Source organism: Topomyia yanbarensis, chromosome 3 (genome assembly GCF_030247195.1).
Source record: "Topomyia yanbarensis strain Yona2022 chromosome 3, ASM3024719v1, whole genome shotgun sequence".
Classification (NCBI taxonomy): Eukaryota; Metazoa; Arthropoda; class Insecta; order Diptera; family Culicidae; genus Topomyia; species Topomyia yanbarensis.
This window is the reverse complement of record NC_080672.1, coordinates 195,685,823-195,757,911: the sequence shown is the minus strand read 5'-3', so window position 1 is coordinate 195,757,911 and position 72,089 is coordinate 195,685,823. Positions and strand designations below refer to the sequence as shown.

Below are 72,089 nucleotides of genomic sequence, written 5' to 3'. Positions count from 1 at the left end.
GTGGAACAGGAACGTTCGGGATCCAACTAGTCCAATGAACAGTTTGTGACTTTTACACTATTTTATTACTTTCACTTACATTTACACTTTTCTTTACAAAGGTTGGAAACTGAATGAATCATTGAGAACAGGACGCTTGTATTTATACCTGAACTGCTGCTTCGGCGAACTGAATGGCTGACGCTGATTGGCCCACCAATCAACGCACAGGATGGCGTCATCGGTGTGTGGCGTGCTGCGGCATGTTGGTGCGTGCGCATCCTTTTTATTTCTCTTTCTCTCTCGTTCGTGGCGTCGCTAGCAAATTGCGCAGTTTGCTGGGTTCGAGATGTTTCGCTGAGCGGTGTGTCGGGCTGGTCAGAGATTGTTCTGGTCGGAGAACATTCTGGTTGAAGCAAATCTTCGCTATCGCGAACATCCTCCCCGGCAGGGTTGCGGGTTGATTCGGAAGACCTATCTTGACATACTAGTTTGGAACGATTAATTAAATGCTCATTATCGTCAATAGGTAGTAATGACAGTTTAGTAACTGGACGACGGAATACTACTTCTCCCACTTTAACATCAACTGTACGGACCAGATTATCATCACCAGGGTACACGTTAACGATTCGTCCCAATTTCCAGTTTTGGGGAGGCATATTTTTATCTTCTACCAGAACTATCATACCAGGAGATACATTTGGAAGGAGACGATAATTCTTTCCCCTTGGCTGTAAACTTACAAGATAATTACGGGACCAAGACTTCCAAAAATGTTCACGCATTTGTTGTAAATGCTGCCATCTGGAAAGCCGATTCATAGTTATACCACAGACTAACAGACATAACACTCAAAAACAAAGCTTCGCCCGCTTTAACGGTCATTTTAAATATATTTGTAGTTGGGACTGTGACCACATTTGAAATTATGGCGCCACTGACATATGAACAAGCATATGGGGGATAGACCACTAGTGAAAAATTGTCCCCAATCCTGAGGGGTAACCCACCAGTAAATGAGTGATTGGGACTGTGAATAAAAGGTGGAGCTAGTGTTCTGGGGAAATTGTCGGATCGATGTTTTTTGAGGGAATTCCCTCATAGTGTTATGTCTGTTAGTCTGTGGTTATACCACAGATAACAGACGTTTAGGCTAGAACAAAATTTCTTCAAAAACCTGTGTAAACTTTCAAATTGATATACGTTGAAAATCCGTGTTTCACTATTGCCATCTGCGCAACTGTTTGCTACACGTGTTTGACAGCTGCACTCTAACTGCATTGTAGTGATCACTGCGCCATCTGCAAACGTTTGCCAAACATGTTTCAGACATCTGATTTATTCGGAATTTCAGTAGCGGGTATTTACACACGATTCAAATCGAGCCTAATCGTCTGTTATCTGTGGTTATACTTTCATAGGAAGGTTCTGGAATAGCAGTAAGTGGGCGTCCTATGAGGTAGTGTGATGGAGTAATTACTTCAGATTCGGTTGGGTCATCGGAATGAGAGAACAGCGGGCGGGAATTCAAAATAGCTTCTATTTGAGACAATAAGGTAGCAAATTCTTCGAATGTTAAGTTAGTTTGTTTGATAATGCGTTTGAGGTGGTATTTCATGCTTTTGACGGCGGCTTCCCATAAGCCACCAAATTCAGGGGCATCAGGTGGTATAAAGGACCAAGAGATTTCTTTGCTATTACAAAAAGATTCGATGTGATTCACAGCAATGCTATTGTGGAATAGACGGAAAAGTTCGTGTAGCTCATTTTTTGATCCATGGAAATTTGTTGCATTATCAGAATGCAGCTCGCGGACTAAACCACGACGACTGACAAACCGTTGAAGGGCAGCAATAAACGCAGCTGAGGTCATGTCTGACACAAATTCCAAGTGAACTGATTTTGTAACCATGCATACAAATACAGCAGCATAGGCCTTTACGAGGGCTGGCTTTCTTGTACCTTGTTTGACAAAAAATGGACCTGCGTAATCTACACCTGTTATCTCGAAAGGAGCGGAAGGAGTAACTCGATATTTCGGAAGATTACCCATGTACTGAGTAACGCTCTTTGGTTTGACACGGAAACATCGAACACAACTTCGTGTAATTTTTCTTACTGCGGACCGGGAGCCAAGCAACCAGAACCGTTGGCGCAGAGCTGATAAAAGAGCAGATGGGCCGACATGCAAATGCTCTTCGTGGTATGCTCGAATCACGAGGTCTGTAATCGGGTGTTTAGGGAGAATATATTGATGTTTTGCTGCTAACGGCAGGCGAGAGTTTTGAAGTCTTCCACCTACACGCAGTGCATTATCTTGCAGGACTGGACCAATCATGCCTATTCGCTTGCATGGCTCTTTCTCCTTCGGGCGGACGTCGAGCAAAACACTCTGCTGTATGACAATCACTATTGTGTGTAGTGAATTTCTAAGCTCTGCGACAGTGGGGAATTTACATAAGGTACGACCAGCGGGAGATTTAATTCGACAATTACGGATAAAACGTTGTACATAGGCAAGAATGCGTTGCAGCTTTCGGAATGAACTATATTTTTTGAAAAGCGGAAGGTTATCAGTATTAAACAGGGACATCACAAGAACTGAAACCGGCTTTAGATCAGGCAATTCACTGTCGGGAATATCATCGAGGGGCACTGGTTTGTATTCTACAGATCTGAGAAATGGAGAGCTTTCCCACCACAACTCGTTAGATTTCAATAATGCGGGTAGCTGCCCGCGGGATACTACATCCACAGGATTATCTTTCGAACGTACATAAGACCAAGGGAAGTTCGCACCATCTTTAGTAATTTCTCGTACTCTTGTTTGGATAAACGATTTTAGCATTCCTAAGGGTTTTTTCAGCCAAGCTAGAACAATCTGGCTGTTCGACCATAGCCGAACAATCGCGAAATTCATTCGGAGAGCAGGGTTTACTTTACGAACCAAGCGGGTTAGCAATAAGGCAGCACATAGCTCCTTGCGAGGAATCGTCATTTCTTTAATGGGGGCTATCTTCGATTTGGCGCAAAGTAGACGTACTATGACGATTTCATGAGAATTGGTACTACGGATATAAAGACAGGCGCCGTATGCAATTGCTGATGCATCAGCAAACCCATGCAACTCATAAACATCACAATACGAGGAGACAACTGGTCTTGGAATTTTTATTTCGTTAACTTGTTGTAGGGATGAATAAAACTGTTGCCACTCGTTAAGAATGTTTCCTTCTAAAGGCGTATCCCAGTCAATCTTGGCGATCCAAGTTTTTTGCATCAATTGTTTTGCTACTACAATGGTTGGGGACAAGAGTTCTAATGGATCGAATAATTTCGCAACGATAGAGAATACTAGTCTTTTGGTTATGGGTTTTTCATCACAGGACAGTGAATCTGTGGCAAACAGAAACTCATCTTCGGTTGGATCCTAGATGAGCCCGAGGGTTTTAATTACCTGGTTAGTAGATAGTTGATCTAGATTCACTAACCTTTCACGTTCAGACTCTGGTATATCTTGGAGAATCGCTTCATGATTTGAGCACCACTTGTGTATGGGAAAACCTCCTCTATCGAGCATTGATCGGAGTTGACGTTGACACTCAACAGCTTCTTCGATCGAGTCAGCACCGGACAACACATCATCCACATAGCAATCTTCAAGGATAATGCGCTTAGCTAAAGGAAACTTATCACCTTCATCTTCGCAAAGCTGTACTAATGATCTAGTGGCAAGAAACGGCGCTGCGGCCGTACCATACGTCACGGTTTGCAATTCTAAAACACGGAGGGTATCGTTTGGATGGGAGCGCCAAAAAAAGCGCTGAACCGGTGTGTGCTTAGGACTGACACGAACTTGTCTGTACATTTTAGTTATATCAGCTGTGAACACGTAGGGAAAACGACGGAAATATAATAATATTGTTAACAAATCACTTTGTACAGGAGCTCCGACTTGCAAAACATCGTTCAACGATTTAGAAAAGGGGGATGACTTAGCCGAAGCATCAAAAACAACTCTTAGTTTTGTGCTCGAACTAGCAGGACGGAGGACAGCATGATGAGGCATGTAATATTTCAACATGCCGGGTGTATCATTCCTTTCTTGAATTTCTATACAATGACCAAGCAATATATATTCTTGTATAAAATTAGCATATTGGAGGTGTAACTCAGGGTTTCGTTGGAGACGCCTTTCAAGAAACATAAAGCGCCGAAGGGCTACTGATCGATTATCCTCAAGTTGTAAGACATTTTCACGAAAAGGGAGATCCACCATATATCGTCCAGAGGTATCGCGTTGATGGGTGCGACGGAACGTTTCTTCGCACTCTTGTTCTTCGATGTTGGGCAAGGAGTTGTCTTCCACTTCTTCGATTTCTCAAAACCGTTTGATCATTTCATTCAAAGATTCCAAAGATACTACATTTATCTGCAGCACATTGATGAAGACCGCCGCTTCATCACGGATTTCACCGGAAACGACCCAACCAAATTCGGTTTCACGGAGCTCAGGTAAATTTTCACCAATAATGAAATGACCAGTTTTCATTAGCGCGAAGAAGTGGCCTAGACCAATCAGTAAATCTACATCAGCCGGGGTATGGAATTGAGGATCAGCCAAATGCAAGCTTGGGGGAATGTTCCATTTTGATACGTCAATGGGTTTACAAGGCATAGGATTCGTGACCTTAGGGACAACAAAACACTTCATATTGGTTTTAAAATCATTGTACAAAGAATGGAGTTCAACCGAAACAAGGCAGTTAGTTTTGGTACGGACGTTGCTCACTCCTACGATATCAACGTTTACGGGACTACCTTCAAGACCTAGTTTTTGGTACATGGCAAGGGACAGAAGATTCGTTTGAGCACCGCAATCTAAAAAGGCACGACAAGGGATTGATTGACCATGCTTATCAATCAAATGTAATGCAGCTGTAAGTAATAAGACATTTGGTAAGGACGTTTTTTGGCCATTGATGGAGCATGATGAGGAGACGGTAGCAGTTTGGGGTTGAGGCACTTCAACTGGATTCTTCTGTTCTACTGGTTTGGCGGGTAATTTCATTGGTATACTTTCTGCTTTAGAGGGTGGACTGTATGATGTCGGTGAAGGGGCTGTAGCTTCATTGTGTAAAAGGATATGGTGACGTTTTTTGCAGTTGTTGCAAACACTTTTGGAGGGACAATCAGCGGAACGATGTCCACGGCGGAGACAATTAAAGCATACTCTAGCATCTCGTACTTTGGCTAATCGTTCGGGTATAGACATTTTTCGAAACTCTGGACACTGGTAATTAAGATGGCTTTGCCCACATAACTGGCAGGAATCAGCCTTGGATTCGGAGGTTGCCGCGTGAATTTTCACACTAGCAGGCTTAGGGGATGCTTGAGGGGGTTTACCTTGTGATTGTTTCATGGGAGGAGGCAGATCAGACTCACAACGTTCGAGAACACGGCATTGATCTTTAAGAAACTTCAACGTTTTTTTCTAAATCAGGAAGTTCACCATGTTCCAATGTTCTTTCCCAATGCTTACGAGTGATTGGATCAAGGGACAGGGTTAACAATTTACATATAACGGCAGGCGAGAGTTTTGAAGTCTTCCACCTACACGCAGTGCATTATCTTGCAGGACTGGACCAATCATGCCTATTCGCTTGCATGGCTCTTTCTCCTTCGGGCGGACGTCGAGCAAAACACTCTGCTGTATGACAATCACTATTGTGTGTAGTGAATTTCTAAGCTCTGCGACAGTGGGGAATTTACATAAGGTACGACCAGCGGGAGATTTAATTCGACAATTACGGATAAAACGTTGTACATAGGCAAGAATGCGTTGCAGCTTTCGGAATGAACTATATTTTTTGAAAAGCGGAAGGTTATCAGTATTAAACAGGGACATCACAAGAACTGAAACCGGCTTTAGATCAGGCAATTCACTGTCGGGAATATCATCGAGGGGCACTGGTTTGTATTCTACAGATCTGAGAAATGGAGAGCTTTCCCACCACAACTCGTTAGATTTCAATAATGCGGGTAGCTGCCCGCGGGATACTACATCCACAGGATTATCTTTCGAACGTACATAAGACCAAGGGAAGTTCGCACCATCTTTAGTAATTTCTCGTACTCTTGTTTGGATAAACGATTTTAGCATTCCTAAGGGTTTTTCAGCCAAGCAAGAACAATCTGGCTGTCCGACCATAGCCGAACAATCGCGAAATTCATTCGGAGAGCAGGGTTTACTTTACGAACCAAGCGGGTTAGCAATAAGGCAGCACATAGCTCCTTGCGAGGAATCGTCATTTCTTTAATGGGGGCTATCTTCGATTTGGCGCAAAGTAGACGTACTATGACGATTTCATGAGAATTGGTACTACGGATATAAAGACAGGCGCCGTATGCAATTGCTGATGCATCAGCAAACCCATGCAACTCATAAACATCACAATACGAGGAGACAACTGGTCTTGGAATTTTTATTTCGTTAACTTGTTGTAGGGATGAATAAAACTGTTGCCACTCGTTAAGAATGTTTCCTTCTAAAGGCGTATCCCAGTCAATCTTGGCGATCCAAGTTTTTTGCATCAATTGTTTTGCTACTACAATGGTTGGGGACAAGAGTTCTAATGAATCGAATAATTTCGCAACGATAGAGAATACTAGTCTTTTGGTTATGGGTTTTTCATCACAGGACAGTGAATCTGTGGCAAACAGGAACTCATCTTCGGTTGGATCCCAGATGAGCCCGAGGGTTTTAATTACCTGGTTAGTATCAGGAATCAGACTATATTGGCTCAAATGGCACGTTCCCCGTACATAGTCGGGGATTTGTGCCTTGCCGTGTGTTTTCATCATTTCCTGAGCGGAAGGAAAGGACAAGGAGGTGTGGGGAAGTAGACTTGGAAGGGTGGGAAAAACAGCACAAAACAAAAAATAAACAACAGGTAAATTAAACTCACAAGTAGTTCAACTTGCCTGCGAATAAGCCTAAAGCTCTTTACCACATTGGATAAGAAACTTTAGTATGTCTCTGAGTTTCAGTCGACCAAACATGGTTTCGTCTATATAAGGACGGCTGAAGACTCGTAATCGCAATTGCGCTAGCGCTGGGCAGTTGCATATCAGATGATATGAAGTTCCGTAGTCGGATTCACAAAGATCACATGAAAAAGACTCAGCGCGCTGAATAGTTGCCATGTGATAATTGAGTTTGCAGTGGCCGGTTAAAGCCCTGGTCAGCATGCCGCAGTGGAGCTTCGAAAAATGTAAGAGATTTTTCGAAACCACTGGGCATGGTTGTTCTAGAAACGCCTTTGTTTGGCGACACGTTTGTAGATTTCTCCAATAATTGCGGTGCTCGGACGAAGCCCAGGACCGTATTTTTTCCCTTATCCAACTTGTCGAAATTGGCAGCGCGGGCTCAGGACCAATGAAGTCAATCGCTGAACCTGCCCTGGCCAATTCGTCAGCCCATTCATTTCCAGTAATACCGCAATGTCCGGGCACCCAGACAAGGTAGATAGTGTTGAAAATGCTTAGTTCTTCGATTTGGGTTCGGCACGCGATCACTAGCTTGGACCGGGATTTGTCTGAGCTAAGGGCCTTGATTGCAGCCTGACTATCGGAGCAGAAGTTTATAACTCTGCCGGACAAACTCAGTTGAAGGGCCGATTGCACCCCGCACATAATCGCAAAGATTTCTGCTTGGAATACAGTACAGTATCTACCTAGTGAGTGAGATTGTTCCAGTCTCATTTCACGACAGTAGACACAAGCACCAGCACGTCCCTCCATCAGAGAACCGTCATTGTAACAAACCACTTGCGTTTGTTGTTGTCTTTCCATAAAGCCAGACAACCACTCCTCTCGAGAGGGAATCTTAACATGGAATGTCCTGTAAGGAAAACTACAAGTGAGTGTAATATCGCTGGGAGCAAGAATATCTTCACCCCATGTAACCATTTGTGATCACAATCGTGTATGACTGGTAGCAAGATCAACATGATTACTGTTCCAAAGCCCAGTAACCTGCAGTCTGTATGCACATGATAGTGCTTCTTGTTTTAAGTGTATGTGTAATGGTTTGATATTTAGAAGTGCCTCAAGAGCAGCAGTCGGAGTCGTGGTGAAAGCACCAGTCAACGCCATGAGCGCCATTCTTTGCAGATGGTTTAGCTTTGACTGGACTGTCACCACCTCTCCCCTCTGCCACCACACAAGGCATCCGTATGACAGTATTGGACGTACAATTGTCGTGTAAATCCAATAGATGTATTTAGGTTTGAGACCCCAGGTCTTTCCAAAAGTTCGTCTGCACTGCCCGAAGGCCATGCACGCTTTCTTGACTCTGAACTCAATGTGAGCAGACCAATTCAGTTTGGAATCCAATATGACTCCAACGTATTTGACTTGATCTGCACACAGCAGCTCAGAATCAAAGAACTGCAAGGGACGAACCCCGGTTGTTATTCGCTTCTTCGTGAAAAGAACCATTGAAGTTTTGCTTGGGTTAACTGATAGTTTAACTTGTCGACACCACTGTTCGACAGCTCTTAATGCCTGTTGCATCAAGTCAAAGATTGTTCCGATGCAAAATCCAGTAATTAGTATTTGGTAATCGTCAGCAAACCCGTAGGTTGGAAATCCAAGCTCATTGAGTTTCTTCAACAAGCCGTTAGCTACTAAGTTCCATAACAAAGGTGACAGAACGCCGCCCTGAGGACAACCGCAAATACTCAACTTCCGTATCTCAGCCTGTCGCAGTGACGAGCAAAGTATGCGGTTACTAAGCATTGCGTTTATCCAACCTGAGATACATGCAGGTATCCCATGACCGCGCGTCGCTTCCAGAATAGACTGGAAGGACACATTGTCAAAAGCACCCTCAATATCTAGGAATACACCCAAGCTAGATTGCTTGAGCGAGAAGGCTTTCTCAATGTTGTAAACAACATCGTGAAGCAGAGTGATCGTGGATTTCCCACACTGATATGCATGTTGCATTTTGTGCAGAGGATATTCAACTAAACTAACGTTCCTGATGTGATGATCGATTATCCGTTCCAAAGCTTTCAGAAGAAAAGAACTTAAGCTGATAGGCCTAAAACTCTTGGCTTCTTCATAGCTTGAGCGCCCCCCTTTGGGAATAAATCTAACAGTTATTTCTCGCCATGCTTTCGGGATATACCCGGTAGCAAGACTGGAAAGCAAAATCTTTTTCAAGACATGTTTAAGAATATCAAATCCCTTTTGCAGTAGCACGGGAAGTATCCCATCTTTTCCGGGTGATTTGTATGGAGCAAAGCTGTCAACTGCCCACTTGACCGATTCAGTGGAAACCAATGTGCGTGCTAGCGCCCACGAGTCCGAATCACCAGAATGAGATCTGTGAACATTGATCAACTCCGGATCGATACAACCTGGAAAGTGTGTGTCGAAGAGACAGTTAGTAGATAGTTGATCAAGATGCACTAACCTTTCACGTTCAGACTCTGGTATATCTTGGAGAATCGCTTCATGATTTGAGCACCACTTGTGTATGGGAAAACCTCCTCTATCGAGCATTGATCGGAGTTGACGTTGACACTCAACAGCTTCTTCGATCGAGTCAGCACCGGACAACACATCATCCACATAGCAATCTTCAAGGATAATGCGCTTAGCTAAAGGAAACTTATCACCTTCATCTTCGCAAAGCTGTACTAATGATCTAGTGGCAAGAAACGGTGCTGCGGCCGTACCATACGTCACGGTTTGCAATTCTAAAACACGGAGGGTATCGTTTGGATGGGAGCGCCAAAAAATGCGCTGAACCGGTGTGTGCTTAGGACTGACACGAACTTGTCTGTACATTTTAGTTATATCAGCTGTGAACACGTAGGGAAAACGACGGAAATATAATAATATTGTTAACAAATCACTTTGTACAGGAGCTCCGACTTGCAAAACATCGTTCAACGATTTAGAAAAGGGGGATGACTTAGCCGAAGCATCAAAAACAACTCTTAGTTTTGTGCTCGAACTAGCAGGACGGAGGACAGCATGATGAGGCATGTAATATTTTAACATGCCGGGTGTATCATTCCTTTCTTGAATTTCTATACAATGACCAAGCAATATATATTCTTGTATAAAATTAGCATATTGGAGGTGTAACTCAGGGTTTCGTTGGAGACGCCTTTCAAGAAACATATAGCGCCGAAGGGCTACTGATCGATTATCCTCAAGTTGTAAGACATTTTCACGAAAAGGGAGATCCACCATATATCGTCCAGAGGTATCGCGTTGATGGGTGCGACGGAACGTTTCTTCGCACTCTTGTTCTTCGATGTTGGGCAAGGAGTTGTCTTCCACTTCTTCGATTTCTCAAAACCGTTTGATCATTTCATTCAAAGATTCCAAAGATACTACATTTATCTGCAGCACATTGATGAAGACCGCCGCTTCATCACGGATTTCACCGGAAACGACCCAACCAAATTCGGTTTCACGGAGCTCAGGTAAATTTTCACCAATAATGAAATGACCAGTTTTCATTAGCGCGAAGAAGTGGCCTAGACCAATCAGTAAATCTACATCAGCCGGGGTATGGAATTGAGGATCAGCCAAATGCAAGCTTGGGGGAATGTTCCATTTTGATACGTCAATGGGTTTACAAGGTATAGGATTCGTGACCTTAGGGACAACCAAACACTTCATATTGGTTTTAAAATCATTGTACAAAGAATGGAGTTCAACCGAAACAAGGCAGTTAGTTTTGGTACGGACGTTGCTCACTCCTACGATATCAACGTTTACGGGACTACCTTCAAGACCTAGTTTTTGGTACATGGCAAGGGACAGAAGATTCGTTTGAGCACCGCAATCTAAAAAGGCACGACAAGGGATTGATTGACCATGCTTATCAATCAAATGTAATGCAGCTGTAAGTAATAAGACATTTGGTAAGGACGTTTTTTGGCTATTGATGGAGCATGATGAGGAGACGGTAGCAGTTTGGGGTTGAGGCACTTCAACTGGATTCTTCTGTTCTACTGGTTTGGCGGGTAATTTCATTGGTATACTTTCTGCTTTAGAGGGTGGACTGTATGATGTGGGTGAAGGGGCTGTAGCTTCATTGTGTAAAAGGATATGGTGACGTTTTTTGCAGTTGTTGCAAACACTTTTGGAGGGACAATCAGCGGAACGATGTCCACGGCGGAGACAATTAAAGCATACTCTAGCATCTCGTACTTTGGCTAATCGTTCGGGTATAGACATTTTTCGAAACTCTGAACACTGGTAATTAAGATGGCTTTGCCCACATAACTGGCAGGAATCAGCCTTGGATTCGGAGGTTGCCGCGTGAATTTTCACACTAGCAGGCTTAGGGGACGCTTGAGGGGGTTTACCTTGTGATTGTTTCATGGGAGGAGGCAGATCAGACTCACAACGTTCGAGAACACGGCATTGATCTTTAAGAAACTTCAACGTTTTTTCTAAATCAGGAAGTTCACCATGTTCCAATGTTCTTTCCCAATGCTTACGAGTGATTGGATCAAGGGACAGGGTTAACAATTTACATATAAACAGGGCAACTGTACCATCAACTGGTTGATCTAAAAACTTCAAACCTTCTATGTGGCGAGTACAATTATCAACCAGATCACGCAACTCACTGTGAGACTCTTTATTAATTTTCTTCATTGTTAAAAACCAAGAAATGTGCGTATCGATAATCACACGTTTGTTTTCAAACCGTTCTACCAGAATCTCCCATGCATGATTATAATTATTTTCAACTAAGTTTTTGCACCAACTAATGCCTTTTCAAGGTGATGCAACTTGATTGCATCGGAATCTGTGCAACGACCGATGATGTCTGTAAACAATGCTTTGAAACGAGGCCAGTTTTCGTATTTACCATCAAATGTAGGAATGGGAGCTTTAAGAGGTTGCTGTTGAACAATTACTTGTGCTGGGAGACCGGAACTGGTAGAAGGGATTGGCACAACTGCATTGGGAGAAGGCTTTGATAAGGATTCAATTAAGTATTTCAGACGTACCATAGCTTCAGTGTGGATGGTTTCAAATTCATTCAATTTTTCGTCTTGATCATCAATTTTACCAAAAGGAATCACGCTTAAAATCTCTTTATGGAGCACGTTAAATTCATCATAATGTGCATCAAGTTTTCTGGAATAAACTCTCATCAATGGGAGACTCACCTGAGAAGCATCTCGTTCTGCTTTTTCAATTTGCCTTATGATGGCGGTGACCTTTGCTCTCACTTGGCCACGTTGATGGATGAGGGGCTTCGCGTCTTCCATGGTGGTTGGCTTCTTGTCTGGGGTGTGAGCTAGTGGCATCGGGAATGGAATGTTGCTACAGGAAGCGGAACACAACTTGAGAGTCACCAACAATAGCACACCTTTTCTAGAGAATAGTTCTTCACTAGGTAAATGTCACTGTTTCTTGTTTAAAGGTTTTCTGTTCAGTTCACTTTTTTATCATTCACAAATCACTTGCAGTGGGATATTTCTTCTTACTACATTGAGTATAATTTTCACGCGTTCCATCTGGTTCGAAGGACCATAATTATGTTGGTGTCGCTACCAACATAAGGGCTGAAGACATATTTGGGTGCAACGGGAACGGCCAGTTGGCACTTCACATCGATGAATTCCCCTAGCGCCGCTTCCTTATACGACGAGAGAATCCAAACTTTCAATACTGGGTAAATTCCCCTGGCGCCGCTTCCACAATGCTACGAGAGAATTCTAGCTGGATGGAGACAAAACCAGGCGGAACAGGAACGTTCGGGATCCAACTAGTCCAATGAACAGTTTGTGACTTTTACACTATTTTATTACTTTCACTTACATTTACACTTTTCTTTACAAAGGTTGGAAACTGAATGAATCATTGAGAACAGGACGCTTGTATTTATACCTGAACTGCTGCTTCGGCGAACTGAATGGCTGACGCTGATTGGCCCACCAATCAACGCTCAGGATGGCGTCATCGGTGTGTGGCGTGCTGCGGCATGTTGGTGCGTGCGCATCCTTTTTTTTCTCTTTCTCCCTCGTTCGTGGCGTCGCTAGCAAATTGCGCAGTTTGCTGGGTTCGAGATGTTTCGCTGAGCGGTGTGTCGGGCTGGTCAGAGATTGTTCTGGTCGGAGAACATTCTGGTTGAAGCAAATCTTCGCTATCGCGAACACTACTGAAGGCGGATGCCAAAAAGGTAACCGAGAAAGCGAAGCTGAAGATCGGCTGGTCGGTATGCCCTATTAGCATACCCCAGCCGCCTTCAGTGGATAGGTGCTATCGGTGCCTTTAGTCCGGCCACAAAGCCTACGAGTGCAAGAACATAGACAGGAACAAACTATGTCGTCGCTGCGGCGAGGAGGGGCATAAGGAGCGGGGTTGCACTAAGGCGTACAAGTGCCTTATCTGCACCGCTAAGAAGCAAGCCCATAAACATGCTATGGGCGGACCTTCGTGTCCCTTCGGTGAGGCAAATAAGAAGAAGCCGTGAACGTCACACAGCTAAATCTTAACCATTGTGCAGCAGCCCAACAGCTGCTGTGGCAGTCGGTCTCGGAGTCGAGGACAGATGTACAACGGGACGGTTCCCGGTTCAAGAGGTAATACACTCCCCCGCCGAGGGTGTTGCGATTGCCAAGATCAATGGTGTGTTCTATTGCAGCTGCTACGCTCCACCAAGGTGGCCAATAGAACAGTTCAACCAGATGATCGACAGGCTCTCGTCGGACTTAGTGGGCCGGAAACCGGTAGTCATAGCGGGAGACTTTAACGCTTGGGCAGTGGAGTGGGGCAGCCGCTGTACAAATAGCAGGGGTCAAGCGCTAATGGAGGCGCTTGCGAAACTCGATACTGTGCTAGCTAATAATGGTTCCGCTAGTACATTCCGTAGAAACGGAGTGGAGGCGTGGATTGACGTAACAGTTGCCAGCCCGAGTCTGGCTCCAGGCATGGAATGGAGGGTAGACGAAGGCTACAGCCATAGCGAATTTAGCAATCCGCTTTAGGATCAACTATGGTGTGCAGCATCCGAGGGTGGGAGATCCCTGTCAGGTACGCGGGTGGAAGTCCAATTACTTCGACAGCGAAGCTTTCACCGCGGCCCTGGGACTGGAGGCCAACACCGACAGTCTAAGCGGGGATGTGCTGGTAGCTGCTCTATCACGCGCGTGGGACGCCACTATGCCGAGAAAAACACTACCAAGAAACGGCAGATGCCCGGTATACTGGTGGAGTGCCGAGATTGCAGATCTACGGTCAGCCTGCCTCAGAGCTAGACGTAGGATGCAAAGAGCTCGCACCGAGGATGCAAGAGAGAACCGCCGTGAAGTGTTTCGAGCTGCGAAATTGGCCCTTAACAAGGCCATTAAAAGCAGCAAGAGAGCGTGTTTCGACAACCTGTGTGAGAGTGCCAACGCGAATCCGTGGGGTGACGCCTACAGGATTGTGATGGCCAAGACCAAAGGGGGCTTCTCACCCCCAGAACGGTCTCCGGACCGGTTGGCAACGATTATCGAAGTACTCTTCCCGTCTCGAGCCACAAGCCCCTGGCCACCCGCACTACGAGACAGTGCGGGAACGACCGAAATGGTGGCTCCAGTGACGAATGAAGAACTACTTGCAGTGGCTAAATCCCTAGCAATGAACAAAGCTCCAGGGCCGGATGGAGTTCCAAACAACGCTCTCAAGGCAGCGATCATAGCGATCCCGAACATGTTCAGGCTAGCTATGCAGAGATGCCTTGACGAGTGCCGTTTCCCCGATAGATGGAAAAGGCAGAAATTGGTGCTGTTGCTGAAGCCCGGGAAGCCGCCAGGCGACCCATCGGCGTACAGACCAATCTGTCTGATCGACACGACTGGCAAATTACTTGAAAGGATCATCCTCAACAGGCTAACCCCGTACGCGGAAGGTACGGACGGTCTGTCAAGCAACCAGTTTGGCTTTCGGAAGGGTAAGTCCACAGTGGACGCTCTCAACTCAGTGATAAATACTGCCGAGCTAGTGATCCAACGGAAAAGGCGAGGTATTCGATATTGTGCGTTAGTGACACTTGACGTGAAGAACGCATTCAACAGCGTAAGCTGGGATGCCATCGCGCTCTCGTTACACCGGCTTAGCCTACCGGTGCGGTACCGGATCTTGGAAAGTTACTTCCAGAACCGCGTACTGCTATACGAGACCGATGCCAGTCAGAAAAGGGTTTCGATTACCGCCGGAGTCCCGCAGGGCTCGATCCTAGGCCCGGTGCTATGGAACCTCATGTATGACGGGGTTCTGAGACTGAAGTTCCCTCCTGGGGTCAAGATCGTCGGCTTTGCCCCCTTGGAGGTCTACGGGGAGTCAATTCCTGAGGTAGAACTAACCGCAGAACACGCGATCAGCACGGTGGAGGAATGTATGAGCGCGAGATGCCTGGAGGTAGTTATCGTCAACAACCGCAAGTCGGCACAACATGCACTTATCCATGTGGGAGAAGTCGCGATCACTTCACAGCGAAGTCTGAAGTCTCTCGGAGTCATTATAGACGACAAGCTGACCTTCGGCAGCCATGTCGACTATACATGCAAGAGAGCGTCGACTGCTGTTGCGGCTCTATCGAGAATGATGTCCAACAGCTCAAAGGTGTGCGCCAGTAGACGTAGGTTACTGGCAGGCGTTGCCGTATCTATCCTCAGGTACGGCGGCCCGTCATGGTCAAGAGCACTGAGGGTAACCAGTTACCTACAGAAACTGGAGAGCACCTACCGCGTGATGTGCATCAGAGTGATATCTGCCTACCGCACGGTATCACACGATGCATCCTGTGTGATAGCGAGCATGATGCCAGTCGGGCTGGTCATTCGGGAAGATGAGGAGTGCTTCGAGCAACGTGGAAATAGGGGAGCCCGCGAGCGCACCAGGGTGACCTCGGTCGCCAGATGGCAGCGTGAGTGGGACAACTCCTCGAAAGGTAGGTGGACCCACCGGCTGATACCTAGCATATCGAGCTGGGTGGGAAGACCCCATGGGGAAGTTCACTTCCACCTGACACAATTCCTGTCAGACCATGGCTGTTTCCGACAGTACCTCCACAGGTTCGGGCACGCGGAGGTCCCACTCTGCCCGGACTGCCCAGGTGTAGACGAAACTGCCGAACACATACTGTTCGTATGTCATCGGTTCGACGTCGAAAGAAGAGCAATGCTTGACGTCTGTGGCTGGGACACAACCCCTGATACTCTTATTCAGCGGATGTGTCAATCGGTGGAGAAGTGGAACGCAGTCTCGGCTGCTACCATCCAGATTACCTGTAGGCTACAGGTAATCTGGCGAACCGAGCAACTGACGACGGGCACGGCTAACTAGTGATTGGTTAGCTGGAGCGAAAAAGGCCAAGCGCAAAAAAGGGAGTGAATGGTCTGTTCATGCCGAGGCAGGTTTGGCGCAGCGAATGGCAACCGCGTAAGGGGTAAACCCAGCCACCCCGAAGCAAGACAGAAGAGTGAGTGTATAGGCGTATAAGTGGACTGCCTCATGCCAAGACGGGAGGGTCGTAGCGTAGTATGTTGGGACTTAGCTATCGATGCCTCATAGCGTGGCAGAGGAGAGAAAGGGTGAGCATCCAAGTCAGTCTCACACGGCATGTTAAGGGTGAGCACAAAAGTCAGCCTCACATGGTATGGTAGAGGCTAGCACAAAAGTCAGCCTAGCAAGGAATGAAAAAGGTGAGCACACAAGTCAGCCTCGCATGCTATGCCAGAAGTGGGGCCTAAGAAAAATGTCCCACATGGGATGCCAGGGGGAGTGACAGAGGTACAACAGAGTGGCACGATCGAGAGTGAATCAGGTGATAGGGTGAGCACCCAAGTCAGCCTCACATGGTATGGGTGGGGCGAGCGCAAAAGTAAGCCTAGCAAGGAATGAGTAAGGTGAGCACACAAGTCAGCCTCACAAGGAACGAAAAAGGTGAGCACAAAAGTAGCCTCATGTGGGAGTGTTTAAGAGTGAATCAAAGTGCGATTGAGATAGCACCCAAGTAAGCCTCATACAGGATGTATGAACGCGTGAGTGAGAGTGAATGAGTACATTTAGTACAGCCATCCTCCCAGAAGTAATACCGAGAGGTAGTTCCTGGGAGGAATGATGGCGGAGCCCAATGGAGTTTAGTCGGTATTAATGGCAGCGTCACCATTCGAGCCCGACATGCCCCCAGTGCACCCCGTGTGGTAGATTGGACCCTACCAATAGCACGTGTACTGGGCTAGGACGTAAAGGTCTTCTCCATTGTAAAAAAAGAGGTGAGAAAAGTCTGAGGTCACGCCTTCCTTCGGAAGGGAAGTAAAGCCGTTGGTCCCCGGTACATGAGTTGATGGGTCGATATCCAGTCCAGATAGTTGGAGTGTCACCTCTCTGGCGTCGGTGTTTGGCCTCGTAGCGGAAATAGGCCGACGGAAAATAATTAGAATTGAAAAAAAGAAGCCAGTTGTCTCGTCTTGTCTTAGGGTGCTTACAGACTGGCGGCGAGAAGCTGAGCTGGTGCTGATGCTGATATTAGAATGCGAGAAACCTGCTTGCTGCAAACCAAAGGGATGATGTCAGAGTGAAAGCAGAGCGGATCGGCGCCGACTGCCTGCTTTTACTCTGACAGGTTCCATTTGATATGCTGCAAGCAGGTTTCTCGCATTTTAATGTCAGTGCCAGCCCCTGATAAGCTTCTCGCGGCCACTCTGTAAGCACCCTTATGTGGTTTTCGTTTGAGGCGAAACTGAGTCAGTTCCTAACCCCAACTGCTGTCAAAATGTATGAACTGACAGCGGTTGGGTTTAGAACCTGACTCAGTTTCAGCAAATACAAATATGTAATTTGTATTTGGTTTCAGGTTCAAGCGAAATCGCCATTAGGTGGAAACCTACACGCAACCGTAAAATAACCTACAGAATAAGTTCTTTTAAATTATATTTAGGTACTTTCGAGCTGTGCACCACTTTCGCACTTATTAGTGTTGTCAAAAACAAAACGAGAGATTCGACTCAGTCGAGGTCTTCCGTGCAGTAAGGTACTTTTGAGTTGTTTGGGGTATACTCAAAATTAGGTAAATTCAATTTAAATTTGAGTAAATTAAACTCAAGGTTGAGTTATTATTTTTGCCGTAATTAAATGGAAACTACCTTCAACACGGTTTACCTAATTTTACATTCCTGCACGATACCACGATATTGAGTCAAAAGTACTGAATTTTAGGTAGTTTTTCGGTGGCGTGTAAGACAAAACGTGACAATTAGAGCACTCTAGTTAGAGTGTGGCCAAGAGGCCATGACGTATCCAAACGAACATCAAATTTGACGTATTTCTATTGTGTATACGTCAAATTCCATGTTCGTTTGGATTCGTCATAGCCTCTTGGCCACACTCTAACTAGAGTGCTCTACTAAAAAGCACCACATCAGCTGTTATTTGTTTACATTTTTAGGATTTTTTTCTTTGTTGTGTCACTTGCGGACGGCTAAGACCGCTCACGGTCCATTTCGCCAAGGTTTTTTGTGTGATAACTTTTTTGTTTTCGATGGCTTGCGATGAATTTCGCTTGGAAATTCCGGATTTATGGCAAAGCATAGGGAATGGCTGCAATGGTGATAGATGCTGCTAGAAACCTGGATAAGGTGGAGGGCCTAGATTTAATTCCGAAGGTTCTGTAGATAAAGCATGCGAAACTAATATTCGCAATAACGTGGATTAATCCACGATGGCAAGAAGGATTTTTTTGTAAATGCAAAACAAGATTTTCGAACTGCAAAGGAGTTTTGTTTTAGTTTCATTTATTATTTCTTTGTATAACTCTCAAATTAATCATAAATAAAAAGCAATTAACAACCATATCATAAAATAATTAAATTCTCAAACGTCTTTCCCGTCAGATGTAAGCATATTTTTTTGAGGACCCTACCCTACATCTACCCTAAAAACGAATATTAAGAACTGAAGAAAGACACATACGTTATTGTTCAATCCCTGATTGTTCTTTGTTTGACACTTGCATTCGGCTTATGAAACTATACAAACAGTAATAGTTAAAGCAGATTTTAAAGCGCAGATAAATTATTATTGTTACAGTTTAATAAGTACCACAGATAACAGACGTTTAGGCTAGAACAAAATTTCTTCAAAAACCTGTGTAAATTTTCAAATTGATAAACGTTGGAAATCCGTGTTTCACTATTGCCATTTGCGCAACTGTTTGCTACACATGTTTGACAGCTGCACTCTAACTGCATTGTATCAATCACTGCGACATCTACAAACGTTTGCCAAACGTGTTTCAGGCGTCTTATTTATTCGGAGTTTCAGTAGCGGGTATTTACACACGATTCAAATCGAGCCCAAACGTCTGTTATCTGTGTAAGTACCTTTAACTTGCGAACAGTAAAGCCATCTGGAAAAATTATGCTTTCTGGCAATTTAAGTCCAGAATTATTCGAGGCGGATCAAAATTACAATATCTTGGTCTAGTTAGAGATGATATTTAACAGCACTTGACAGGTTGGCTTCAGGAGGGAATGCAACGCGATAATGAAAAGTTCAGCGATGGGAATAAGTATATCTGTTTATTTTCCACTTAAATTAAATCTTAGATTCGTTGGTATAGCATTGCCACACCAATCGTAAGATATATTACCAGAAGTGTAACTTTACGTATAAAACGGTTCTCTTTGTGATGATTATGTCCAAAATACTTTAAACTTTAGCTTTAAACAAACAAATTTTCACTATGAAACTTTTACCTGACGACGACCAGCGTCGCTATCTTCGACGAGGTAAGTAAAGAAGTTGAGCAGGAATGACGATAGGTAGCGCTAGTGGTAAGTAAAAAGGATTTTATAAATATGATCGATAGAAATTTTGGCTTTTTGCTCAATGTGTTATGTCTGTTTGTCTGTGATGGCCTTTTGGCCACACTCTAACTAGAGTGCTCTAGTGACAATAAGGGGGGGGCAGTTTTTGTTCCAATTTTACGTCTTCTTCTTCTTCTTCGCTTCTGTTTGGCTTGTTTGTGAAACAAAGCCCAAAATGGCACAGCATATAAAGCTATATTGCCAGTTAATCTTCGTTTATAGTCCAATGGACTTTACTTTCTGTGACTAACCGACGATAAACTCGCAGCGCCACAAAATTGACCTCTGTGAAGTTGGCCGGAAAATTCGCGGAAATTCGATGAACTAAATTTTAATCGTTTGGTGGTCGTTTGGTGGTGATTGGTAGTCGGTTTTTAACGTTTGGTGGTGGGCGGGTAATTAATAAAAAAATATTAAAAAATTAACGTGAAGTTGGCCGGAATAAAATGAAACATCATTATTTCACTACCAAATCTATTCAGATCGATAGGAAATCGTTTGGTGGTCACGAATATGCAATTTTTTTGGTTTGGTGGTGAATAGTTAGTTAGTTATTCGCAAAAACAACAAATCGAAACTAACAACCAAGCATCTCCATTAAAATTCTTATCGGAGGAAGCGCATGGTGTTTCGTATTTTCAAAGCTTTACAACACGTGCTTTCACAAACTGTTTGTAATGCTAAATTTTCTTTATATTCAAAAGCATATATACCACCGTTGTTTGCATATTCGTCCCGTCCCAATATCACAGAATATGTGTCAATTATGCGTTCCGTAAATTGACTGTCTACGCGAGGGTCAAAGGACTGAGTCGTGTTATTGCATCCGCGGTTATAACGTCCGCATGGAGTGCGTCGCAACGTATGGGACATTATGACGCACAGGCATGTATTATAATATCCGAAAGTAAGAATGTGTCAAAAGATCCGAAATCGTTCGTGTTGCAAGTCCGAAACGATACTGCGTCAGTATGTCTGGGATCCTATAATGCATATGAATGTTATGATGTAAAGTTATTGTGTTGCAAGGTCTGGGAATAAATGGCAAACTCATAGTTTCGAATGTAATGTTACATAAGAACTGCGTAATAACACGGGGATGTTTCATAAAGTCTGTGACGTTATGAAAACGAATATGCGTCATGAAGTACTGAACTGTATGACACTTATGATTTAAGGATCATATTTCGTTATCAAAATCCTGGACACTGTATCGTACTTTTACACAGCAATAAATAAGAATTTTATGTTAGACGTCATTCCAAACTTGATACAAATTACCAAACCATTATTCACAAAATGACGAGACTTGCATGCGAGATTTTAGAAATAAAGCGATATGGTAAATCAAATCAATCGTTAAACTATATCATTTTTTATGATCGTATATATCAGGGTTACACTGAGCGACTATATTCGTAAATCTGGCACATATAGGTTTCGTTCAAACACAAATATAAGCAATTCTCCAGGTAAAGTTTCTATTTTAATTGCGAGTATTTTATAAATACCACGAAACGACTTTGGGAGGCTTAGTACGAATCGGGCTTATTAATCGAACGATTTTTTTGATGGAATATTTGAGAAAGTTTCTAATATTGTGCTAGAGAGCGCTATTTTGAAACAAATGTATTCCAAATAATTAGATTTTTGTTAGTAATAACACTTAATTAAAACAAGTAAATTATCATTTTTATGGATCCGCTGTATGGTATCTTTCATCATATATCTTTCTTTAAGTGAGACTATCAACTATGTTTGCTTAATCGGTGTCTGAATTGTAGAATATGCGTTGGTCAAATTCGGACCTGATACGAGATCGCAAAAAAACCGTTTGAGGGGATAGTGTGCGAAATCGGTCAAGCTTTCAAGAAAACATTAGTTATTGCAAATCGATTGACAGATTTCAATGTTACACTTCAAAAAATTATGAATCTTATCGTTGACGTAATTTCAAACATGACACAATTTAGCAAAACGTAATTCACGAAGTGACGAAATATAACCGTGTTCCATTTAATCTTACATGAAAGCTGTATTTTTCATGCGCAGTGCTATAAAATTAAACTTGTCAACATTTAAAACAATCACCGTATGTGGAGTAAGATTTCGTGATTTAGGAAAGTCATCATCATGAAAAATGAAAATCGAACATAAAACTATGTCATTTTTATTCTCGAATATGTCAGGGTCAGGTGATGAAAATACACACGATTTTTTTGGGTATGTAGCTCGTAACTCCATTTTTAGATGATTTGGGTCAGCTCCTACTTTTATTGTATATTTACTATAAAGTTTCACATATCGAAGAGAACTTTTCATTTCCGGACCAATTGATCAGACTTTCGCAAAAAAAAACAAATATATTAAAATCTGTTGACATGGTCGAATCACTCAGTCCCCCTACGAATTGTTTGTATGTATTCAGATGAAATTGTTATTTAAATTAATTGATTGTGAATTCAAATCTACTTAATAAATAATTAGATTGTTTGATGAAATGCACGAAAAACTTCGTTATATCTATCGTTCGTAATATACACGAGAAATGTTTGGGTATTTTATCAAAGAATTCGTACAATTACAATGAAATCGATTCGTTATCGACCAACGAAATTTTTGTTGTACTATTTACGAGCTACTACTACTAAACTAACTTCAAAACTCAATTTTGATAAATTTTACGATAGAGTTTTCGTGAATAACATTCACACTATTAGCGCAAAAGATTCGGAGTAGACCCATTTTTTCTTCAAATGATCTTATTGCAAACCATGGAAATAGTTTTGAAGTAGAATACTTCTAACGTTTCAATATGGGGTCCCGTTTCAAAAATTTCAGTTGAGAAATTTTCCCAGGTTTGAAATGCGAATATCTTCCGTTCTATTGGACGAAATCGCAATATTTTTGCACTATCTGATCGGAAATTTGTGCACGTATTTCGTATTAAATTTCGGAATTACTGCGACTACTATAAATAAACCAAAACAAGGATTTTCAGAAAATCCTTCGGAAACAGCGAGGAAAACGCGCAATTTGCCAGCATATCCCACGCAGAGCCGTCAAAAAGGAGCATGTAAGCGTTTCATTACATACGGGAATGTTATATATACAGGACACGCGAGCTTGTTTTGTATCAGTGGGTGCTCGCTTACCACACGAGCAACATGCTTGTCCGGACGGTACAATGAGCGGTATCATATTTGCGTTCCCGTACCAAGCGTCATCGCAAGGTTCTTCGTGATAAAATCCAGGGAATCACCAAATTCGGCGTCTGGCTCGTCGTGGTGGTGTAAAATGCATCTCCAATTTAATCTACGAATGCTGATGGTGTGCAGAAAAATGTCATCCGAGATGCCTTGACCTACACTGAACACGTCAAGCGCAAAACCGCAATGAATGTCGTCTATACTCTGAAGCGGCAGGGACGCACTTTGTATGGATTTGGTAGTTGAAAAGGTAGAACTCAATTGTATCATTATAAAAAAGGCCCTTTTCAGGGCCACCAAAACCATTTCAAAGAATAAGTTTGCATTTTCTGTTTCATGGACTGTTTCTCCCTGGAGAGCAATTTGGGTTAAACCCTAAATTATGATTTATTTCAGTACGTAAATTGCAAATATGGTCAGAAACAAACTGGAGTGAAGTGGAAAACATTTTTACTAGGCGCATTCAAAAAAGGTTCCAATTCTCAAACATTTTACCAAGGTGCCGTATTACATTACTCTCTTTACCCTGAGTGTTCGATAATCTCCGTAGTGGAAACACAATTTCAATTTTGTTCTTTATCAAAAATATGTCGTCGACCAACAAAGGGGTGGAGCTACGACGAACACATATTGAGGACAACACAAAAAAGGTCGAGCTTACATTGTGCTGTAGTCAGGTATAAAAACTCAGCATGCTGTTGCTCACGATCAGTTCGTTTCCAGCATCAGCATACAGCAGTTCGTTTGCAGCATCTCCCGCAAAATTCAAACCGCAGTCCGCGTGCTGCTGTCAGAAGAGTTGGCCAAGCACGCCGTCTTCGATGGCACCAAAACTGTTACCATATACACCAGCACCAAGTAAATTTTGAACACTGCCCAAAGAAAAGGCCCTTTTCAGGGCCATCAATTTATCGACAAAGAATGAAATTGAAGTTTTGTTATTACAAGCATCAGCTTGTCAAGAGCGTTGGATGGTAAGTGAGCCACTTGTGAACAATACCGTCGCTTTCACGAGAATGGCACAAAATCAAAAGTTATTTGTGATTTATAGACATTTTAGTGTAATGATTCAATTTACAAAATTCGAACGTTTTCTAACGTTTCTATAGGTGCTCCGTTTCAAAATTTTCGGCCAGAATGCTGCCTGTTTTTTCAAACGTGAAAATCTGCTGTTGTATTGAATGAAAACCTTCGATTTTTGCGCTGATTGGAAATAGTTGTGACTAATTCTGTAGAATGTACAATTACTGAAATAACGGATTTTGTGAAAGCAGTGGTTGGTCCGTACAATTCGATTCCAAGCGAGCCAGACTAGTTTTCGTTGGAAGGTCCACCTCTGACAATAGAAGTAAACTATTTTATTTTGAATTCAACTACAACTTCTTGAAAACAGCACAGCTAAAAAACTTTTGGGAAAAACGCGCAAGCCTAAATTTTCCACTATAATGGAAACTGCCTGTGCCCCCGCCGCACAGCATCATCAAGATTGATAGTAATTCAAGCCGGGAGGAAAGAGGTTGTAAGGCAATGGAAAACGAAAATTTCATTTATATCTTACTGGAATATAATTGGCTGGTCCTGAAAAGAACTTGTTGGTTTGTGGTTTATATTGGGTCACAATTTAGGCCTGCTCGATTGCTGATAGCTGTGAATTTCTCGCAGGGCGACAGTTTCTGTTCAGTAGTGATGAGGCTTCCTAACGCCAACCGTGACTGGGGCACTTTTACGCGGCCTTCGTTGCTTACTGCTTGCGGGGAGGCTTTCCTCCGGTGGACTTACGAGCGGTATGTTTGGTACGGGCCATTTATCAACAAAGAATCGAATTGAAATTTTGTTATTACAAGCATCCGAAAGTAGCTTGCCAAGAGCGTTCGATGGCAAGTGAGCTACTTGTGAACAATATCGTAGTTTTCACGTAGAATGACACAAAATAAAAAGTTATCATTTGTTTGTTTGTTTACAGTTTCGTGTTTACTAGGCGCATTCAAAAACGGTTTCAATTCTCAAACATTTTACCAAAGTGCCGTATTACATTACTCTTTTTATCCTGAGTGTTCGATAACCTCCGTATTGGAAACACAATTTCAATTTTGTTCTTTATCAAAAATATGTGGTCGACCAACAAAGAGGTGGAGCTACGAAGAACACATATTGAGGACAACACAAAAAAGGACGAGCTTACATTGTGCTGTAGTCAGGTATAAAAACTCAGCATGCTGTTGTTCACGATCAGATGTCTTGATCTACTGTACTTTCCGTCAAGCTGGAAATTGGCAAAGGTCATCCCACTGCCGAAATCGGGTAAAGATCCTACAAGTCCTACTAGTTACCGTCCAATCAGCTTATTGTCGTCGATTAGCAAGCTTTTTGAAAAAATGATACTAGACAGAGTCCTTGAGCACGTGAACAACAATAGAATAATCCCTCCTGTTCAGTTCGGCTTCCGAGTTGGTCATTCGACGACGCATCAGCTGTACAGAGTCATGCAGATAGTGCGCAGGAACAAGGCCGTGGCAAAATCAACCGCAATGGCCCTGCTAGACATTGAGAAGGCCTTCGACAATGTCTGGCATGATGGCCTGATTTACAAACTGTACAGATACAACTTTCCGGTATATTTAATCAAAATCATTCAGAACAACCTATCAAATCGCTCATTCCGGGTTGCATTGAATGGTGCTCTCTCGGATAACTTCCAAATCCCAGCAGGTGTTCCGCAGGGCAGCTTGCTTGGTCCCGTGCTTTACAGTATATATACCGCCGACATTCCCGAACTGCCTGACGGTTGCTTCCTATCACTCTTTGCGGACGACACGGCCGTCCTCTGCAAAGGGAGAGTAACCCGCCATGTTACCAAAAAGCTGCAAGACTGTATCAATAGCATCTGTACCTACATGACCACGTGGAAGATAAAGCTAAACTACTCCAAAACGCAAGCTATGCTTCTCCCATATAGCTTGTCTCCAAGGCTAAAACCACCAGTCGATTGCAAAATAGTAATCAATGGCTCTACCGTGGAGTGGTTAGAAGAGGCTGTCTACTTGGGACTGACCATTGATCCAAAGCTGTTATTCAGTAAACACATTGAAAAAGTGAGAAACAAATGCAATCTCCTAATAAAAAAATTATACCCTCTTATGAACAAACGATCCAAAATGAATCGGAAAAACAAACTTGCTATATATAAGCAAATAATTGCACCGGTCATGCACTATGGCATGCCCATCTGGGCCACCTGCGCTAAAACCCACAAGCTGAAATTACAGGTTGTCCAAAACAAATGCTTGAAGATGATCCTTGATTTGCCATGGGACACAAGGACAACTGAAGTGCATAGATCTGCTGATGAAAAAACCATCGAAGAAAAAATAGTCGACTCTTGTGCAAAGTTCAGAAATAGCTGCATCAACTCAGAGCACCTTCTGATACAAAATCTTATAGGTTAGTTTAGGTTAAGGATTAGGTTAAGGTTATCAGTAAACAACTACTGTTACAAAGGAACAACTTGGCTATGCGAAAAACTGAATATTATTGCTACACAAAACAAAGATGAAAATTTTTATAAAAATTGCGTCACTTAAAATGTAAATTATAACAGAAATGTAAAATACAAAAGAAACAATAAAATATTTAATGTAAAAAAAAAGATGGGTGGGTAATGTCTAGGACATAACCGGAGTGTCGTGACTACTCGTTTGACTTGTAATTCAAATCGAATGATACTCAATGAAATATGTGGGAATGTTTCAAGTTATTCTTTATAATAATTATGGTGGTTCTGAAAAGAACCTTTGTTGTTGGCGTCTGCGTTGATCGGGGATGCGCTGGATTCTAAGCTCGTTGAGACATTCATTCATGAAATGAACAAATTTCATATTTTCTTGCTTTGAACTATCAATGTTAAAATCTCTCGAAACAACCATCGGAATCTTTTCCGTACAGAAATGAACACGCTTAGCGAAAAACTAGGGGCGGGTAATGTCCGGGACATAACCGCGATGCTCATATTCTTAAAATTCTGCTTGTATCTCCTTCAAATGGCTAAATTTTGCGCATTAAGTTCGATTCACCGGGCTCAGCGAAATTTTCCTGGAGATCCCGTTCGTTAGTATATTCAGCAAAACAATTTTATTACCGAGTTCTCCGCGTTGAATACAGGTCAATAATTTCATATAATGATTTCAACATGCAGACAATGTACATGTATGACAGGTGGGAGTGTTCTGAAGTGGTTTTAGTGGAGGTAACAACATAAAATCATGTATTGGACATTTTACAATGATTCTCCTTAACCCTGCAAAACCACGTGGTTGGCAGCAGAGGGTTAAGTTGTTTGGAAGAGATGACAGTTAATATATGATAACTAAAAATATAAAATTGTTCTATAAATTGCAAAGTTATTGCCGCGTTGACCTGAAAATTTGTCATTTCATTCATAAAGGAACAATCATTGAAATTATGTCAATTTATGCTTTGCAAGATTTGAAATAACTTCGAAGTGTGGTCACGACACCCCTGTTATGTCATATACATTACCAACCCATCTTTTTCCATTTTGCCTTTGTCCTAATAAGGACGGTTTGTGGATAACTATGTTGATACAAGACGGGAATCTTTTAAAACAATTCAAACCTTGCAGACGATTGTTTTTACTGCGTACATCCATACGATCTTTCCCCTTTCGCAGCTCACGCCGAATGAGCACACTTTTCATCAAGCTGTTCCTATTTATTGACTTTACAATGCAGATGGAAGGATGTCCTTTTGTTCGATAAATGAAAATATTTTCATCATTCGTTTTGGTGTAGCTTTCGCTTAGTGGCAGAGTTGCCACATTCACTGATTTTCTTGGAAGGATTTGCAAAAACCTTCGGGTTTGTAGATTGGAAAAACATTTTCTTATGATTCACTGGTAAAAGTACAGAATTACCAAGTGCAAACTTAATACTAGTTAATAAAAGAAACTTTCTAATTAAATTCTTTTTCCATTTTGCCTTCGTCCTAATAAGGACGGTTTGTGGATAACTATGTTGATACAAGACGGGAATCTTTTAAAACAATTCAAACCTTGCAGACGATTGTTTTTACTGCGTACATCCATACGATCTTTCCCCTTTCGCAGCTCACGCCGAATGAGCACACTTTTCATCAAGCTGTTCCTATTTATTGACTTTACAATGCAGATGGAAGGACGTCCTTTTGTTCGATAAATGAAAATATTTTCATCATTCGTTTTGGTGTAGCTTTCGCTTAGTGGCAGAGTTGCCACATTCACTGATTTTCTTGGAAGGATTTGCAAAAACCTTCGGGTTTGTAGATTGGAAAAACATTTTCTTATGATTCACTGGTAAAAGTACAGAATTACCAAGCGCAAACTTAATACTAGTTAATAAAAGAAACTTTCTAATTAAATTCTTTTTCCATTTTGCCTTTGTCCTAATAAGGACGGTTTGTGGATAACTATGTTGATTCAAGACGGGAATCTTTTAAAACAATTCAAACCTTGCCGACGATTGTTTTTACTGCGTACATCCGTACGATCTTTCCCCTTTCGCAGCTCACACCGAATGAGCACGGTTTTCATCATGGTGTTCCTTTTTATTGACTTTACAATGCAGATGGAAGGACGTCCTTTTGTTCGATAAATGAAAATATTTTCATCATTCGTTTTGGTGTAGCTTTCGCTTAGTTGCCACATTCACTGATTTTCTTGGAAGGATTTGCAAAAACCTTCGGGTTTGTAGATTGGAAAAACATTTTCTTATGATTCACTGGTAAAAGTACAGAATTACCAAGCGCAAACTTAATACTAGTTAATAAAAGAAACTTTCTAATTAAATTCTTTTTCCATTTTGCATTCGTCCTAATAAGGACGGTTTGTGGATAACTATGTTGATACAAGACGGGAATCTTTTAAAACAATTCAAACCTTGCCGACGATTGTTTTTACTGCGTACATCCATACGATTTTTCCCCTTTCGCAGCTCACACCGAATGAGTACGCTTTGCAGTCTTCGATGTTTTGGTGGCATTTTTAGTGGCAGTTACTACCGCTTTTTCAGTGACTGCGTTTCTTAGCCTTTGGCTTTTTGGCCTTCTCACCGCCACCACCTCCACCAACGTTTTTCTGCTTCTCTCCGATGGTAGCTGATTTGATTGGTCGTCCGATGCAGCTTCTCACGACCACGCACGTCTGTTATGCACTGCGTCTTACACACGTCTGGTTTTGAGAAAAACTGCGACACCCCTATTTATAGGTTTTATCATTAATGTTGATTCTCATTTAAAGTAGTTTTTGAACTATTTAAACAAATTTTATATAGCAAACAACGTATCGGTAGCAAGCGTTGAACGTTTTCCTTCCGATTTATGAAACAAGATTGGCAATCCGTTTAGTAGAAGAAAAGTTATTAACGTTCAAAATGTACGTAACGCTTTCGCTAATATGCACTACTATCGCTTTCTCGCTCGTTCTCGTGGCGTGCATGAGCCTTTCCTTTCCGTCCGACTTCTAATGGCTTAACCAAAATTAATATCCCGGCTTTCCCCCACCAACTGCTCTCGTCAAGCAACCCAATACGAATAATCATAGGAACAAACATGTAGTGGACCTTTATATAAACTTTTCATTATTTTATTGTTCATTTGCTGCACCATTTTGACGGCTCTGTGCGGGATGGGCTGAAAATTTTCACTTTTCCGAGACGTTTTCGAAAGATTTTTCAAAACACTATTTTTCCGTTGATAATGAATATCCTACATATTCCAAAATTTAATACAACATTGGTACAAATATTTTCGACAAAATGCCGAAGAAATTGATTAAATCCATTCAGTACAACAAAAGATATAAGCGTTCAAAATCTTACATCATTTTTCTTCCGAAATTTTGAATAGGGGCCCCTATATTGAAAGGTAAGTCGTTAGTCACGACAAAAAAAATGTTCACGATCAGTTCGTTTGCAGCATCTCCCGCAAAATTCAAACCGCAGTCCGTTTGCTGCTGTCAGAAGAGTTGGCCAAGCACGCCGTCTTCGATGGCACCAAAACTGTTACCATATACACCAGCACCAAGTAAATTTCGAACACTGCCCAAAGAAAAGGCCCTTTTCAGGGCCATCAATTTATCGACAAAGAATCGAATTGAAATTTTATTACAAGCATCAGAAAGTGGCTTGCCAAGAGCGTTGGATGGTAAGTGAGCCACTTGTGAACAATATCGTCGCTTTCAAGTAGAATGGCACAAAATAAAAAAGTTATTTGTGTGATTTGTAGACAGGTTAGTGTAATGATTCAATTTACAAAAATGTAGAATGTTCAATTACTGAAAATAACAGATTTTGTGAAAGCAGTGGTTGGTCCATACAATTCGATTCCAAGCGAGCCAGACTAGTTTTCGTTGGAAGGTCCATCTCTGACAATAGAAATAAACTATTTTATTTTGAATTCAACTACAACTTCTTTGAAAACAGCACAGCTAAAAAACTTTTGGGAAAAACGAGCAAACCTAAATTTTCCACCATAATAAAAACTAGTGCCCCTGCCGCACAGCATCATCAAGATTGATAGTTATTCAAGCCGGGAGGAAAGGGAGATGGAGGTTGTAAGGCAATGGAAAATTTCATTTATATTAATAATACTTTATAATTGGCTGGTTCTGAAAACAACTTGTTGGTTTGTGGTTTATTTTGGGTCACAATTTAGGCCCGCTCGATTTCTGATAGCTGTGAATTTTTCGCAGGGCGACTGTTTCTGTTCGGTAGCGATGAGGCTCTTAACGCCAACCGTGACTGGGGCACTTTTACACGGCCTTTGTTGCCAACCAGCCCCCTGTCAAGGACGACGTCTCTGTACAGCCAGCATCACTGCCATGAAAGGCAAAACATTGATTTTGAACCGAATGATTAGAAGCTGTATTTAGTTACAAAATGTCGATTAAATTAAATTATTAAATCATCCCACAAGATGCAAAACGTCGTGTGGAATGCTTGAATATCGAGCATAGTGCCGAACATAATTCTTTGTTTGGGGCTTTATAGCTATAACGCCCCATATATGTCGGTCGCTGTCAAACTCCATATGATGGTATAGGGTTGCCAGGGGGTTGTTGCCAATTGCTTGCGGGGAGCCTTTCCTCCGGTGGACTTACGAGCGGTTTGTTTGGTACAGGCCATGTAGCGAAAAATGCTGATCTGCTACTTCTCTGATGCTGGTAGTAGGACAACGGTCAAACGTTCGTTTGCGTGCCTTCATTCATAAAAGTTCAACAATATTTTCAAAGAATGTTGCAAATTGTCAACTTGATAATTCCAAAAATACTCCAAATAAACTATGAATGTGCTAAAGTCGACAAAATCGCATAGAAATTGCTTATTCCAGAGCAGAATTTACCGGTCTAAAGTGTATTCTACTTCACTCCGGTTATGTCTCTAACATTACCCACCCATCTTTTAACAATAATTATTAACTGGCCCATTCTAGTACCAAAAAAATGGTAAGCATTTTCCGATACAATCGATTTTTGCTATTCTCATATAGAAAGGCTATGCAATTGCATAATTTATTGAACTAAATTTTAATCGATTGCTGAATGTTTGGTGGTGATTGGTAGTCTGTTTTTAACGTTTAGTAGTCAGCGGTTAATTAATAAAAAATATTAAAAAATTAACGTGAAGTTGGCCGGAATAAAATGAAACATCATTATTTCACTACCAAATCTATTCAGATCGATATGAAATCGTTTGGTGGTCACGAATATGCAATTTTTTTGGTTTGGTGGTGAATAGTTAGTTAGTTATTCGCAAAAACAACAAAGCGAAACTAACAACCAAGCATCTCCATTGAAATCCTTATCGGTGGAAGCGCATGGTGTTTCGTATTTTCAAAGTTTTACAACACGTGCTTTCACAAACTGTTTGTAATGCTAAATTTTCTTTATATTCAAAAGCATATATACCGGCGTTGTTTGTATATTCGTCCCATCCCAATATCACAGAATATGTGCCAATTATGCGTTCCGTAAATTGACTGTCTATGCGAGGGAAAGGACTGAGTCGTGTCATTTCATCCGCGGTCATAACGTCCGAATGGAGTGCGTCGCAACGTACGGGACATTATGACGCACAAGCATGTATTATAATATCCGAAAGTAAGAATGCGTCAAAAGATCCGAAATCGTTCTTGTTGCAAGTCCGATACGATACTGAGTCAGTATGTCCGGGACCCTATAATGCATATGAATAATTGGATGTTATGATGCAAAGTTATTGTGTTACAAGGTCTGGGAATAAATAACGCACTTACAGTTTCGAATTTAATGTTGCATAGGAACTGCGTAATAACATGAGAATGTTCAAAATGCGCTTATTCATTCGTTATCGAGCACTCAGTCGAGATAGAAGTCTTTTGTCATCGGTCCGTACACTCTATAGCGACAAATAGTGTTAATCCGCGTTCATGGTTATTTGCACACTCTACGCCTAGTTGAGGTTTCAGTATTTTTTCCCTTCTTTTGTGTTTCTGTTTCTGTACCGTTAGCCGGTGAAGCAGTGTTCTTCTAGTAAGCCGTCTGGATACCGTTACCTACACAAGCTAAGTATTAGTTTTCGTTTCCCCTTCTTGGTTGTCTTAATAACGTGCACTGGGCAATAGGCCCGTGCAAAAATGACTTCCCCTGACAGCGGTTCGTCTCAAGGTGAGATGGACGTCGAAATAAAATCGGCTCCCCGGCTCAAGGTATATCCGAGCTCGGCCACCGGGCCATTTGTGATCTTCTTTCGGACCAAAGCAAAAAAGTGTTTGAATCTGTTGCAGATTTCTCGCGTTCTGACAGACCGGTATTCGGCCGTGACAGAAATATCGAAAATTCGCCCTGATAAGCTTCGGGTGGTTGTTAACAGTTCAACTCAGGCAAATGATATTGCTGGCTACGAGCCCTTTACGAGGGAGTACAGGGTGTATATTCCAGCTAGCAGGGTTGAAGTCAGTGGGGTCGTTTCCGATTCGAGTCTGAATTGCGAGGACCTGCTAAAATATGGGACTGGCTGTTTCAAAGACCCCATGCTTGAGCCAGTGAAGATACTGGAATGCAAACGTTTGCATTCAGCATCAGTCGCAGCTGACGGTAAGAAAATATACATCAACTCAGACTCTTATCGGGTGACCTTCGCCGGCTCTGCCCTGCCCAATTACCTCCTCTTTGACAAGGTTCGTCTACCTGTTCGCCTCTTTGTGCCGCGGGTCATGAACTGTACTAATTGCAAACAATTGGGACACACAGCCTCCCATTGTAGCAATAAAGTCCGCTGTGGGAAATGCGGTGGGAATCATGCGGATGATTCCTGTGGTAGAGATGTCGAAAAGTGTCTCTACTGTGGGGGAAACCCACATGATCTCCCTTCATGTCCCGCGTACAAACAGCGCGAGGAAAATCTTAAGCGTTCCCTTCAGGGACGCTCTAAGCGATCTTTTGCAGAAATGCTTAAGATAGCTACGCCACCTGTCTCTACGAACATCTTTACCAACTTGTCTACTGACGAAGGCGACTGTGATGAACCCCAGGAGGGAACATCTTCTGCTGTGCCTAGAAGTAGTAGAAAAAGGAAGAACATTTCCTCTTCCAAGCTTCGTCGTAAAGGCCAGAAGGTGTCTCTTCATGGTCCCCCTAAAATAACTACTCAAGGAAGTACTGTTGTAAAACCGAAGCAAGTCGCTCCCGGTCTCAGTAACCTGAGCTCAGAAAAGGAGTTCCCAGCACTTCCAGGAACATCAAAAACCCCAAGTGTTCCCATATCTCAGCCAGAGAAAGAAAACAGTGCTGGCTTAATAAATTTCTCTGACATTGTGGACCGTATTCTTACAGCGTTGAACATTTCTGACCCCCTTAAAAGTATCTTGATAAGCTTTCTCCCCGCAGTAAAAACATTCTTGATGCAGTTCACTGCGAAATGGCCCCTCCTTTCAGCGATTGTATCCTTCGATGGCTAATTCATCGAACGAGGTCAAGGATTTAATCACTGTTCTACAGTGGAATTGCAGAAGCATTATCCCGAAAATCGATTCGTTTAAAATCTTACTAAATAATTTGAAATGCGATGCATTTGCCCTATGCGAGACATGGCTCACTTCAGAAATAACCCTACACTTTCACGATTTTAATATTATTCGCTTGGATCGAGAAGACTCTTACGGAGGAGTACTTTTGGGGATCAAAAAGTGCTATTCTTTCAATCGGATCGACCTCCCCTCGACACCAGGCATTGAAGTTGTCGCTTGCCAAACCAGAATTAAAGGCAAAGACTTTTGCATTGCTTCCACCTACATCCCCCCTAGAGCCTCAGTTAGCCACCGACGGCTTTGCGATATTGCGGAACTCCTCCCCGCACCGAGGCTAGTTTTAGGTGACTTCAACTCCCACGGTACGGCATGGGGTTGCCTTCATGACGATAATCGATCTACCCTACTCCATGAGCTTTGCGACAACTTCAATATGAGTATTTTGAATACGGGTGAAATGACACGGATTCCTGCCCCTCCAGCGCGACCAAGCGCCTTAGATCTGTCCCTCTGCTCGACATCGCTGCGGTTAGATTGCATGTGGAAGGTAGTCTCTGATCCCCACGGCAGCGACCATCTGCCAATCGTAATTAATATTGCTAACGGTTCAGGGCCACCGAATACAATCAATGTTTCGTATGACCTCACACGAAATATTGATTGGAAGAGCTACGCGTCCGCGATATCCGAAAAAGTAGAATCGACACAAGAGCTTCCTCCGGAGGGAGAGTACGGGTTCCTGGCTGGCTTGATTCTCGATACCGCGATTCAAGCTCAGACTAAACGCGTACCAGACGCGAACTCACGCGGGCGTCCTCCCAATCCATGGTGGGACAAAAAGTGCTCAGACGTGTACGCGGAGAAGGCCGCTGCGTATAAGACCTTCCGGGACGACGGGCTGCCAGCTAGCTACCGACAGTACGCGATGGCGGAAACGCGCATGAAGAGTTTGATAAAAGCCAAAAAACGTAGCTACTGGCGCCGGTTCGTCGACGGACTAACGAGAGAAACATCGATGAGCACTCTTTGGAGTACGGCCCGGCGCTTACGAAACCGAAACAGTACCAATGAGAGCGTGGAATATTCAAACCTTTGGATATTCGATTTTGCCAAGAAGGTTTGTCCGGATTCCGCCCCGGCACAGAAGATCTACCGCGCCGCGTCCCCTCACAATAACGCGAACGAAACACCGTTTTCGATGGTGAAGTTCTCACTTGCTCTCTTATCGTGTAACAATAAAGCCCCAGGGCCAGACAGAATCAAATTTAACTTGTTAAAGAATCTGCCAGACTCTGCCAAGAGACGCTTGTTGAATTTATTTAATAAGTTTCTTGAGGGTAATATTGTCCCTCATGACTGAAGGCAAGTGAAGGTCATCGCCATTCAAAAACCAGGAAAACCAGCCTCCGACCACAACTCGTATCGACCGATTGCGATGCTGTCCTGTATCCGAAAGTTGTTCGAGAAAATGATCTTGTTTCGCCTCGAAAATTGGGTTGAAGCAAATGGCTTACTGTCAGATACACAATTTGGTTTCCGCAAAGGCAAAGGGACGAACGATTGTCTTGCGTTGCTCTCAACAGAAATTCAAATGGCTTATGCTAGCAAAGAGCAGATGGCATCAGTTTTCCTAGATATAAAGGGGGCTTTTGATTCAGTTTCTATCACAATTCTTTCTGAGAAGCTGCACCAGCATGGTCTTTCACCGACTCTAAACAACTTTTTGCTAAACTTGCTGTCTGAAAAACATATGCATTTTTCGCATGGTGATTTATCGACATCACGAATTAGCTACATGGGTCTTCCCCAGGGCTCATGTCTAAGCCCCCTTCTCTATAACTTTTACGTGAATGACATTGACGAATGTCTTGTCAATTCCTGCACGCTAAGGCAGCTTGCAGATGACGGTGTGATCTCTATTACAGGTCCCAAAGCCGTCGATCTGCAAGGACCATTGCAAGATACCTTGGACAATTTGTCTGCTTGGGCCCTCCAGATGGGTATCGAGTTCTCCACGGAGAAAACTGAGCTAGTTGTATTTTCAAGGAAGCGTGAACCAGCGCAACTACAGCTTCAATTAATGGGTCAAACTATTGCTCAGGTTTCAACTTTCAAATATCTCGGGGTCTGGTTCGACTCTAAAGGAACCTGGGGTTGTCACATTAGGTATCTGAAACAGAAGTGCCAGCAAAGGATCAACTTTCTCCGTACAATAACCGGAACATGGTGGGGTGCCCACCCAGGAGACCTGATCAGGCTGTACCAAACAACAATATTGTCGGTGATGGAGTACGGGAGTTTTTGTTTCCGCTCCGCTGCGAACATATATTTCTTCAAACTAGAGCGAATCCAATATTGTTGTTTGCGTATTGCTTTGGGTTGCATGCACTCGACACATACGATGAGTTTAGAAGTGCTGGCGGGCGTCCTTCCGCTGAAAAATCGATTTTGGGAACTCTCATATCGATTGCTCATCCGCTGCGATATCTTGAACCCGTTAGTAATTGCAAATTTCGAAAGGCTTGTCGAGCTCAATTCTCAAACCCGATTTATGTCCTTGTACTTCGATTACATGGCACAAAATATCAATCCTTCTTCATACTATCCCAACCGTGTTAATCTCTTTCATGATTCAACTGTATTCTTCGACACATCCATGAAAGACGAGATTCGTGGAATCCCAGATCACATACGTCCGCAAGTGATCCCAAGCATCTTTCATAGTAAATTTCGAGAAGTCGACTGCAACAAGATGTTTTACACCGACGGATCAAGCCTCGACGGCTCCACTGGCTTCGGTATATTCAATCAAAACCTCACCGCCTCATTCAAACTCAATGATCCTGCTTCAGTTTACGTCGCAGAACTTGCTGCTATTCAGTATACCCTTGGGATCATTGATAATTTGCCCACCGATCATTACTTTATTGTCTCGGATAGCCTCAGCTCAATCGAGGCTCTCCGTTCAATTAAACCTAGAACGCACATTCCATATTTTCTGGGGAAAATCTGGGAGCGCCTGCGTGCTTTGCCTGTAAGATCGTACAAGATTACCTTAGTTTGGGTTCCCTCGCATTGCTCCATTCCAGGTAATGAAGAAGCGGACTCTTTAGCTAAGGCGGGCGCTTTACACGGTGACATATATGAAAGACCAATTAGCTTCAGTGAATTTTTCAGTATTACTCATCACAGAACCCTCGAAAGTTGGCAAACTTCATGGAGCAATGGTGAACTGGGAAGGTGGCTACATTCGATAATCCCTAAGGTATCGACGAAACCTTGGTTCAGGGGGATGAATGTGGGTCGGGATTTCATTCGCGTGATGTCTCGGCTCATGTCCAATCACTACACGCTGGACGCACATCTCCTGCGTATTGGGCTCGTGGATAGCGGTATCTGCGCTTGTGGCAATGGTTATCACGAAATCGAACAAGTTGTCTGGGCATGCGCCGAGTACTGTTCTGCCAGATCTCAACTATTCGATTCCCGTCGGGCCCGAGGAAGATCACCTAATGTCCCGGTCCGAGATGTACTAGCAAGCCGCGATATTCTCTACATATCCCTTATATACACGTACCTCAAAACCATCAATATCCAAATTTAAATGCCCCTATCTTTTCTCTTATCATTCCCAGAAGTGCCTTCTTCCGCCTACCGTACCCCAACGATGGTTTGATACGACTCCAAGACGAGACAAAACATCTGTCGAATGAACCAACAACACGAGATCTACAGTACAACATCACACGCGCAACGCGGTGTGTTTCCGATCCGTATCTGAGCCGTACTACGAAATCGTCTGGAGGAACCCCTGCCGGCTCGAGAAAAACCGCCCGGCGTCCCAATACTTGATGCATCCGTTCGAATCTGTAATCCTGGCCGTTGATTCCTGATGCCGGAAACTGAAAGTTTATATCCCCCCCCCCGTTCAGCCTTGTCCACCCTCTCTACCATGTCTCTGATACACAGATGTATGACTTCACCACCTTCTCCCCTTGAATATTTTCCCAAAACTTATGTGCCCCCCTATCTTCTAGTTTTAGTTGATCAATCCATTCGAATCTGTAATCCTGGCCGTTAATTCCTGATGCCGGAAACTGAAAGTTTATATCCCCCCCCCGTTCAGCCTTGTCCACCCTCTCTCCCATGTCTCTGATACACAGATGTATGACTTCACCACCTTCTCCCCTTGAATATTTTCCTAAAACTTATGTGCCCCCCTATCTTCTAGTTTTAGTTGATCAATCCGTTCGAATCTGTAATCCTGGCCGTTAATTCCTGATGCAGGAAACTGAAAGTTTATATCCCCCCCCCCCCGTTCAGCCTTGTCCACCCTCTCTCCCATGTCTCTGATACACAGATGTATGACTTCACCACCTTCTCCCCTTGAATATTTTCCTAAAACTTATGTGCCCCCCTATCTTCTAGTTTTAGTTGATCAATCCGTTCGAATCTGTAATCCTGGCCGTTAATTCCTGATGCCGGAAACTGAAAGTTTATATCCCCCCTCGTTCAGCCTTGTCCACCCTCCCTCCCATGTCTCTGATACACAGATGTATGACTTCACCCCCTTCTCCCCTTGAATATCTTCCCAAAACTTATGTGCCCCCCTATCTTCTAGTTTTAGTTGATCAATATTTAATCTCGTTAAGAAATGCACAACAGTACCACTACTTTAAAATAGCCCTTATTATTTCCCCTAATCTTGAACCACTCTCTCTAGTTATTTCTAGTTAATAAGCTTGTAAAATGTTCCGCTTAGTTAATAATTAGTTTCTCCTACAATCTCCCTTCTAAAAATCATAAAGTGAATTACTATAAAAAGAACACACAAAATGACCCGTCCCCCAAATCTTACGAATATTATATTATACCCTCTTTTATATGTATAAGTTAGCTGTAAAGTTTTTTTTTTAGTTTCATTATATAAAACAAAATAATATTGAAATGTGTAACCCCCTAGTTTTAAGAAATTCAAAATGTAAAACAATGAAAAAATGGCACCTTTAAGCTAACGCATACGTGCCTTATCAAATAAACAAATTGAAAAAAAAACATGAGAATGTTTCATAAAGTCTGTGACGAAACGATTTCTCATGACACAAATGTAATTGCTAAACGGTCGTCTATATGTCAAATAAGAATCAAACTCAATTTTTTCCATCAATTCCCCCAAAAAAATTACAGTGATTCTATTTTTTTTTGTATAAATGCCACCACTGATTGATTGTGAAATTTAATTATCGTGATTTTATTTTTAATTCAATTTTATTACCCTCTGGAAGTGGCTGATGTTCGAAGACGATTTTGCTAGAGTTTCTGAACATGGTGTATTCAGTGAAATAGTATGTACGTATGGCTGCTGATGGGATAATAAGGGAAAGTTAGTTCGATTTATTTTTTAGCACTCTGCACTCATTAGCACCGAAACATCTGGTTGTTGAAAATTTACTTTATATTAGCTCTGTCATGGCTAAAAATAATGGTGTGGATATTAGAAAAAAAATAAGCAATAATCAAACATTTGTGGCTGATCGGGAGTCTATCGTTGCATCTCTAGAGAAGATAACACTTGGGCTCGCGTAAATGCTGTTGCTTTTCACAAGCCATTTTTTCTCAATAAGTAATGCGTACATTGTTTATTGCGTAAACATCCAACTCTGCGAATAAGACATTTTGTGAAGTATTATAAAGAGATGATCATTTTTACGAACAGTTTTGCAGTTTAATCCAATTTCAAATTGATTAATATACAATGTTTACAAACTGTCAAAAATATGCTGGATTTATAATTTTGTTTTAAGTTGGAGTGGACTCATAAATAACTTTAAGTAAACATTGTATTTCGATCATAGATTTGCATTTTATGTGAACTTTGTACAACAGAATATAATTTTTGCTTGCACTATTTGTAATTTTGATTTAGTCTGTCATTATTTGTAATTTATTTTTTTACGGCGCCGGTGGTTGAGTGGTAAGAGTGACCGCCACTCATTCCAGTTGTCCTGGGTTCAATTCCAGCCGCAGTCGTTGACATTTTTCTGAGGTGAAAAAATATGTGGTCACGTCTTCCTTCGGAAGGTAAGTAAAGCCGTTGGTCCCCGGTCCATGAGTTGATGGATCGATATCTAGTCCAGATAGTGGAGTCACCTCTCTGGTGTCGGTGTAGAAGAACTAGAATCCAACTTCTATCCTTACTAACAAAGTATCCTCCTCCCGTGATACTTGGGGAGTGCGCAGTAGTATATACGGCCTCTAGCAAAAGCAAGTATCGGACTAACCATTCCTTCCCTTTCCTTCTGCGATCTACGTTCGGGCCTGGCCGGTACCGGTATTGATCAATACCGCAAATGTTAGGATAACCAGGAGTTGCACTTTGAAAGATGTTTTCGCTACTCCCAAACATAATTATCTACTGATTCTCTGTGCAACTTCAGCTAGTCCAGATCGATAACAGAGAAGCAGCCAGGGGTGATCGCACAAGCTCAAGCTTATTATTTGTAATTTATTTTAAGCAATATGAAATACGATTGCTGGTTTGCTGAGATATCGCGAATTATTTCTGGTTCATTCTAGTACTACAAACAAGGTCTTTTTTCCTTTTTTTTATTTCGACTATGTTTGTCACATTTTCTTTTTTACGTTTCAACGACATTCAATTAGCTAGAGATTACTGGGTAGGGAAAGTTATGAAACTTAGAGCCATAGTACTCAAGTGAGAGCAAGGATGTGAAGTAAACAGATCGGAAAACTAGAAGTGGCAGGGTCATTAGAACAGGCTTATTATCGTAAGAGCTTAATTTTTGCTTTCTGTTAATGAGGGTCGAGCTTAGGCAAAATAACTACGAATCACCCAAGTTCACTAACATGTGTCCTGATAAAGGTAGACGTATCTATCTTTACCGTGACAACCTTGCTCTTAATTGAGTACTATGGCTCTAAGTTTCATAACTTTCCCTACCCAGTAATCTTTAGCTAATTGAATGTCGTTAAAACGTAACAAACAAGGTCTGCATTTTTAAACAAAATCGATTTTTGTCATTCTCATATAGAAAGGTTATATAATTGCAAAATAAATTGAATTAAATTTTAATCGATTGGTCGTGATTGGTAGTCGATTTTTAACGTTTGGTGGTCAGTGGGTAGTTAAAAAAAATATTTAAAAATTAACGTGAAGTTGGCCGGAATAAAAACGAAACATCATTTTCTTACTACAAAATCTATTTAGATCGACAGGAAATCGTTTGGTGGTCACGAATGTGACATTTTTTTTGGTTTGGTGGCGAATAGTTAGTTAATTATTCGCGAAAACAACAACGCGAAACAAACAACCAAGCGTCTCCATTGAAGTCCTCCTTGGAGGAGGCGCATGGTGTTCTATATTGTTCTAGGTTTCACAATACGCGCTTTCACATACTGTTTAAATTCGTTACACTTATATAAAATTTAGTCACTTATTCGTCGACACCTCCTCTATACTCAATACAGTTTGCCAATTTATTCTACATAGTCTAAGTTTAACTTCTTCAAAGTCGGTTTTATGGTATTCTGGCACTTCCTCATACTCGTCGTCCGGGGAAGAGTTTTGATGAAAGAAATTTGAACATTCGATTGTTGTATGAAATACTTTTTTTCCATAATGGAGTTAAAGATGTATTAACACAGAAGTGAATAAGAGGCCTAAATATGAATTTTGTTTATTTTTTACATGGTTCATTTGGTACAAGCAAAATTCTGATATTTTGTCAAATAAGTGAAGTGTTTCATTTTCGCCTACGACTGGGAGTAACATATATTCGTTTCAATGTCTACGATGAAGTTAATGTTAGGTTGATTAAAGTCGCTCTTAATATGCAGTTTTACTTCAGGTTTCATGTTTGACATGACAGATTTTACAGTTTTACAAAACAGCTCGAATAATTTTTAGGTGGAAAATACACAGAGGCGAGTATGTGTACTTCTCCTGATATTACTGCTTTTGCCCATATATGTTCAAATTCTATGTGTTTCGTGGTTTCTATTGGTCATGCCGAAATACATTAAATTGATTTCCAAAAATTTCTTCGCTTCTTACGCTTTCATCCCAGCTATTTTCCGTTCCAAGAATTATATTAAAAGAGGAAGAAATTATTTTTTGATGGATTTCTTTAATTTTCGCTGGGTTTTTCATTCGATTAAAATTTCAGCAATAGACTAAATTTCAATAGAAGTCTTTTGGGGATGCGAAGAAGTTTTGGGAATATATAAATTACTTACATTTATGTTTTCTTCCTCTATAGCAGGCGTCGTTACTTGCGAAAATCGACATTCTAAATTTATGCGTAGCTTCGCGGAGTTGTTGAAGGCGGCGAGTTCTTTCGCTTGACAAAATTTTTCCATAGGAGTCATTGTCTGTTGCTGCTTCGTCTGAATTCAGCCCATATTCCTGATAGACTTCGATGAATATGCGCCGGAGATGGTCAGGAGCGGTCGGTAGTCCTTCGGACGCGAGCGTCATTTTGATACTGGTCGGCGTCATTCCTCCCACGCAAATATATGGGTGTTGGTCCTTCATATATGACAGGTATAGGCGTACAATGTTCATTATTTTTGGTTCGCAAAGTCTGGCCTTTAAGAAGCGTTTCCATATTTTTTTGGTTCCAATGAAGCGCCAGCCAGATGTAATTTCAGAGTCGATTTCCGCCACTGATTGTGGTTGTTGCGGTAAGGCGTCTAGCTCTTCAACGAGACTAGCATGGAATTCCGATATTTGTTTTCTTTCAATGAAGGTTTCGGTTGGCAAGGTCTTCATCCGCCTAAAAAGTCTTACGCTGCGATGCTACATGGTGATTTGCTATTTCGTATTTCTTCTATATGTGATTCCATGATGTCAATTTTGGACTCTATATAAGTAAAGGCCTTTTCGAAGCGTTGTTTGACGCTTTGTTGATGTCAGCCAAAAGAGAGTCATTTTCATGCTCATTTAGAAGTGATGACATACGATTGATTATTTTAGTAGCGGAATTGCAGGTCGTAATGTTGGAGTATTTTATGTCAGACAATCTACACGTTTAGTAATTGTTTCGCTTCCCGAGTAGCTGATCTTACAGGACATTTCCAAATCAATATCAACACAATTCGTATGCAGTCGTTTTTACCGTGTATCTATAGCGGAACGATTTTTAGGTTCTACTCTGGGCGAGATGAGAAGGTAGACTGACCTTAACTAACTGTTGAATAAAATGGTTAATTTTTATATTTTTGCATTGTTATAGCACGTACTAGTATTTTCCCTCTAAAAATGCATTGTGTTGAGATAGAACGGTGATTTTGGGACTCACCAAAGATGCGTGTGATGTCTATAAGAACCCAATTATAATGTGCGAAATAAAGAAATCAAATCAGTTCAGCTCATGCGACAGCAGCAGTGCTCAATTGCCTACTGTACTCACAGTTGTGTTATTTGCGTCTGATTACTGTGTTCTGTGTTAATATTGTTGTCACGTCCCACATATTCTCACAGTTTACTTATGTAAATAGAAAATCTTTTTGATTTGATAATTTTAAACGAGAATTTTGAGCTGCATCTGCTACCTTCTCATTTTGCTTACAACAAAAGCCAAAAACTGCTCCACCGCCACCAGCAAGTAAATCAATCCATGTGTTGCTTTGTCTGCACAGTAGAAGCAAAATATTATATTCCAAGCTAATGTGTCGAAAAAAAGAGTGACGATTACAAGCAGAAAGTGGCTTATTGCGGTCAAAATATATTCCTATTTACTTTTTGAGATGTTCCTTAAGATCTATTGTTAAAAGTACAAATGGAGCTGAAGATGGCCAATGTTTACGCCATACAATTTCACCATGTTAGACATAGCGTGCTGATTATGTTCCAGACCATCAATGAAAGCGTTTGTTTCGCGAAACGAAATATATCCGCTCACTGTTTAAATACAAATTCTAAATCCCTCCGTGGGTTGGAAGCATTATTCCTGCTATTGTAGCACCTGCAGATCCTTTTTTCCTTACCCCTAACCTTACCACTTCCCCAATCCTTCCCATCAGGGAAATGATGAAAAAACGATTCATGGCAAGGCACAGATCTCCGATCTACATGGGGAATGTGCCATTTGAGCCAGACGCTGCTGATTCCTGAATACCGACAAATTTAAAAACTTATAACTATGGCAATTTTACCCTATTTTGATACCGCGGAATAAGAAGCTGTCGAAATTCGCCTGTCTGGCACGCTATCTGTAGATGTGGCAATATGAGTCAACCGGAGTCTAATAGAAACCACGGACTCACGAGTTTCCCATGGCTGAAGAGATACTAACTCATATTACACTAGAGGACTTAGGTTAAAAAGGGCCGGCAGTAATACAAGCCTTGGGGCCTGACGCGGCCCTCGACGGCCTTGGCAACGAATCAAACGCTTCAATGTAGTTCACGTCACAATGCAAGCGACGGTTGTTGTTTCATATGCTTTACCGACATTTGAAAACATTTTCTTAGATAATTAGTGAAATGAATATATTGTACGATATTCAACTGAATGAATAACATGGATATTTGAATGAATATTTTTTCTATTCACCGCTAGTCGCATCAGGTTCATTTACAGCCGTCAAAAAAGAGCTTCGATTATTTTTAATTCTGATTAGTAATATAATTGTAGATGAATAAAAAGAAGTATTTTACATCTCCAGTATTATAATTCGTCTAAGGATAAACTCACAATATCATAATAGGGTAGTAAGCGACACTATACACGAAATGTGGAGAGTGCGGCATCGCGCCTGACGCTGGAACTCTCATATTCATGTTCTAAAAATTTATAACACTGTTTGCTATACTCCGGTCTTCAATAGAGCTGAAAGTTAGGGTAATTTGGGGAGAGGTGCCGCACATTTCCTAAAATCAATCCTGCATCAATATTCAATATTTGATGAAATCATTTTTATCAAGTTTCGAAAATACTGTGAAAAGGTTTTTGTCAAGAAAAAAACTACAAGGGCGAGCTGTAGACGTAGGACTATACTACTTAATGTAAAATATTTATTTTCTTAGAACATTTATAGTAATAATAAATCAAACATATTTCTTACGTATGGTTTAATCACAACCAATCAACATCGAATATTACATATTGAACCAAACCTTCTTGGTTATCAGGTCATTTCATTTGTAGTAGGTGATCGAATCCGATTAAACTTATTTAAGAAGATCTGAAGAAAGAAGACAGAAAACTGTGACCGAACTAATATCTGGAACTAAATCTTTGTAGCATAAGATTAGCTTGTAAAAACTTTTCCATTGTGTGTGGTAAAAAACCCGGACCAGTGAAGAAAAATCAAATTTTAGACAATATAATCACATTTTATGTATAGACCAAGCATTCAAATTATATTTTGTCATTATTGTAACTTTCCTGAAGTACGCATACAAATATAGCGAATGCAGTCGTCTTAACAGTTATGTGTCCAACAAAAACAACACCTTTAACAGGCCAACGAGGGTACCCGGGTACCCACAAATTGAAATGCTCATAACTATGGCTTCCCTCAACCGATTTGGACACTTTTAGATATTTTTGATTCAGGAACTCGTCCATTTTTTGATTCTGTACAATAGAACCGGAATAATGGATCTGGTTTTTGGTAATCCGAATTTCCCGGAGTAATGTTCCAGTACTAGGATATGATTTGTAAATTTGATTAATGTACTAGCAATATGTGTATCAAAACTCTTCAAATTGTCTCGGAAGTCTGTTTTTTTTGTTACGGGACCCTATGGCAATTTGAAAAAATGGAAATGGAATGGAATGGCCACTCACGGCCCCGCGGGAGCCTGCTCCGGAATGTCCGTTCCGGGGACAAATCACTAAATGGTTACAAAATCACGAGATACAGCCTACTGATGCAATTTCAAGAATTTTGATACCATTATTGCTAGTATTCCATTTAAGTTTGCAAATAATACCTCAGCACTGGAACCTGCTTCCGGAAACCCGGGTTCCCGGGAATCGAATGAAGTAACCTGATTCATTTTTACCAAGGCCAAAAGTGGATGAGTTCCTGAATCCAAAACGGCCAAAAGTATCGAAATCGGTTGGATATTACGTTAGTTACGGGCATTTTAGTTTTGCGGGTACCCGGGTACCCACGTCGGCCTGTTACGTAGTAAAAAAATGCAGGAGCCCCTCCTCACTTCCACCCTTACTATATCAACAATATTATTAACCCAAAAGCTTGACTTAGTGAAGTTCTAAGATGTCACAAAGTTTAAATTTCCAGCTATGGATAACACATAAAAATTTAATTAATTGAAACTTAAAAAGGTACCCGGGTACCGCATCGGACACACAACGGTTAATTATATATAGAAACTATAAATATACAAAAATCGAAAACAATTTTATATATGGACAAGATGCGTTTTTGCAACGTTTTGCCTTCCTCAATAGAAAGGTATTGCAATTGCTCTGAAAACCGACTTTTTAACGGAGACCCAGTGGGCCGAGTGACACATACTATTCGATTCAGTTCGTCGAGTTCGGCAAATGTCTGTGCGTGTGTATGTATGTGTGCATGTATGTATGTGTGTATGTGCGTCTGTGTGCATGTGACCAAAAATGTCACTCATTTTTCTCAGAGATGGCTGAACCTATTTTGACAAACTTAGTCTCAAATGAAAGGTGCAACGTTCCCATAGGCTGCTATTGAATTTCTAATGGACCCGACTTCCGGTGCCGGAATTACAGGGTGATGAGTACGAACACGCAGAAAATGTCGATTTTAATAAATTCTGCAATGAATGTATAAAGGTGAAAAAATTTCCAAAATATGACCACAACAGCTTTGTAGAATTAGGTCACTAACATCCATTCAAAGTCTATTTGGCCACATTGGCCACCATCATCGGTTCCGGAAGCCCCGGCGAAAGTATCTAAATTCAGAATAACAGTCACATCGATTTCTCGGAGATGGCTGGACCGATTCAACTAAACTTTCTCTCAAATAAAAGGTATTGCGTCCCCGTAAATGGCTGTTTAATTTCATCCCGATCCGACTTCCGGTTCCGGAGTTACAGGTTGTGGCGTGCGATCACATAGCAAATTGTGATTCAAACCGATACTCCGATGAAAGCAAAAAAGGTAAAAATTTCGCTAAAATGTCTCTCAAACAACTTCAATTTGCTGTTCTAGGTCACCGACCGGCCAACCAAACTTTCGTTAACTACATTGACCAGCATAGACGGTTCCGGAAGTGCCCGGGAAAAGCGGCCATCTTTCAAAATTTACGAACTCACATCGGTTTCCCAGGAATGGTTGGGCCGATTTTCACAAACTTAGTAGCTATAATATCCCCACAGATGTCTGTAAAATTTCGTACGGATCGCTTATATGGGTCCGGAAATATAGACTAAACCGTCCGGTCACATATGAAATTACCATATAAGCCGGAACTCAAATTTTTTTTTCAAGTGGGGGACCTCATGAAATTTTAGAAATCGAATTCGAATTCGTATTTTTGATGCCAAACATCTTTAAAATGCGTGAATCGTCGAGATTTTATGTTATCTCGAAAAAATTTTTTTTTATAAAAATAGACTTTTTGGGACTGCCGATTTCGCACCTTTATACAGTTCAATATTACCGTGGCTGTTTTTTCTTTTTCAAAATTTTACAACTCGAATAATGATTTATTTTCCTGTAAATAGTTGTCATGTGATGTATAATAATAAAATGTAATATATGCATTTAAAAACTTTTAATGAATATAAACAACGCACACATTCTCGTGATTCATGATTGAGAAAGGCACAATTGCACCGCTAGGTGGATTAAAATAGGTTTTTTCAATTCAATATTGTGTTTTTGGAAAAAAAAAATCGCGAGTGGCGCAAAACAAACTACAGTAAGATTCCGTTTTTGGCACGTTCCGTTTTTGGCATGCTCCCTTTTTGGCAAACTCCGATTTTGGCAACAAATGGGTTCCGTTTTTGGCAACATTTTTGTTGGTCATTACAAGTCTTTTAGAAATGTGCAAAAGATATTTTTTGTATCAATTTATATCACATTTGACTTCATTTCCAAACATGGGAGTCATATTAACCCTCAAAGGAGCAAATCAATTTTTTTAATGTTGTGAAAATTGTCTCATAGCTTCAATACATTACTGTGATAATTTTGAGATGTTTTTCGTAATGTTGTTTTAAAACAGTGTTATGCATTTAAGGATTACCTATATTTTACACTATACGTGTTTTATTTAATCATTACAATAAGTGTAGAGATGCATTATTTATGTAGGGGAATGTGTTCGGTTGTCGGAACACTTTTGTTTTTGGCTCACAACATTACTCCAATTAAACAATATATGGGAATAAGCATACCAATAGAAAGCTAGAGGCCTTATCTAATAACTTATCGATGAATTTAATTTCATTTGTCAACTTAAAAAAAGTTATTAACAATTTAGTAAAATGATAACTGTTTATTATATTGAAAAATGTGGTCGGTTGTAGGCACCCTAAAAAAATTACTAAAAATGGAAAAATATGAATGATGATCATCACGATTCAAAGGGAAAAGGAAATTTATTCAGTTCAATACCCATCAAAGGCATTATGAACATCATTCTTCATCAGAACCACAATATTTGTATGTGAAAAACTAGTGCGAATATTACGCACTGCTAAGGCACTGATGGATCGCATTCACTGCCATTGAGTTAGTTTCAGGCACTCCAATTGTTTACCAAGGCTTCAGACAGATCAGATAGAAGTCAGTCAAAACGGGAGGGGAGCTACAGGGTAACCCCGACCCCCGCCAAATTATCTGTTCGTGACAATCTGGTATATACGGTGCTACCTAGCGGTGAAAACACGACCAGGTGGGCTTTCTTCATGTAAATGTAAAACGCTAAACCGGAAGTCGCCTTCCTGGTTTTCAGAATGGTGCCAAAGACCGATCTCTGGTGTCTATTCGTAAAGCCCGTTCCAAAATACCCATATTGATTAGGTTATTGATACCATTTGCCACAAAAAATTGGGTGCCAACAACCGACCATGTTTAGGTAATGTTTGGGGATTTTAGTAACCTTTTTGAAAACTGATCAAAAGAAAACTTGTGGCGAATATTTCGGTGCAATTCAATGTTGAATCACAAAATAGAATAAATTCACATCGTAAATATTCAATGCTCATACTTTTTCGATCGATTTACTTCTTTCTGTAACACTAAGCAAATCATCAAAAAAAAATTTTGAGTAGAGTTTCACTTGTTCAAAAAATATATTGGTTGTAGAACAGAACATTCGAGTCTGCTTCAGCAATCGGCACAAAAAGATCGCGCTAATATATAACACAAATAATGTATTTCAGAATGTCCATATCTGGTTTCTGTCAAAAGCTACATAGAGGTGCCGGCAACCGACGACTTTTCCCTATAATATGGACAAGTTGCAAGTGATTTTCACAACAAAAATGGTTTTCTTCAAACCTAAATATCTTCAAGCATTGCAGTTCAATTTTCAATCTATCAATTCCATTTGAAAGATCAACGAAGGGTTAGTTATGGAGAAGCAATAAATTTATTAATTTTTAAAAAGAACTGTGTTTTTTAAACAAAATTGTTCAATAATTTTCAGAAAGAAGACATAACAGCCCCAGGAGCGAAATCAACACTACCATTCAGTGATTTGTTCAAGTTCTGACGTTCAGTGGGCCGAAGAAAAGCGATTCGAATTAAATGCTATTTTACATATTCGTAATGAGGGGAATTGCACTCGAAAAGTGAGCGAAGATTGTGAGAATTCTACAGGACGGTACAGTGGGCAGAATGCTACTTTCGACGCTCAAATCCTCTAGCGCCCTGGGTGTGTATCCTGAGGGATTTATGTCTTCGGAGAGGTGTCTTGGATGAAAATGAGCATTATTTTGACAACTGACTGATAAACGTTTGCTTGCAAAGAATAAGCACAGCCTTATGACTGAACTACAATTCGGAAAACTGCAGAAAGGACTAGACACAGCAGTGATTTAAATAAGATTACTTTATAAATTACTTGATAAATTTATTCTCAGTTCTAAATATTATATTTGAATTCGAAAACAAGAAAATATTTGCATATATTTTAGTTTACTCAAAAATTCTCTAGCGAAGTAGGAACTATTTAACTTAATTATATTTTTTCCTCATTTCATTTGTCTGCAAAAGGCCCACCTTGCCCCACTTTTTCTCTTCGTGGTTATAAAGTTAAAGGGTTTTACTAGTCACAAACAAAATTCCACCAAATTGCCGCCATCTTCCGCTTCGTGGATTATTAAAAATTTTGTGGAACATATTTTTTTAATATTTTTGATGAAAACAACCTTAAAATGTCATTATAACATTTATCACTCAGCATTTTTATTATTGTATATTTTCGAAGATTTAGGAATGAAACATTTATTTCTATATTATATTTTTCATAAACAAATGTTAAAATTCATTTTCTCGAGTACTTTTTTAAATGTCATGTAGCGCCATCTACATAGGTTATAAAGTATAAATGTCTTCAGTACATGTGTTTTTTGATAGAACACCTCTATCAAAAAATAGAACTGATCTATATCTGTTTCTACTTATCTAGATTAAAACCAAAGTTGTCAAAATAATGATCATTTCCATCTAAGATGTTTTGCTAAAGACACTGATCCTCCAGGATATATACCCAGGGCGGTAGAGGTTTTGAGCGTCGAAAGCTTGTCCCACTGTACGACGTCTGAATTTGATAAAATCATGAATAAAATTGAATTAGCATATTTTTTCTTTCATCCCATTTCATTTCTCATGATTAAAAATCCTTGCAACATTTTTGAAGTCGTAAATTGAAAATCCAAACTATAAAAATAAGGTTCCATCTTTGGACACTATGATGCAATATCATTTCGAACACATTCTTACTTTCGGATATTATAATACACTTTTGTGCGTCATAATGTCCTGGACGTTGTGACGCACTCCATTTGGACGTTATGATCGCGGATGTTATGGCACGACTCAGTCCTTTGACCCTCACGTAGACAGTCGATTTACGGAACGTGTTGACGTTTCACACTAGCACTGATCTCAACACAGCATAGCTGTATGATTGACAGATGAGACGAATGAGCGTGTCGTTCTCACTGTTAAATACATATGTGTAGAAACTTAACGAAAGAAGTGAGAGACATTGAAGAGAGGAGAGATGGGGATAAAATAATGAGAGGAGAAATTAATGTTTCGAGAGAAGTCTCCAGCATATGTTTTTTGTAACTTTCTGTGTATGTGGTATGAGTTTGAAAATTATCGTCATTCGTAATCAGCCTTCATAGCGATAGGTTCGTCACCGTCCGTAGTGACGTATAAAGAATTGTACTTAGTTTGTAATATTATGTAGTGAAAGTATAGTTTAGAGTGAAATATACGTGAAAAGTAATAAATGTTGAGTAGTGTCAGGAAATAAAGTGTTTGATGTGTAATGTGTTATGTGTGTATTACATAACTTCCGAACTGGCACAGTGACGCTATCTGCGCAAGGGTAGTCCAACTAAATTTACGATTGGACACGGAAAAATCGGGTACGGACTAAAAACCACGGAGGAACGCTATTTGGCAAGGGTCACAACATTGGTGCCGTGACCAGGATAGTGTTCCAAGGAACCGACGCGGCGTCGGTAACACCATTTTGAGTCCGAGGACAAAGCAGATACCGCCATCGCGCGCAGACGCCATCATTCTACTTGCGTACAGCCATTGCGACTCAGCAGTTCTGGATTCGTTTGACGTCGCCATTGGAGTTTTTCGGATTAGACCAGGGAAGCTAAAATATACAAGGCCTATTGGATAGGCTCACAAGGTGAGTATCTGTCCAATAACTCCATCTAAGCTTTCATCGCTACCTGGTCGTTTTTTTCTACGTTTATTTCTTGGGTAAATACTTCACTACGCACGGTGTTCATACGGTGGACGAAACACCTTGAACGGAGGGGACTTCCATTCTCTTTCTCGGATAGTATTTTTGGCATCGGAGGAAGTTTCCTGGATCAACAACAGGACGATCGCTTGGTACGAGGATCGCTGTGCATGGCTTGGGAGGTTACGGAGAACGTCGCTGGTATACTCTGACAAGGTTGTTCATCAGCAACGGGTTGGGAATTCGCCGGCGGCCATTTTGGAAGACGGAGTCTACATTCATCGTCAGAAGTGCTGAAATACGGTAGCGAAGCGCTACCACCTGTGGTTCTTCTACACAACGGGAAGAAGGAACGAGTCGCAGTTATAAAATCGAGTACAAGGCCTGTAGTGACAGGCTCCCAGGTGAGTACCTGTCCTACTCGACTTATTGGTTTCGTTTTGTGCTGCGCTTGTGCATATTTACAGTTTTGCAAACAATACTGTCGGCATCATTCGGATCATCATACGGCTGTCTTGGTTACTGACGTCATTATTGAGGATCTGGAGAAAATTGGTAGCAGCTTTACGAGTTTTTTGGAGAGTTCCAGAGAGACAAAAGATACAAGGCCTATTTGACAGGCTCACCAGGTGAGTACCTGTCCAAATCGATACATCTCTCTTGGAAGGGTTCTCCGCTTGGTATTTTTCTAGGAGACGATTGCTGATCCAAAACTCTCCAGCTCAACGGATCTGACTATGGGTAAGAAGCTGAAACCCAAGATCCACGTTCGGGATAGCATCGTAGATTTTCTACTGCGGACGGAGAAATTTCTCAACAGTAGCCAAGCAACCGACGAACTCCAAATACAGTTTCGTCTGGAGAAACTCGAGGCGAAGTGGGACGAGTTTGAGGAGGTTCAATGCGATATCGAGGGATCGGAGGAGCATGAAGAGAACACGGAGGCACATCGGCAAGTTCGGGCGGAATTCGAGGAGAAATATTTCGAGGTAAGGGCAGGGTTGGTTGGCAAGTTACCACGGCAGACTCCAGCGCCGACACAAAACGGATCTAGTTCCGAACCGGCCGGTGTACACACTTATGTGCGACTACCACAAATAAATCTACCGGAATTTGATGGTAGTTTCGAAAAATGGTTGCCTTTTCATGACACATTTCGAGCCTTGATCGACTCTTCACCGGAACTCAGTGGTATTCAAAAATTCCACTATCTGCGGGCGTCTCTTAGGGGTGATGCGTTAAAGTTGGTTGATTCGTACCCAATGAGCGAGGCGAATTACAGGGTTGCTTGGAATGGTTTGGTTGCACGGTTCTCTAATGGATATCTTCTCAAGAAGCGGCATTTGAATGCGATGTTCGAGTTCCCGAAAATTCGGAAAGAGTCAGCAGCGGGGATTCATGACGTCATTGATTGTTTCGAACGCAACACTAAAATCTTGGATCAACTGGGTGAGAAGACTAGTGGCTGGGGAGCAATGCTTACTCATCTATTGGTAACTAAGCTCGACGACGTCACACAAAAACATTGGGAGGAAAGCGTTTCTAATGAGGTCGAACCTTCGTTTACAATACTGGTGGATTTTCTCAAAAAACAAACACGGGTTTTAGATGCAGTTTCGGTGGACCAACGGATGACTACGTCAAGCAGTCAAGCTGCATCAACTGGGTTCAAATCTCGTCCTGCAAAGGTTTCGGTCAACTCGGCGACCGGAAACAAAGGTCCAAGCTGCGCATCCTGTGGTGATCAGCATTCTATCGCTCAATGTACGGCATTCAGCAAACTTCCGGTGGACCAACGGCTACAGCTAACAAATTCGAAGCGTCTTTGCAGCAATTGTTTGGGGCGAAATCATATGGCGAGAGACTGTCCTTCCAAATTTCGGTGCAGAACTTGCTCTAAAAAGCACCATTCTCTTCTTCATCCTGGATTTCCTGGTTCTGGTACTGCTCCCACCTCCGCTGCCTCTTCTTCAGCCACACAAAGCATGCAAGCTACGGCTCCATCAAGCTCTGGTGGTGCATCGAACTCCGGTGGTACAGTAACTAGTTCGGTTGCATCAATTTCCTCCAATATGGCTATGGGGCGTTCTGGAACACATATATTTTTGTTAACGGCGGTGTTGAAAATAAAGGACAGCTGGGGTAGAACGCATCTCGCTAGGGCATTGTTGGATTCCGGTTCTCAAGCGAATCTGATGTCGGAGAATTTGTCTCATCTACTCAAACTACCTAGACGAAATAAAAGAGTAGAAATCAGCGGTATTGGGTGCTCAAAGAAAAGTATAGCTCACGAAGTTTCTGCTGTTGTTTCGTCACGGGTTTTGGATTTTTCTTTGTCAATGGACTTTCTGGTTTTGAGGCAGGTAACAAGCGACCAGCCGTCTACTTCTTTACCATTGGCAGATTGGAAACCACCAAACGGCATGGAGCTAGCCGATCCGGAATTCTTCGTCTCTGGTCCGATCGATTTGGTGCTTGGGTCTCAATTCTTCTACGATTTTCATCTACTCGATGGTGGCCGGATACAAATTTGCAAACTCGGATCTCCTTTGCCGATATTCGTCAACACAGTATTTGGTTGGGTAGCTGCGGGCGAGTCGGAGTGGTCTACAAGAAAAGCTACCGTTAGTTGTCACGTAGCGATCGCCGAACCGCTTGATAAGATCATCGAGAAATTCTGGGCAATTGAGGAGTTGTCAGAGAAGCCACTTCGATCACAGGAAGAGAAGGACTGCGAACAACACTTTCAAAGCACGTTCACCCGTGACGAATCGGGACGCTATATAGTACAGTACCCAAAACGGAATGGGTTCCACGACAAAATCGGCGATTCGAAGGGTGCGGCCTTACGACGATTTCGGCAGCTAGAAAGGCGTTTGGAAAGGGATTCAGACTTACGTGACCATTACAACGAATTCCTACAAGAATACCTTGCAATGGGGCATATGCAACTGATCGGAGAAATGGAGGATACACTGGATGAAGGGCGCACTACTTACTATTTGCCCCATCATCCTGTGTTTAAAGAGTCTAGCTCAACGACCAAGGTACGGGTAGTGTTCGATGGATCAGCGAAAACCACCACAAATCACTCGCTCAACGACACTCTACTTACGGGTCCAGTAATTCAGGACGATCTGCTGGACATCATGATCCGTTTTCGCAAGCACGCCGTCGCGTTAGTTGCAGATGTGGCCAAAATGTATAGGCAGGTACGCATTCACCCGGAGGACGCGTCGCTTCAACGGATCCTGTGGCGCTTCGATCAGGCAGAACCGATCAAGGTGTACGAGCTACAGACGGTCACTTACGGTTTAGCGCCTTCATCTTTCCTTGCCACTCGCGTACTAAAACAGCTTGCCATAGACGCCGGTGACAAATACGAGTACGCTGGTCCTGCTATAAAGAAAGATTTTTATATGGACGATTTTCTTTCCGGAGCGGAATCGATTTCGAAGGCGAAACGTTTGCGAAGCGAAGTTCAATCCCTTATGGCTGAAGGCGGATTCGATTTGCGGAAGTGGAGCTCCAATCAACCGGAGGCTTTAGCCGACTTACCTTCCACAGCTCTAGAGGAGCAATCCACGCTACATTTCGATGCAGAAACAAAGGTGAAGACGCTTGGAGTAGTGTGGGAGACAGGAACGGACCAACTGTGTGTTGAGATACGAGCAACGGAATATGACGATCGATGGACAAAAAGGAAGATATTTTCGGAGATTGCGCAATTATACGACCCGCTTGGTATCGTGTCACCTGTGATTGCTTGGGCAAAAATTCGGATGCAACACCTTTGGTTAGTTAACGTCGACTGGGATGATCCGATTCCACGCGAGATCGAATCTAAATGGAATGATTTCCATTCACAGCTGCCCCTACTAAAGCAATACAAAGTTCCCCGTTATATATTTTCATCGGAAGCTACAACGGTTCAGTTCCATGTTTTCTGCGACGCATCTGAAGTAGGCTACGGAGCATGTATTTACGCTCGCTCAGCCAGCAAGGAAGGTAAAGCTCAAATCCAGCTCATAGCGGCAAAATCAAGAGTCGCGCCAATCAAACGTCTTAGTTTACCGCGCCTTGAGCTGTGTGCTGCATTATTGGGTGCCAAACTCTATACTAGAGTATCCGCAGCGCTGGGGATGGAGGGAAATCCTTGCTGGTTCTGGTCAGACTCGACGGTCACGTTGCACTGGATCGCAGCACCCCCAAACACTTGGCAAACGTTTGTGGGCAATCGCACATCGGAAATCCAGCTGCTGACACACGGTCACCCTTGGAATCACGTGAAGGGTACGGATAATCCGGCGGATCACGTTTCGCGTGGTATGCTGCCGGCAGATTTCATCGTCGAAATTCTTTGGAGGAGTGGTCCCGGATGGCTAGCAGACGAAGCGGATAAATGGCCAAAGCATGTACACCCGCTTCTTCCAAACGAGGACATCCTGGAACGAAAGAAAACGGTTTTAGTGGTTCAGTCAACGTCGCAGGAAAACCCGTTATTTGAGCGCTATTCTTCATTCGGGCGTCTAGTTCGAATCACTGCTTACCTTCGTCGATTCATTGCACGCTGCCGCTCTAAACATCATGCATATGAAGCATTCCTTTCGACGATGGAGCTGCAAGAAGCAAAGGAGGCTTTAGTAAAGGTGGTTCAACAAGAAGTGTTCCCAGAAGAGTTGATTAAGTTGAAACAAAAACGTTCGGTTCCCTCGAAATCACCCCTGAAAAATCGATATCCTTTCCTAGACGAGAATGGCATAATACGTGTCGGTGGCCGGCTGCATTTCTCCAACGAAACCTACCAAACCAAGCACCCTATGGCTCTTCCCAACAAGCACCCCCTTTCTCGTATAATTGCAGCGCATTTCCACTCGCAATGTTTTCATTCTGGCCCCCGAATGACCCTGGCAACAATGCGTCGAGAATTCTGGCCGGTTCGCGGAAAAACTCTTGCCAATTATGTGTGTCGAAAATGTACAATTTGTTTTCGCCACAACCCTGTCCCTGTAGCCCAACCTCAAGGACAGCTTCCCAAGGCACGCATTGTCCCTAGTCGACCATTCTCAATCACCGGTGTCGACTACTGTGGCCCTATATACCTAAAACCTGTTCATCGACGAGCGGCCCCGCAAAAGGTTTTCATTGCTGTGTTTGTTTGCTTCGCTACCAAGGCCACTCACCTGGAACTCGTGTGCGATTTGTCAACGGACGCATTCATTGCCGCACTTCGACGCTTTATTGCCCGGCGCGGCTTGCCAACGGAAATCCATTCTGATAATGGTACAAACTTCAAAGGAGCAAAAACCACACTCACGGAAATGCACCGCATATTTAGCATCAAACACAACAAAGAAAAAATAATTAATGAATGCAGCAGCAAAGGAATCACTTGGCGGTTCATTCCACCTCGAGCACCAAATTTCGGCGGCCTTTGGGAAGCGGCTGTCAAGACAGCGAAGTCCTCTCTGGTAAAAACAATCGGCTGCCGAAAACTTTCATACGAGGACATGGTCACTGTCCTCTACCAGATCGAGGCAAATATGAACACTCGCCCACTAACGCCACTATCCGATGATCCGACCGAATTAGACGCACTAACACCCGGCCATTTCCTGACTGGCGGTCCACTTTTAACCCTCCCGGACCCTCAGTACACCGAAATACCAACAAATCGATTACGACACTATCAGCAGTTGCAACAACTGATTCAACATCACTGGCAACGTTGGCGGAAGGAATATCTTACCGAGCTCAATCAGCAGTGGCAGAAATCCGGTTCTCCGGTGGACATCCGTGTTGGCCAAATGGTATTGCTGCAGGAGGATGGAAAACCTTCCGTCGCTTGGCCACTAGCAAGGATCGAAGCAGTTCAACCCGGCGATGATGACATCATTCGTGTTGCAACCATCAAAACAAGAAGTGGAACATACATACGACCGATTCGCAGATTGTTTCCACTTCCTTTCGACCAGCAATTGGCGGTGCAGCAACAGCAACGAGCAGCAGCTGAAAGTGAAGAAAAGTTGTTAGAAAATTAATCATACTTACCTGTTTTTTTGATGATCCAATATATGTAAATTAGACTTAGCTAATTTAGGTGGCCGGTAATGTTGACGTTTCACACTAGCACTGATCTCAACACAGCATAGCTGTATGATTGACAGATGAGACGAATGAGCGTGTCGTTCTCACTGTTAAATACATATGTGTAGAAACTTAACGAAAGAAGTGAGAGACATTGAAGAGAGGAGAGATGGGGATAAAATAATGAGAGGAGAAATTAATGTTTCGAGAGAAGTCTCCAGCATATGTTTTTTGTAACTTTCTGTGTATGTGGTATGAGTTTGAAAATTATCGTCATTCGTAATCAGCCTTCATAGCGATAGGTTCGTCACCGTCCGTAGTGACGTATAAAGAATTGTACTTAGTTTGTAATATTATGTAGTGAAAGTATAGTTTAGAGTGAAATATACGTGTAAAGTAATAAATGTTGAGTAGTGTCAGGAAATAAAGTGTTTGATGTGTAATGTGTTATGTGTGTATTACATAACTTCCGAACTGGCACAGTGACGCTATCTGCGCAAGGGTAGTCCAACTAAATTTACGATTGGACACGGAAAAATCGGGTACGGACTAAAAACCACGGAGGAACGCTATTTGGCAAGGGTCACAACAGAACGCATAATTGCCACATGTTCTGTGGTATTCCTTATATACATGGGACGAATATGCAAACAACGCCGGTACACATGGTTTTGTATGTATATATAAACATAGGGTGCTTACAGAGTGGCTGCGAGAAACTGATGCTGGTACGAGAAGCAGGTACTGGTACTGACAGTATGATGCGAGATGCGAGACACCTGCTTGCATTATATCAAATGGAGCCTGTCAGAGTAAAAGCAGGCAGTCGGCGCAGATCCGCTCGGCTTTCACTCTGCATTATTCCTTTGGTATGCAGCAAGCAGGTTTCTCGCATCTCGCCTCTTAATGTCAGCTTCAGCACCAGCTCAGCTCCTCACCACCACTCTGTAAGCAGCCTTAAGCATTGTATTCTGGTTGCAGTTGAAAACTGTCAAATCAAACCAACGACAATCGTATTTTATCTAGTTCTAAACAGTGGAATCCCGGCGGAAGTCGTGCGCTGTATTCGTACAATGATGCACTATACAGCGCACTACTTCCGACATCATGGATTAGCACTGAAGTAGAGAAAAAACGATTATCGCTGGTTGCATTTTCCAGATTTCAACCGTAACGATCATAAACCGTGTTTCGTTTTTATTCCGGCCAACTTCACGTTAATTTTTAAATATTTTTTTTAACTACCCACTGACCACCAAACGTTAAAAATCGACTACCAATCACGATCAAATGACCATGAGCAAAAATGGCTTGTGAAAAGCAACAGCATTTACGCGAGCCCAAGTGTTATCTTCTCTAGAGATGCAACGATAGACTCCCGATCAGCCACAAATGTTTGATTATTGCTAATTTTTTTCTAATATCCACACCATTATTTTTAGCCATGACAGAACTAATATAAAGTAAATTTTCAACAACCAGATGTTTCGGTGCTAATGAGTGCAGAGTGCTAAAAAATAAATCGAACTAACTTTCCCTTATTATCCCATCAGCAGCCATACGTACATACTATTTCACTGAATACACCATGTTCAGAAACTCTAGCAAAATCGTCTTCGAACATCAGCGACTTCCAGAGGGTAATAAAATTGAATTGAAAATATCACGATAATTAAATTTCACAATCAATCAGTGGTGGCATTTATACAAAAAAAAAATAGAATCACTGTAATTTTTTTGGGGGAATTGATGGAAAAAAGTTGAGTTTGATTCTTATTTGACATATAGACGACCGTTTAGCAATTACATTTGTGTCATGAAAAATCGTTTCGTCACAGACTTTATGAAACATTCTCATGTTATTACGCAGTTCCTATGCAACATTAAATTCGAAACTGTAAGTGCGTTATTTATTCCCAGACCTTGTAACACAATAACTTTGCATCATAACATCCAATTATTCATATGCATTATAGGGTCCCGGACATACTGACTCAGTATCGTATCGGACTTGCAACAAGAACGATTTCGGATCTTTTGACGCATTCTTACTTTCGGATATTATAATACATGCTTGTGCGTCATAATGTCCCGTACGTTGCGACGCACTCCATTCGGACGTTATGACCGCGGATGAAATGACACGACTCAGTCCTTTCCCTCGCATAGACAGTCAATTTACGGAACGCATAATTGGCACATATTCTGTGATATTGGGATGGGACGAATATACAAACAACGCCGGTATATATGCTTTTGAATATAAAGAAAATTTAGCATTACAAACAGTTTGTGAAAGCACGTGTTGTAAAACTTTGAAAATACGAAACACCATGCGCTTCCGCCGATAAGGATTTCAATGGAGATGCTTGGTTGTTAGTTTCGCTTTGTTGTTTTTGCGAATAACTAACTAACTATTCACCACCAAACCAAAAAAATTGCATATTCGTGACCACCAAACGATTTCATATCGATCTGAATAGATTTGGTAGTGAAATAATGATGTTTCATTTTATTCCGGCCAACTTCACGTTAATTTTTTAATATTTTTTATTAATTAACCGCTGACTACTAAACGTTAAAAACAGACTACCAATCACCACCAAACATTCAGCAATCGATTAAAATTTAGTTCAATAAATTATGCAATTGCATAGCCTTTCTATATGAGAATAGCAAAAATCGATTGTATCGGAAAATGCTTACCATTTTTTTGGTACTAGAATGGGCCAGTTAATAATTATTGTTAAAACTATTTCCATGGTTTGCAATAAGATCATTTGAAGAAAAAATGGGTCTACTCCGAATCTTTTGCGCTAATAGTGTGAATGTTATTCACGAAAACTCTATCGTAAAATTTATTAAAATTGAGTTTTGAAGTTAGTTTAGTAGTAGTAGCTCGTAAATAGTACAACAAAAATTTCGTTGGTCGATAACGAATCGATTTCATTGTAATTGTACGAATTCTTTGATAAAATACCCAAACATTTCTCGTGTATATTACGAACGATAGATATAACGAAGTTTTTCGTGCATTTCATCAAACAATCTAATTATTTATTAAGTAGATTTGAATTCACAATCAATTAATTTAAATAACAACTTCATCTGAATACATACAAACAATTCGTAGGGGGACTGAGTGATTCGACCATGTCAACAGATTTTAATATATTTGTTTTTTTTTGCGAAAGTCTGATCAATTGGTCCGGAAATGAAAAGTTCTCTTCGATATGTGAAACTTTATAGTAAATATACAATAAAAGTAGGAGCTGACCCAAATCATCTAAAAATGGAGTTACGAGCTACATACCCAAAAAAATCGTGTGTATTTTCATCACCTGACCCTGACATATTCGAGAATAAAAATGACATAGTTTTATGTTCGATTTTCATTTTTCATGATGATGACTTTCCTAAATCACGAAATCTTACTCCACATACGGTGATTGTTTTAAATGTTGACAAGTTTAATTTTATAGCACTGCGCATGAAAAATACAGCTTTCATGTAAGATTAAATGGAACACGGTTATATTTCGTCACTTCGTGAATTACGTTTTGCTAAATTGTGTCATGTTTGAAATTACGTCAACGATAAGATTCATAATTTTTTGAAGTGTAACATTGAAATCTGTCAATCGATTTGCAATAACTAATGTTTTCTTTAAAGCTTGACCGATTTCGCACACTATCCCCTCAAACGGTTTTTTTGCGATCTCGTATCAGGTCCGAATTTGACCAACGCATATTCTACAATTCAGACACCGATTAAGCAAACATAGTTGATAGTCTCACTTAAAGAAAGATATATGATGAAAGATACCATACAGCGGATCCATAAAAATGATAATTTACTTGTTTTAATTAAGTGTTATTACTAACAAAAATCTAATTATTTGGAATACATTTGTTTCAAAATAGCGCTCTCTAGCACAATATTAGAAACTTTCTCAAATATTCCATCAAAAAAATCGTTCGATTAATAAGCCCGATTCGTACTAAGCCTCCCAAAGTCGTTTCGTGGTATTTATAAAATACTCGCAATTAAAATAGAAACTTTACCTGGAGAATTGCTTATATTTGTGTTTGAACGAAACCTATATTTGCAGGATTTACGAATATAGTCGCTCAGTGTAACCCTGATATATACGATCATAAAAAATGATATAGTTTAACGATTGATTTGATTTACCATATCGCTTTATTTCTAAAATCTCGCAGTTTTACTTTAAATGAAAATAATTGGAATTTTATGCAACTGCGCATGCAAGTCTCGTCATTTTGTGAATAATGGTTTGGTAATTTGTATCAAGTTTGGAATGACGTCTAACATAAAATTCTTATTTATTGCTGTGTAAAAGTACGATACAGTGTCCAGGATTTTGATAACGAAATATGATCCTTAAATCATAAGTGTCATACAGTTCAGTACTTCATGACGCATATTCGTTTTCATAACGTCACAGACTTTATGAAACATCCCCGTGTTATTACGCAGTTCTTATGTAACATTACATTCGAAACTATGAGTTTGCCATTTATTCCCAGACCTTGCAACACAATAACTTTACATCATAACATTCATATGCATTATAGGATCCCAGACATACTGACGCAGTATCGTTTCGGACTTGCAACACGAACGATTTCGGATCTTTTGACACATTCTTACTTTCGGATATTATAATACATGCCTGTGCGTCATAATGTCCCATACGTTGCGACGCACTCCATGCGGACGTTATAACCGCGGATGCAATAACACGACTCAGTCCTTTGACCCTCGCGTAGACAGTCAATTTACGGAACGCATAATTGACACATATTCTGTGATATTGGGACGGGACGAATATGCAAACAACGGTGGTATATATGCTTTTGAATATAAAGAAAATTTAGCATTACAAACAGTTTGTGAAAGCACGTGTTGTAAAGCTTTGAAAATACGAAACACCATGCGCTTCCTCCGATAAGAATTTTAATGGAGATGCTTGGTTGTTAGTTTCGATTTGTTGTTTTTGCGAATAACTAACTAACTATTCACCACCAAACCAAAAAAATTGCATATTCGTGACCACCAAACGATTTCCTATCGATCTGAATAGATTTGGTAGTGAAATAATGATGTTTCATTTTATTCCGGCCAACTTCACGTTAATTTTTTAATATTTTTTTTATTAATAACCCGCCCACCACCAAACGTTAAAAACCGACTACCAATCACCACCAAACGACCACCAAACGATTAAAATTTAGTTCATCGAATTTCCGCGAATTTTCCGGCCAACTTCACAGAGGTACAAAATTGGTCCACCACAGCACGAGTAATTCGCCCAATCAAGGTGAAAAAAGCGAATTATCTAGCACTCGGTGAAAACCAACATGTCGACACGTTGAAATTTTCACCGGAAGTGCCAATTTTACGTCAGAATGGTCCAGCTCCTGATCTAAAGCGGACCCTACACGGGACAAGAATATTGTCAATAAAAATATTGTCAAGACTGCTTCAATACGTCAATCCCATTTGATTTCTACATGATCAATATTTTCAAGACACCCTTACACGATCAATATATTGATCAATAATCGATTTATTGACAATATTTCTGCACGTGTAGAGTCCGCTTAAGAGAAGAGAAGACAATCGCGTAGCCAATTTGATTCAGTCCTTACCTCAATATTGAACCATCTTCTGATTGGTCGTTTTGCCAGTTAAGAGCGTTCATAATATTTTCAAACGGGATGAAAAACAGTGCTGCTGAATTCATTTTAATTACTTTTCATGCACAATAACATTTCATGCAAGTTTAATAAATACCCTGAATGACGATATAACTACGTGCATTGTTAAGAGAGACACGAATAAACATAAAATTCATTTTTTAAATGCGGCTAGTATTGTGAATTCTTGACAGAGGTTCGATATTTGAGGTACAATAATTTTCAGCAATTGTGAAAAACATGCAAATGGAATCTGGCAACGATGGATGCTTGTTGTCTTTGGAATTACGACAGGGCCTGGTAGATAAAATTAAGAAGAGCAAGAAGCCTGTTGTCGTCTCTTCTCTTAGCTCCTGATTGGTTGATTCTGATTTTTTGCACCGCAAGCAATGTTACTGCAGGGATAGCGAAATGATGTTTAGCAGTGTTGCTATATTTATAGCAAAAGATTATCATTACTTTTGACAAATAAAATTATTATCGTTAAAGCTAAGTATGCACCTCTTGCGAAATGAAATTTCCTATGCAAAACCTATGCATAAAAAACGCCGCGAAATGCTCGCGAAAAAAAAATTTTCGTAAGCGGTATGCAGTTCTCGCGGAAACTGCTCGAAAAAATGTAGTTAGTCGAGACACTGCTCGAAGAATGAACTAGTTATTATTTTCTCCGCGAGGTAGCGTCTCTTTCTATGTGCTGTCAATACGATTCGATTTTTCGTTGCGAAATATTGATCGGATGTATTATTTCGCACTGAAGGCACGAAATTTTGACAGAAGAAAAAAAGAAAAAAAAAATAGTACTGACGTTTATCTTGATTTGTTTTGTTGATTTCAATGTTCGTTTTTCGTGAAATTTAATGTTTTGATGAGGTTTATTACGGTAATTATGTTAAAAAAATATTTTGAAATAAATAGCAGTCAACAAGTGGTATATATACCATTGAATACCTCACGACAGTGCATTGGCCGTTAGTGCCTGCAAATTCTGATGGATAATCGCTGTTAAATGTAGGTTGCATGTATTTGAATGTACTATCGCCAGTAGATAGTAACTCTCTGAACTGCAAGCAGCACGATTGTACAGAAAAGACACCATAGGTTCCCGAAAATGTTCTTCCAATGTGTTTAATTGTGTATGCAGCTAATATGAACGAATCGTACGTGACGGCAGAACTGTAATGATAGCTGTTTCGGATCAAAAATTATCTTGACGTGGTAGCTGTTTGAAAAAAACTTCACTAATGAAAAAGGTTTAATCGAATACTGACCGAATATTATACATACTTATTTTGATTGTTGATTACAGGATTGTATATTTGTCAAATAAACTCTACTTCGGGATGAATGCGAAGGGGATAAGCTCTTCTACCGTTGGTGTAGCAGCTGGCGTGGACCCTTTGGCCTAGTTTCGGTTTAGTAAATAAACTTTCACAGTGTGGGTGATTTTCATAGGGAGCTTGTATTATCCCATAGCCACATAAAACATGTGTAAAATTTTGGTAAATATATGTATTCCACAGCACTATAACCAATTTAAAATGACGTAATACTCTAGCCTTGCTACTATACATAATTATTGGGGAATTTTATCTTCGATTTTTTTTAACGGTCTGTGTCTCAAGAGCATGATAATCTGGAAAGGATGTCTTTGGAAAAATGATGATAAACTATGTGGTGTGTCTACATATTTTGAGTACATGGTAGACTGCACAAAATCGCAAGTCAGTCATATGTAAATAAAGAATCCCATAGAACATGGGACCGACTTGCGATTATGTGCAGTTGATAACGCTCTCGAAAATCTAATAATTTAAGAAGTTCGTGTTTTCGGTGAAATTCCGAGGAATGCTTTCCGATGGTGAATAGATTGATTTAAAATTAACCAGCTGCGCGATAGTTATGAATAGTAAGATTTTTGAACCTCTGTATATCAAGATTATGGTAATTTGGAATGGTAGGGACTTGGCATTTTGTCAGGAGGTCCAAGAATTATTGAAAGAATAATTTTAAAATCACTCACCAGGTGGTACTTGCGCATACAATCATAATTTTAAAAATAAATTAACGGCTTCTTGATTGTAAACTGATTTGTTTGGATTTTTTCAATGGACAATATATAGCAAATATACTGAACTTCTGCATTTTAAGATTATAATAATTCAGGAGGCTCATGCCTTCAGCAGAGATTTTGAGTACTAGTCACGATAGTGGTCAAGTTACTTTAGAATAATTCATCTACTGGATGGTGCTAGTTCAAACAATATTTTTAGCTGTCCTATCTCATGATCATGAAAACTTGAAAAGGGAGATCCGCTCAGCAATAGTCAAGGAAGTTAGTTGCCAGGGTACATAAACATAAGTGGATCGTCTAACTAGCCTAGTTTGCATACCGTATATGACTAGGCTAACTGCTCTCCATACAGTCACATCCTTTAGATCTTATCTTGGCAAATTTTCTGAAGAAGAGAAGCGCTACTCAATGATGTAATGATAATAATTTACCATTAATTCACTACGAGACATAAGTGAGCTTTGCAATTGAATTACATTGGTTTAATTAGTATTTTAAATTATATTTCCCTCCCCTAGGTTGACGGGTTTGGCGGTATTGCAAACATCATCTAGCATATTTGTGCATCAGTATTAAAGAACCCATGACAGACAACTGCTTTAAAATGATTATTGCATTACGCCTTGATAGTGGTGAATCGAGGAGACCGAAAGGGCTTATGGGTCCTTTTCTGTTTTGTGTTTTTTCATACTCCGCACCAGCCCAAACTAACGGTCAGCCAACGGTGCACACTGGCGTGGCCGATTGGCAGGTCACTGTGTATTGATTTTCAACAGCTTAATGGTAGTGTTTGTGTGCACGGCTCGCAGCGGAAGTCATTGTGTGCCGGTTTATCGGTCGGCTTCGCCAACATAGGCGCATTAAAAATATATATATATATATATATATATATATATATATATATATATATATATATATATATATATATATATATATATATATATATATATATATATATATATATATATATATATATATATATATATATATATATATATATATATATATATATATATATATATATATATATATATATATATATATATATATATATATATATATATATATATATATATATATATATATATATATATATATATATATATATATATATATATATATATATATATATATATATATATATATATATATATATATATATATATAATAGTTGAACCCTATTAGTTGTGTTGTGTTGTAATAATTGTATTTTTACTACTAGTGTACAATTGTTAAGTGCTAGTTGTTTGTCTATCTGTATCGTATCGTCTATCGTACTTGTGACAGCTGGGTAAGGGAATGGATACAGAATGGATACGCCGTATATGATAGAATAGTGGGTAATTCTTCTTGGGATCCGTTGGTCACTTTTTGCCGATGTTCAATTCGAGCATTCGATTCGATTCATTCGGGAAGATCGGATTGGATAAATTAAGCTACGATTAATTTACCAACGCACGTGAATCATCCATTCCTGGCCAGCATAGCATGGAAAACTTCTACGGAATGCAATTGTCGTTAATGGTAAATAAGTATCATTTTCTGGCATTTAGACGATTTAAAGTAGTGTGATTGCATGTTACATCTGTTCTTTTCCTCTACTTCATTAGTCTGTTTTTGGTAATTCTAGTAGATTGCTTTTCCACTTCTTGTGTACCAAAAATAATATCGATTAATTTTGCTTCTACTTAATTTATTTCCTTTTTTTCTTTATTCGATATGTTATTTTTTCTTTTATTGCTATATATTAAATTACTAACTCACTAACACAATAAATTGATTATTCTCTCGTATACACTCACAATCTTTCTCATTCCAAACGTACAAACGTGGACATAAACCTGGTCACAAATGCAAACGCCCGCGACCTCGCCAACATTAGAACACCCCGGTAATTAAGGGAACGTTTTAGCATATATAAATTTACTAGCACGGTCTCAAGTATCAACTCACCGCTCGCGCAATCAGGAATCGGTCACGTCCGGAAGTCTCTACATTCGATCCTAACAGCCCATTCCCATTTTCCATGCCTTGAGTTGAACCAATAGAAAAAAATAGACGACACATATCATGGCGACATGACCTGGAACTCTTTTCAAATGGGAGAACTCACTTTTATCATCTGAGCCATACACTAAAAATTAAGTATATTCACGGTCCGCGCGCGATCATTCAAGAACACGCGAACATGCGAATGGCCACACGCTTATAAAAAATAATGTATACACGTGAAGTCACATACACGCTAGCACAAGCAACAAAAACGTCAATATACAAACGTTCGAGCCCTTCGCGACCATCCACGAACACCTACTCCGGAATTACGAAAATGCTTGTGAATTGATAAGTAGTTCATGTAATGATCTTATTTTTTCTAGGCAACATGAGTCAATGGACTGAAAATAAAATAATTTATTTTTACAATAAAACCAATGTTAAATTGGAAATGCGGAAGTTTTTTCCATTTTCCAAAATGTGAGTTAGCCACTTTTGGACGCCAGCCATTCAATTGTTACATACGGCTGAAATGTGGGTCAGGTCCACTAGAAAGTTTATAACAATCTATTATCTTTCTTTGGATAAAAGCAGCTTAGAGGGCGTGTCCCATCCAGCGGGCTGAAGAATCGATCCTCTGGGTTACTGCTCTCATGTTATAAGACGACTGAAAACTGCACAGTAGATAAGCAAAGCCATGGCACTACAAGGCCTGCGGGCAAAGCGAGGGTTTTGAAGGCTCAAACTCCTCCTATGAGGGTTTTGAATTACTTTTAAAAATTTATTATCTTCCTGTTCACGAAAACATATACTGTAAACCGCTTTTGGACACATAAAATGTCATTTGGTTTCAGTCACTCTGGAAACAAGTCGATGAAGAAACCAGCGAAGAAACCTTGCGAAGGTGGCTGGAAAGGAATGTATGTCAAGTTGAACGGCTTCTCTGAAGGATCGGTTCACGTTTCGACAAGTTTTGATATTAGCAACATTTGTGAGTAGACCAGTTACACCGCAGATGTCGATCAACGGGCTAGCAACGGCAGCTAAGGAGGAAAAACCCGAAGTTGGAGAAAATCGGGATATCGTTATCTGGAGAAATTTCACCGGCGATGATCACTCCGTCAGAGTGGCAGGTAATGGATCGCGAAAATGTGCATCGGTATCGGGTGAAATACCGCCGCCGAGAAGCTCTCAGCACCAGCTAGCAAATAAATAGGAACGAGTAGCGCCAAGAAAGTAACCCGGCGAACGTGGTTGTGAAGAGATGTAAATCCTTATGGTCGACACCTTCGGATCGGTTCTCCTGAACAAGTAACGATATTTGCAGCAGATCTGAGCAGGTCAGATATACCACAAAGATTGGACAGCAAGCAAGGAAATTTCATACGTTGGTTTTTTTCGCAACAAAACGTTCCAAAGTGGTTTTGTTTTTGCCAAACTTATTTGGCATAATATGGCTCACGACGTATGGTATAAATAACCAAAAGTCTTAACATAGCTGGGTTATAATGGGTTAACTTATACTATGTACACAACACAAAATTAAAACACGTTTTTATAATTAGCAACAAAAAATCTGTCATCAACATAGCGTTAAAACACGTTTTAACTCGTAGTGTGTACGTAGTATTAGATTAGTTAGTACATACATACATGGTGCAATCCGTGGCCTTATGCGAAAGCTGTCCATAACATTGCTGGTTTCCATAGTTTCAAAGCTTAAATTAGTTAGATCATTATTTTGCATTTTTTTTAAAATTTGGGTGCAATTGTATTGGTAATACATCTAATAGGTTTTAAATGTGCTTGAACCAAAACTATTCACTTAATTGAAAAAAGCATCCAGCTCATTCACGGAAAAAATAAAAAAACTCAAGTATAGATAAGCGAAAAAGTATCTCGCAAGGTATTTTTTATTTTGCAGTCTCGTTAAAATTATTCGAAGCGTAATTTTTATCTAACCCAAAGAAACGAGGGTAAGCTTCATATTTCTATAATAAAGAAAACGTAACCTTTGTATTTTTTTTAATTATGCCTATCGTCTATTATGCCTAACGTATGTACGACTAACTTCTTTATGCCAAACGTCGCGCACCCAGTCAAACATCCGTTTTTTCTCAACGAAAAATTGCATTACGAAGGATAGTTTTTTTCGAACAAATATAGCCTAATCGCCTATGTCAGCGGTTCTCAACCTATTTCATACCACGGACCCCCTCCGAAATCATCCTGGGACATCCACTGTTTAACATCGAGCTACTATGCTATCAATATATTATTTTCAATCTATTACGAAACAATGGCTATTCCAATATATAAATATTTTTACGCACTCCCAGTAACTACTTCACGGCTCCCTCCCTCACTACTTTTACAGTAAACGGCAAGTTACGGCGGATAGCCTAGAACAACGTTTCAATAGCCTACCGATCGCCAGCATCTAGTTTAACCTGCCTGTCCGCCATTTCGTTTACTGGGCTAGGGTGAGAATCGCTGGCCTATACGGACTAAATGACAGAAGCAGCGGAGCTTAAAATTTCGCTTCAAGTGTAATCCGGGGATCCAATTATATCGCTAAACAAATATCTTTATCCAATCCATTATATATTCCGAATTACTCGACAACGGATAACAAACTTGAGTTGATTCATATCAGCTTGGTGGTTCCTGATTTGAAAAATTCTATCGCTGAAAATCTTTCAGTGTATCACCAAACAGTTGCTACAACTCATGTTGCCAGCAGAAAATTCTGCCCAATGCATGGCGCACGCAAAATATATTTGCATAGTGCGCTCTCTCGTTCAATTATATACGATATATTGGATACAGAAGAACGGAATATCATATCACATAATATTCCGAATGCATTTCTCGTATTTTCACGTTCTATACGTTAAAATTTTCGATTTCGTGGGTGTTGTGTTATTCAAAGGAAATTCGTACAACTAATTTTGACACTGCATCGGTGAATCGTCTTTATCCATTCAGTAAATAAGCGGATGGGCGATCACTCAGCTACATTGTTTGATAGAATACTTTGTACGGGTGGAAATAGTTGTATATGTTTGTGAATGTTTTACTGGTTAGCTCTTTTTTCTATAACTATATATGTTTTTTATGTATCGCACAGAAGTACAACTGCTCGTTTCCATGCATTCTCCATGTACCTCTTGGATATCCAAAATTGCGTCGGTTGGAAATAAACATTTCAATCCATATCTCGGACGTCATTCAGTACAATAGCGAACCTCGCGAATCCCACCATTTTCCCTGTACAGCTCATGCTTTTTCAAGTTGTCTGTTTGAAACGTTCTCCAAAGATTTTATTTGGCCTCTGAGAAGCTCCATAAGATGAAAGTTCCTTCTGCATACCAATCGACTATACATAGCATGACAATTGACGTTTATACAATTAACGTTATATTCGTGTATGTGATTTGTTTTGGTATCGGATATAGATTGACATGATTTCTAATAAAAAGTGTACGTCAGCCGAAAGTCTGTTAACGAGAAGACAAAAATATATATTCGTTTCAGTTTTAAACTGCATTTTATGACATCTTGAAAATAAATATTTGAATATCATTGAATAATGCTGTGCATTCTAAGTACTTACACTTTAACTAAATCATTCGTAGTGTTTGAATGAATATTCTTCAGTCATCACATTCATCAGCAAGCATCAAACTGGTAAACTGATTATAACATCATTCGCTAGTGCCTCCCCAGTCCAGAACTTTCTTACTTCACTATAACATGATCATAGGTAAGGTCTGATTCTGATTAGCACTTTTCAATTTTAGCAGAGCAAATCTCAAACACTGTGCTTTCGGCCTTTGGATCACTTGGAGGCTGTTGATAACTGGTGGAGGCCGACAGCCGTCCAGAACATTCATTTTTGTTAATAAGATAGTAGATTCTAGAAACCAGCAACAGTATTTTCAACCCCTCACTAGTTGTTCGAAACAGAAATTAATAAAATTTATTTAAAATACTATGTTTTCTTTTTTAATCAATAATGATAAACAAACAACAGCTGATAGCACTTTTCACTTGTGAAAAGCGACATCTAACTGCAAATGTGCAGAAACTAGTCTGTCAAGTTTTCGCGAGCAAATGTCGAAATTCCGCACAGAAGAAGG

The 72,089-nt window shown here is 40.8% G+C and overlaps 1 protein-coding gene across 1 annotated transcript; it reads left to right on the top strand.

Moving 5' to 3' along the window:
- The first annotated feature begins 25,470 nt into the window (after positions 1-25,470).
- On the top strand, positions 25,471-58,112 carry LOC131687545 (uncharacterized). Its single transcript, XM_058971636.1, has 2 exons — positions 25,471-26,187; positions 52,764-58,112. Exons 1-2 carry the CDS (start codon positions 25,471-25,473, stop codon positions 58,110-58,112), a joined length of 6,066 nt encoding a protein of 2,021 aa, XP_058827619.1.
- The last annotated feature ends 13,977 nt before the right edge of the window (positions 58,113-72,089 follow it).

Excerpts from the sequence above, each read along its gene's own strand:
- LOC131687545 (XM_058971636.1), top strand. The coding sequence starts at position 25,471 with ATGATACTAGACAGAGTCCTTGAGCACGTGAACAACAATAGAATAATC. Across the intron at positions 26,188-52,763 it reads TCAGTAAACACATTGAAAAA|GAGACGATTGCTGATCCAAA; the intron begins GTGAGAAACAAA and ends GTATTTTTCTAG.